General features: G+C 34.8%; 2 protein-coding genes across 2 annotated transcripts; one reads left to right on the forward strand and one right to left on the reverse strand.

The window, feature by feature from the left end:
- The first annotated feature begins 9,057 nt into the window (after window positions 1-9,057).
- LOC145294142 (ribonuclease P protein subunit p21-like) lies at window positions 9,058-41,521 on the forward strand. Its single transcript, XM_080141247.1, has 4 exons — window positions 9,058-9,245; window positions 22,140-22,240; window positions 30,322-30,404; window positions 41,007-41,521. The coding sequence occupies exons 1-4, from the start codon at window positions 9,180-9,182 to the stop codon at window positions 41,162-41,164; spliced, it is 408 nt and encodes a 135-aa protein (XP_079997373.1). The 5' UTR covers window positions 9,058-9,179; the 3' UTR covers window positions 41,165-41,521.
- Window positions 41,522-53,060: 11,539 nt separating this feature from the next.
- Window positions 53,061-58,730, reverse strand: LOC145294143 (uncharacterized). Its single transcript, XM_080141248.1, has 2 exons — window positions 53,185-58,730; window positions 53,061-53,132 (listed from the first exon to the last, which is right to left on the reverse strand). Exon 1 carries the CDS (start codon window positions 57,544-57,546, stop codon window positions 53,371-53,373), a length of 4,176 nt encoding a protein of 1,391 aa, XP_079997374.1. The 5' UTR covers window positions 57,547-58,730; the 3' UTR covers window positions 53,061-53,132; window positions 53,185-53,370.
- Window positions 58,731-72,089: the final 13,359 nt, after the last annotated feature.

Below are 72,089 nucleotides of genomic sequence, written 5' to 3' on the forward strand. Positions count from 1 at the left end.
AAAAGAAACGAATGGGAATTGAAAACATGTACAAATAAAATCACGTTGTGTTACGTTATGTGTGGGGAAAAAAGAAAATGGAGAAATACAGCAACGTTATATTACTCGAAGATCCTAGAGACTAATCACGCTCAAACTCAAGAGGCATTCCTTCTGTTTACAAAGGGAAGGCCTTCTCAACCGAACGTGAACAGTCTCCAAGATCTTTAAATGAAATAATGAGTGAGCACGACTCAGGATTGAAAATGAGTTCGTGCTAAAGGGTTTTTATAAGGTGGTCAATAATTGAAGACCTATATGTTTCGGCAAATAGGTCTTGTTTGGTATGTCTCATTTCTGATTTTGATAGGCATGTGTTGTTGGACTCTTCCATCCAATCTTAATGTTGTTCAACCCACATAGTTGGAACTGTACCTACATTCAAAAATGTAAATTACATTATGATTATGATGGGAGAAGGGGTAGAACATCTTTTCGAGAAGATGGCATTAACGTTCTCGTAGAAAACACTAAACTATTTGAGAATTCAAATATTTCAGATTTACATTGAAGAAAGATTCCCTGATCTAAAAATTTCTTCTTAAGACTACTTAAGCTTAAGCCTTTAATTCGAGGCATTTTCTAGAATGAAAGCATGAATTTTGATAGAAACTGGAATTAAAATTCTAAGAATGAGCTATAGTATCATGTTATCTTAATTTTAATCTTTGCCAGGGAACATAAACGTGATGCAAAAGTGTTTTAAGGAATTCATTTTCCACGTTCTGAGACGTACGTATATATTATATAATATATATATATATATAGTAAGTTATAAAATGTATATGGCGATTAAGCTACACTGAATATTCCGCGTTTCATTCACTCTAGGACTCTTCAGGCTTATGCGCGAATTCTGTGGTTATAGAAGATGCGCATATAAAAACGACAAACAACCACAAAATTCACGCATAAGCCTGAAGAGTCCTAGAGTGGATGAAACGCGGAATATTCAGTGTAGCTTAATCGCCATATACATTTTATAACTTACTAACTAGCTCTACCTACATATTGAGCACTTTTGAAGTAAATACTTAAAGTTTACGCATAAATCTATACTTTCGTATATTAATTTTATGTGAGTAAATTAAGTAGTTATATATATGTAAGTGTTAGTATATGGAATTAGTGGATAAGCATGCAAACAAACCAGTTAAAATAATGACACAGGCACATTTAGGATTTCAATTTATAATTCATAGCTTATACATGGCATAAATGGCTTTATTGAAAAAGAAATGCTTTTTTAAATAAAAGCTAAGTAGTAGGTCTTGAATACACACACACACACACACACACACACACACACACACGCAGAGAGTGGTAGTTCTCACAATAAATCCTCCTCATCCCAACTATGTTGAGCAAAAATAAAATGTTAAAATTAATTAAACAATGAATGTTATGATTACAAAAAATGCCAACAAAAATATTCTCATCACGCATCCTTTGCAATTGATCGGTTTAAAAGAAACACATGGTTCATTATTTTTAATGCGAAAAAAAAAGGCTCAGCTGTAAAGTTAAACATATATTTTCATGCTTGTTTGCACGCACCCACATAAAATAGCGACATGAATATTTTTAAATAATGTAAGCGAAAAGAACAAAGAGTTTTGTAGGTGAAACAATGTTAAACTGGTGGTGCTCCATTGATATAATCAGGCACTGATGTAAACGAGTATTGTATACTTTTGGTCAGTGTACAGCTATAATCTTCTTTGACCAGGGGCACAAGTGATGTCAAGCCTAACATCAGAAGTAGGAAAGCCTGGATGGATAGAGCAACCCAAAAGCCTCTGAGAAAGAGCAACGAACAGCAACAAGAGCCCGTAACCGATGCATCGTCTTCATTTGTATCTGAATCATTACATAGTTTACCCATTTCTCTTTCTACATCAACTGAGGTTTCTTTCTTGACTTCATTTGCAATATGGCGGTCTTTCTGTTTTGCTATTGCATTTTTTACTCTTCTTTGTTTGTGAGATAGAGGCTTGGGTTTCACATCAACAGTTCTTTGTATTTCTTCACAGGCAGTGAGACATTCTTCGTCATTTTTAATATAGCTGAAGATCTGCTCTGGTGTGATTAGGCTTTTTATTTTTTGTCTAGCAGATATGCTTCCCAAAAAAGTTTCTTGTATTTTTTCGCTACAAACGAGTTCTTCTACATCACCATTACTAATATGTCCATTTTTCTGTTCTGGTGGGACAAGCCTTGTTTTTTTACAAGGAAAAGGTTTGGGTTTCACATCAACAGAGCCTTGTATCTCTTCACAAGCAGTGAGATATTGTACGTCATCTTTTACAATATGGTCTACTTTCTTTTTTGGTGAGAGTTGTAGGTCTATTTTTTGTCTGGGAATTAGAATCTTTGGTTCTACAAGAGTTTCTTGTAACTCAGTACTAGAAATGCGATCCATGCCATTTTTAACAGTACGGTCACTTTTCTCTTCTGGTGGGACATGCCTTATTTTTCTTTGTCTGCAAGGTGCAGGCTTAGGTTTCACAACGTCAACAGTTCGCTGCATCTTAGGAGCAACGTGCGAATCTACCCCATGTTTGATAACATGCCCACTTTTCTGTACTGGAAAGATAAGTCTCTTTAGTCTTGGTCTGGGTGTTAGAATCTTCGGTTCCACAACGATTTCTTGTACTTTCCCATAAGACACAAGACTTTCTACATCATCTTTAACAATTTCACAGCATTTTTGTTCTGGCGCGACAAAGTTAACATCAATTGGTTCTACGTTTGTTGTATCTTCATATTCAGATTTGCAGAATTCGCTCTTTTCTTCATCAGCTCCAGCTTCTTGTACACTTGCATCAACGAGAGTTGGCACAGTTGGGATCGGGGGGTTGCTGAAAGAGTTAAATTTTATCTGAAATGGAAGAATTGATTAGAAATGGCTGCTATGTGTGTCATGATATAATCGTTATAATCTTGGACATATATCGAAATCGGTGTACATGTGTATCTTACATGAATATTGGTTTATTGATTTTTATTGGCTTCAAGAAATTATCCACCCCCACCTTATTCAATACTGAATTATTTAGCTGATTGTTTAAAAGGCAATAAACTGCTATTTCTATTTATTTTGTGCACGTTAAGTTGATATTATTATGACATGAGGTTAGTTGAAACTTTGAGTTGAGTTATGCCGTTTCAATAAAATATTATCTTCCAACATTTCATTATATATCACATCTGATAAAAGGATTCAATGTAATAGCGACTAGGTCATAAAGTAAATATGGATACCCTGAAATATTGCATAATGAAGCTTGTTATGTGAATGGAAAAATTTGAGTTACACCTAGGGGCCAGAGGTGACCTCAGGAAAGCAGAAGTTAGTGAAATCGCATGATACTAGGGAAGAGATAATTCTGTCTTTTTCTGATCACCTTTCTATCAAAGATAATGTAAAAGCCATCTATTTTAACCTCATTAAAAGAATGTACGGTACAGACGTCTTATATTATATATATATATATATATTTATATATATATATATATATATATATATATATATATATATATATATATATATATATCAAATTGTAATTCAATGAATTTCAAAAAACTCTCATTGAAATGAAATGAAGTGGTTGAGTTTCATATCAAAGAATTTTTATTATTCTAAGCAAGACAAAGAATGCTTTAGAAAATTAATCTCCTTAACCTATAGGGTTTCGATGTCTACCATCTCATCAGAGGAGAGAAAATATTAGCAAATAGTTATAAAGGTATGCACCCTATTTGCTAAAGTCAGTGAGACATGGAAAGTCAAAGTGAAAATAATACATTTATCAGAAGTCCTGTAGCAGGAGTATTTGTAGAAAAAGGATATGAATGTTTTTGTTGATCCAACTTGCTTGGTAAAATCCATATTATACGTTCTTTACATCCGTTTGGTAATAATTTCCAAGCTATATACTGGGTAATCCGCATAGCTGTGTATATATCCGAATCGGGCAAGTGCTTGTTTAAATTTGTTTTGGGTCCAGCAATAATTCAAAGTCTGGTGGAAACCTTTTCATTAGAAGTTTATATTATTTTTAGTGGGGCGAAGTGTTAGGGAGAGTAGGTAATGGTAAGTGGTAGGAGGTGGGGTGAGACATATGTACATATTCATCCTAATATAAACATGAACACACATATACAAACTCACACATACACACAATATACATATACAATATACATACAAATACACATACACACACACACACATATATATATACACATATACACACATATATATATATAAACATATATATACATATATATATATACACACATAAACATACATACATCTATATAAATAGATATCTCTTCAAGTAGAATCTAAGAATCATAAAGTTTTACCGGTCGCCTAATTGAGGTCAGGTGGTGTACAAGATATAGGGACTTTGGTTCGGGGGAGGGAGGGGAAGAAAGGAGGATGAACAAGAATAATATAGATATAAGAACAAAAACCAAAATAAACTAAAAATAAAAAGATGGGCCAAATACGTAAATGGAATAATTCTTTTTTTCCTGATTTTTCCTAGTTTAATCTCAAACCTCATTGTCAATTTAAATCGTATTTGTTCTGTCAACTCAAGTTATATGTACTTCCCATGAGGTGCTAATTATTATTAATTTTATACGTATCTATATTTCCCTTAGAAAGAGGATTGACATAAAGTTTAGAATATACTAATGTTTATTAGCTAATTGTGAAATTAATTCTAATATTATTGATGGAACGTTTTATCTTTATTTTATGGTCCTTACGGTAATAGTTCAATGCTAAATAAGTTAAAACAGAGGTAATAAAGTAATGATAATACCTTACTGAAAAAAGCATTTAAAATCAGTATATCCATAACCTTATGCTATTTAATAATATTTAACCGGGGAAATTTTCTACAACTGCATTCCAATATACACAAAGTTACCTATAAATACATTAATACATATACATACACACATACATATACCCACACACATATATATATATATATATATATATATATATATATATATATATACCCACACATAACATATACATACACACACATACGCATGCATGAACGTGTACAATATATATTTTTTACATACTCGCAACCATACGGTTAATGCACACATACGCTCACTTATTCTACATATACTTACATCTAAGCCCATATATACCCACAAATAACAGGTGTTCCATATATACACAGATATACCCTCATATATACAAAAATGTATTTAAACATAAAAATGTATGCCATTATTTAACACCATAAATTATAGCAATAATTAGTGTATGTAACTTGCCTAAGTTTATCAAAGATATTTTTTATTTTCTTGATTTTGTTATAATTTTTTAACCCCTCCTCTGCTAATTTAACATTAATAAGATGAAAAAAATGGGATTGTGTAACTATGGTTATAGAATTTAATTAACCTAGTACCAACAGGGATGACGCATCAATGAGTATAGTTCTTTCTTGTTTATACGTACGAATCTGGAGATTACCTTGCAATGGGGAATTTTTACTCCTTTTCTGGTTAGTAGAATTTCTTCTTTTTCCTGTTCAGCTATTGAACCTGATTCATTGAAGATGACATCTCTGCTATGGAACACTCTGGATTTTCTGGTATCAAAGAGTCGATACCCTTTTATACCAATCCCGTAACCAAGGAATTTGCACTTCTTTGCTTTTGAGTCCATTTTGAATCTTATATCCTTCGGTACATGGACAAAAGCATCACATCCAAAAATGCGTAGGTGTTTCACATTAGGCTTACGTCCCTTCAGCACTTCATATGGTGTCATACCTTCTACTGCATTTGTTGGGCTCCGATTTCTAATATACAAAGCCGTTGATAATGCCTCAGCCCAAAATTTCTTAGGCAGCTTAGAATCCGATAGCATTGATCGAACCATCTCCACCAATGTTCGGTTCATCCTCTCTGCAACACCATTTTGTTCTGGCGTTTTTGGAACAGTATACTCGTGCTTAATCCCATCCTTCTTCAGGTAGTTTTCAAATTCTTTTGAAGTATACTCTTCTCCATTGTCGGTTCGTAAAACCTTTATATTTTTACCAGTGAACTTTTCCACCATAGTTTTCCATTCACTGAATTTTTGGGGGACATCTCGTTTATTTTTGAGGACATATATCCACACAAATCTGGATTTGTCATCAATGAACGTGACAAAATATTCGGCACCACCAAGCGATTTTGCCTCTATCCTTCCACAAACATTGCTATGCACAATTTCAAGAAGCTGAGTTGCTCGCTTTCCTCCAGATTTTGGAAACGATGAACGATGAGTTTTTCCATCCAAGCAAGGCTCACAAAACTTAATTTCCTTGTTTATATTATAGTCAAGGCCAGTAACTAGTTGGTCCTTTACTAGTTTTTGCAAGTTCTTTTCTCCAAGGTGGCCAAAGCGTCTATGCCAAATCTCCTCCTTTGTGTTACCATCTAAACAGGAGTTTGCTGCATGGGTTGATTCATTTATATCAGAACAGTTTAAATAATAAAGGTTCCCAATTTTGGAACCTGTAGCCACCACCTTTTGCTTGTTATATAAAGATTGACAATTTGAGTCACTGAAGATACAGGTTTTTCCGGATTTAGTGGCTCTGGACACACTCAAAAGATTGTAGGACAATTTAGGAACATATAAGGTCTCATACAACCTGCATTTCTGGTGTTTCCCGTCCGGTACACCCACTTTTAGCTCTATTGTTCCTGTTCCTATTGCCTCAACTGAGAATCCATCACCAAGGGTTATTTCCTCAGCTACATCCAATTTTCGAAAGTTAGAAAATTTTTCAATATCACTACACATATGACATGTGGCTCCAGAGTCCACAATCCAGTCACTCCTTTTTACATTAGACAATAATGCATGATGTGTAAAAAGTCCAATACACTCACCCTCACCAGAGTCGCTGGAGTTGTCCTGTATTTTCTTAGTAAAGAAAACTTTCTTTCTTGGAGGGTTCGACTTAACATTCTTTGTTTCAAGTAAACGGCAGTCACGTTTAATATGTCCATTTTTCCACAGTGAAAACATTTAGGTCCCCGTTTGTTGACATGATGTTTTGATGTCATGGCTTTCAATTCCGTACTGTTAATTTCCCTCTCTTTAATTTTGCTTTCTTCATGCAACAAGCGTTCAGTCACTAACACCCATTTAGGAACGTCCTGACTTGCTTCAAGTGCTGTTACCAACATATTATAATCGTCTGGGAGAGTAGCCAGAAGGTGAACAACTCTATCCTCCTCGTCAATGGAATCGCCAATGACAGCCAATTCGTCAAATAATTCCATCATAGTCTTTATGTGTTCATGGACAGAGTCGCCGTCTTTTAATCTAAGGGAGTATAATTTTCTTCTCAGCGCTAGTTTATTTGTCCATGTTTTCTTTTGAAATTGGTCTGCCAATTTCTTCCACGCAACTGCAGGGTCGTCAGGGTCTCCAATTAAATACAGTAGTGAGGTTTCTACTGAGAGCACAATAGTTGCTAAAGCCTGGTCTCTTCTCGATAAATATTTCACGTGGGATGCTGGCTCATTTCATTTGTCCGGAACAATTTCTGTTTCATTAACTATATTCCATAGTCCATCCTTAATTAATGCCATTTTGCATTGGACCTTCCAGGTATTATAGTTTGAACCATTTAGTGGAACCAAGTTGCTTAGTTTTGTTTCCATTGTTATTTAACTTAAAAGAAAAAAATAATACAAAACTTCGACGACAAGAAAAAAAAATCCAAGATGGCGAAAAATTACCATACGTGTTTGCTTCACTATTATTTTCAAGACGTTATCACGTAGACTGGGCCTATAACCAATGTTGAGAATGAGTGGAAGTCATTTAATTAAAATGTGGGGACACATACCTCATCACCGGAGCCTGCGACATCCAGAAAGGTTTTAAAAATTACTATGAACACATTTTGTTTGACGAAATACTAAGACGCACACAATGTGTGTGTATTTGATTTACAACATGGAGAACCGAAGAGTTACAATAAAAGGGGAGAGAATCCCCACAGTAAAAGGGTTTTGGAAAGGGGCAGATAACCCTATAGCAATTGAATATATATCAACATATTTGTTGTATCACTGCGCATGGAGCGCAACGTAGTTCCTTTATCACATGTGTGCAGCTGGGCAAATTACGACGTTGTAATCCTGCGCATTCTATATCTGTACTCATCGAAACAGTGATTGCTATGAAAATTTGTTCTGGCTGTATGTAACGGTCGCCACAACTGTAAAAAAAAGTGCCAAAAATAGACTGTATGATGGACAATCTTAATATGTGACCTTAAGGGCAAACGCCAAATAGCCCACTACACAATTCAGGTCATTACCTCTCCAAGGAGCCTCTATTTGCTAAATTCTGATCAATAGTCACTGAAATTTGGAACTTGAAAATTGCGAAAAAAAGGGGATCTCTCTCTCTCTCTCTCTCTCTCTCTCTCTCTCTCTCTCTCTCTCTCTCTCTCACTGACTAAATGGTTTTCTAACGAATGAAAAAAAAATTTTTTTTTTAGTTTTAAAGGTTAAAAACTTCCAAGACTATATATATATATATATATATATATATATATATATATATATATATATATATATATATATATATATATATAACTTTATTCGATTGGCAAAATTTTAGAATAATTATAAAGAAGTGAACCATTGCGTAAATTCAATCAACTAAAATAAGAAGGAAAACGGGGTGAGGAAAGGGGGGGGGGAATGGGGCAAGTTACATGTAACAGTAACACATGTACAATTCAATAAAATAAATAAGTCGATTAAAAACAAGATCGTTAAAATACACCCGAAATTTGCAGGCTTTTTGAATATTATGATACTTATCTATGGGTAAAATTTTATGACAGTTGATAAAAAAGAGCCCATATTTTCAAACCAATAAAATATGCCCGAATTTGCCTATATTTGTATATATAGTGTCCTGCAAGCCAGCTTCACTTTTACTGCTTTGGTTGTCTCCCCGGTGGTTTTGCCAGGCCACTAAATGGAATAAAATTGAACTGGGTACATTTTTCCTCATTCACCGCCAGAATTGGCGCCAGCCGGTGTTATACGAAAAATAATTTCACGCACGACAAACCAGCATGGGGAAATCTGATAAAGCAGTTCCCTACAAAGAAGTTTTTCAACGTATTAACTTTTTATATCAGGTAAAGTTTTATTTTGAATTTCATAGATTAAGCAAATTGATGTGACCGTCTTTTCATTTTGAAAATGTTTAACGTGTTTTTTTTTTGGGGGGGGGGTTGTATTACTATCCACAGACGTATCAAAAAGTGGTCAAAAATTAAAAATATAACAATAAAGGTAAATTTTTACGACCTGCTCCAGCGTATTATAAACACCCCAACCTCCCCATGTTAAGAACGGCTTTCGGAATAAACACCCCCTCAACCTCGAAAGCCACTCTTAACATGGGGGGGGGGTGCTTATACATCATTGGGGCAGGTCGTTAAAAAATACCCAAATAAATGTTATCAAAGTCAAGATAAGTTAATTTTCTAGGTGCTAATGCAGAGAGTGATCCGCGCTATTTTTTAAATCGTATTTCCATGTTTAATTAAAGTTTTATGATGTATTTTTCAATTGTAAGGTTAAAATACAGAATAGGTACAAAACACCCTCCCGATGTTAAGAATGGCTTTTTAAATAATAACGCTATTATTTCAGCACGTCGGATCACTCTCTTCGTGAGTACCTTTTTCTACCTAACTGGAAAAAGTTTTTAGTGATTTTACTCACTTTAAAATATTTGGTACTCCTGCAGTATTTTACCCACCGATTTCACGATCTTAGCCGAGCGTTGATCGACATCCGTCGGAAAACGCCGGAACATGGCGAGCGGTACGATACTCTATCAGCCAATCAGGGCGCTTCAAACGAACGCGCAGCAGACGAATAATTTTCATTGGAATTACACACATAGCGTTTCATTTCAGTTATTTTATTGTTCAAAGTAAAAATACACAGCCTTTCATTTCAGCTATTTAATTTAGCGATATCAAATCGCGGAAGGCTACCCGGTTGGGAAGGAGCTTCTTTCCACATCCTCTGAAAACCCTTTGCTCCCAACTTTGCCTCTCTACAGTCAGTAGAAAATCTTCCAGTCGGAACTAAAGATAAACAGTAATTGTTGTCCCCCCTCCCCCTACAAACATTACTGAAAAAAAAAAAAAAAAAAAAAACATTGTTGTTACTGTTTAATAACGTTTTGTTAAAAACAAACAAACAAAAAAAATTGAAGTGTTTATTACTGTTGCTTACCCCCCCCCCAAAAAAAAAAAGCTATCGGAAAACAAAATGAACCAAAAAAAAAATATATTCAACAAAATAAATTTATTTTACTTTAAAAAAACTTACGGTAAGTGTTTGTGATTTATTTTATCCAAATTTTGTGTATTAATTTTATCCATTTTGTTGTGTGTATGTAATATCTTTTCCTTGTACTGTTGTTGCTATTCACATACTTTTAGCGTTCTTGCACCGTAGAGCTCCGAATTCTCGGCTTTCGTCGGCGTTAACGCCGAAAGCGTTCGTCAACGCTCGGCTAAGATCGTGAAATCGGTGGGTAAAATACTGCAGTATTTTACCAAATATTTAAATAAGTTTGGGAAAGGAGTTATAAATAAAAAAAAATATAGACAAAATACGGTTAAAAACTCGCTCAATATGTTACCGTGACATATGCTGACATATATTCGGTGGGTTTTTAGCAGTATTTTGCATATTTTTTATTTTTAACTTCTTTTCCTAAACTTACTGTGTCAAAGAGAGATTCAGGAGCTATTTTAAATTTTCCATAAACACTCTGTTTTTCGAGCTGAATAAACCTGTTACATTGAATAAAAAACACTAGAACATATTCAGTTTGGTAGAAAAGTAACTTATCTTGCCTTTGATAACATTTATTTATTATATATTTGTTTTTTGACAACTTTTTTTAATCTATGTGTACAGTAATACAAACACGTTAAATACGTTAAGTTTGGAAAAATGAATTAAAACTAAAAAAAATTTACAAAATACGGGTTTGTATTACTATACAGTCTATAATATACACATAGATTTGAAAAAGTTGTCAAAAAACAAGGTACGGGTTCGTATTACTGTACACATAGATTCGAAAAAGTTGTCAAAAAACAAATATATAACAAATAAATGTTATCAAAGGTAAGATAAGTTACTTTTCTACCTAACTGGATATATTTTTTGTGTTTTTTTTCAGTGTAACATGTTTATTCAGCTAGAAAAACATACAGTGTTTACCGATGTAATATGTATTGGAAAATTCAAAATGGCGGCCGACTCTCTCTCGGAGAGGGTAAGTTTGGGAAAAGATATTATTAATAATAAACTAGACAAAATACTGTTAGAAATTCGCTCAATATATATTACCGTGACATAAGTTGACATATATTCGGTTGTTTTTTAATAGTATTTTGTCTAGTTTATTTTTTATAACATCTTTTCCTAAACTTACCGTGTTAAAGAGACAGTTGGACGCTATTTTGAATTTTCCAATACATATTACATCGGTAAACACTGCATGTTTTTCGAGCTGAATAAACATGTTACATTGAATAAAAACACAAAAAATATATCCAGTTAGGTAGAAAAGTAACTTATCTTGCCTTTGATAACATTTATTTGTTATATATTTGTTGTTTTGACAACTTTTTTCGAATCTGTGTACAGTAATACAAACCCCAAGGTACTTCTACACTTTATCGCCGAAACTGGAGACGCCATTTTATTTCGCGCACCTGTCGATAAAATCCAATGGAGAAATCAGTATTTTTAAACTATGGCCAAAGCACGAAATAAATACGGAAAATTTAAACTGAAGAACGATTGATTTTTTATGTCTTTTTCATTTTTTGTTTTTAATAAAAAAAGGGGGGGGGAGAAATCAGTATTTTTAACTGTGGTCGAAGTCAGAAATAAATAACAAAAAAAATGAAACTAGATAAACTTCCTGAAAGAACTATGAAAAAAAGTAAATAAAGTGAAAGAGAACGTATATCTGTAATTGTTTAATTGTAAATGTTTCGATTTAATTAATGAAAACAGTAAAGTTTTTCATGAAACACTTTTATTTATTAAAAACAGAAAATGAAAAGCATTATTAAAAATCAATCTCCAGTTTAATTTTTTTATTTATTCCATGCTTCAGCCATAGTTTTAAATACTGATGTCTCCCTTTGATTTTATCGACAGGTGCGCGAAATAAAATGGCGTTGCCAGTTTCGGTGATAAAGTGTAGAAGTACCAAAAATAAATATATTGTGAGAAATTCCATACACAACCGCCATCTTTTGTTTAGGCTGGCCACACAGTTCTAGTAGCCGGTCTGTGATTGGTTTAAATTTGAATGTGTCAGGTGATTTGACTTGGCGCGCTTTGTGTATCATGCTATTATATTTCAGTCTAAGAGAAATTCGGAAACAGGATACTCAAACCACAGCGGCTGCCTGGAGGGAGCCAAGACAATTCCTTCATGAACACCAAACTGTTGGTGAACGAAGGACACATTTCTTCAAGCAGAGACAACTTATATTGCTGAATCTATTCAAATCAAGGATGACATTCAAGAACTGTTCTGCATGTTTATTTTCCAAATATTGGATCTTATCTCATTTCATCTTGAGTCCTGTGAGGCTCACACATGCCTAATTATAGGCGCCATCATTCCCGCCAAGTTGACCATGAAACATTTTTTGGATCCTTCCAAAGGAACAACGAACTAACATTCCAACAATAGGAATTCAAACTAAAGGCTCCATGCGCATGGGGGCAAATCATACCACCATTTTCCAAAAGGACTATATCAGAACCAAAGAACTTCCATTGCTGTTACATTGTGAATAAATTTTGAGTTTTAAAGGTATAGCTTTTGTTTGTGGAATTCATTTGCTTCTGCAGGGAGGAAATTGAGTTGTGTGAGAAAGAAATTTCTTACAATATAACAAATGTTATCAAAGGCAAGATAAGTTACTTTTGTACCTAACTGGATAATTTTTAGTGTTTTTATATTATGTAACCTGTTTTTTTTTTTTTTCAGCTCAAAAAAACATAGTTTACTGATGTATTGGAAAATTTAAAATGGCTCCGGACTCTCAGTTGAACACGGTAAGTTTGGGAAAAGGAGTTAAAAATTAAAAAAACTATCCAAAGTACTGTTAAAAACCCACCAAATATATGTCGGCCTATGTCACGGTAACATATTGAGCGACTTTCTAACAGTATTTTGTATATTTTTTATTTTTAACTCATTTTTTCAGAGAATCTGGCGCCATTTTAAATTTTCCAATACATTGGTAAACGCTGTATATTTTTCAAACTTAAACATGCTACATTAAATAAAAACACTAAAAATTATCCAATTATCTAGAAAAGTAACATCTTGCCTTTGATAACATTTAATTGTTATATATTTGATTTTTGACAACTTTTTTCGAATCTGTATACAGTAATACAAACCCAAAAGAAGAGATCAAAATCGATCAAATACAAAATTAGGATACTTGTGCATCTGTCACCGTGATGACATAATGTTATTAAGAAACCCATTCTTAATACGATGAGTGTTTTGTAACTATTGTGTTGCAAAATAATGCAGACCCCCCCTTTTTTTTTTCTTAGGGTGGAGGTTCGTAGCCATTACTGTATACCGATACTCTATGGCTGACTGGGATAGCTTCCGTACATTCATATCTGATTTACCTCTGCACTCGATGTTTAAAAAGGAAGTGTCCTCTATAGTATCAGATCTGACCGAATGGTTAATTGTAGGCATAGACCAATTCATACCATCTAAAAAATTCCAACAAAAACCTAACAGCCAGCCATGGTTCTCCCCAGAATGTGCTGCTGCTATCGCGCACAGAAATCACTTTTTCCATAGCTACCAACGTAATAGATGCACTGAGACTAAAGCTGCTTTCAGATCTGCCAGCAACCACTGTAAAAGAGTAATAAAAAATGCAAGAGAGCTATATGCCCAGTCTGTTAAATCCAAAGTAGCTGATCAGCGGCTTGGATCCCACCAGTTTTGGCAAATAACAAATAGGATCCTGAACAGAAGTGTGCGTTCTATCCCAACCATTATCAATGGACCAGAGGTCATCTTGTCAGCGTCAGACAAGGCCAAACTATTTGCAAAGAACTTTGCAGCTAATTCTACCCTATGCGATGAAGGCCATCAACTCCCCATATTTCCTCCTATAACACAGAACAAGCTAGGTAACATACAAATATCCGTGCATGAGGTCGCCAAGCTAATAAAAAACCTAGATTCCAGTAAAGCAACTGGCCCTGATGGCATCCCAATTATAGTGTTAAAAAAGCTTCAACCAGAACTTGCTCCCATACTTACGAAACTATTTAAGCGCTGCCTTAAGGAGAAGTGCTTTCCGACCCCCTGGAAGACCTCATCAGTTTGCCCTGTATTTAAGAATTCAGGTGATAAGTCCTCTCCCTCTCAGTACAGACCAATAAGTCTCCTGTGTGTTATGAGTAAGTTACTGGAATCCATATTAAATAGTGAAATAGTCAACCACCTCAGCAGGAATAACCTTCTTAGTGAGACACAATATAGTTTCCGCTCTGCAAGATCTACAGCTGATGTGCTAACGGTTATATCCCACAGGATTAGTGAATCTCTTGACAAAGGCTTCCTTTCTAGGGCAATTGCTCTTGACATATCAAAGGCCTTCGACAAGGTATGGCATAAGGGTCTACTTCACAAGATTTCCAGCTACGGTATAACTGGAAATGTTTTCTCAATCATTAAATCATTTCTCTCCGATAGGCTCATAAGAGTAGTGGTAGATGGACAAAAATCGGAGGCCTGCAATATAAATGCTAGAGTCCCTCAGGGGTCAATCCTGGGCCCAATTCTCTTCCTGATCTACATCAATGACCTCCCTAAACACATACTTAAATCATTCGTTGACATCTATGCTGATGACACGACCATCTACGGCAACACATCAAAGGCTGTAAATGACAAAGTTCTCTCGGATTCTCTCTCCTCTGATCTCGAGCGCGTGGTTCAGTGGGGGAAGATGTGGCTGGTTACCTTTAATGCATCCAAAACCAAACTCCTATCCTTACATCATCAACGCTCTGATCCTCATCTGGCATCAATTGTGATGGATGGCTCTTGCCTGAGTGAGGCCTCGTGTTTTGACGAGCTTCTGGGTTTGACCTTTACTCCTGATCTGAAATGGAACACGTACATCAAGTCTGTTGCCAAGGTCGCTGGAAAGATGGTGGGATCCTTCTACCGCTCCAGAAGATATCTCACTACTGATGCAATTCTCTATCTATATAAAAGCCAAGTACGTCCAAGGATGGAATACTGTTGCCATATCTGGGCAGGAGCTGCAAAAAACAGCCTATCATGCCTTGACAGAGTACAAAATAGATTTTGTGGTTTAGTGGGGGATGCCCTTTTCTCTACCCTGCAACCTCTCTCCCACAGAAGAGACGTTGCGAGCCTATCCTTGTTTTATCGTTATTTTCATAGCAGGTGCTCGTCTGAACTCCAATCCCTGTTCCCCCCTCGCCAATCTTTCACGAAAAGCCGGATATATACAACTATATAAAAGCCAAGTACGTCCAAGGATGGAATACTGTTGCCATATCTGGGCAGGAGCTGCTAAGAACAGCCTATCCTGCCTTGACAGAGTACAAAATAGACTTCGTGGCTTAGTGGGGGATGCCCTTTTCTCTACCCTGCAACCTCTCTCCCACAGAAGAGACGTTGCGAGCCTGTCCTTGTTTTATCGTTATTTCCATGGCAGATGCTCGTCTGAACTCCAATCTCTGGTCCCCCCTCGCCAATCTTTCACGAAAAACACCCATCTAGCTGAATCCACTGTGAAAAATTTCCCCCACTCTATATCTGTGCCTAAATCAAAACGCAGATTCCATGAACAAAGCTTCTTTCTTAGAACTGCACGCCTGTGGAACTCTGTTCCGTCTGCCTGCTTCCCTCCGGACTACAACTTGGATGTCTTCAAGTCCAATGTTAACAAATTCCTAATGAACCGCCCCCTTAAGTAAACACTTCATCAAATCTCCACACTAACGTAATATACTTGCAATAACCCTTATCCCTTAGTGGCTTCCGGGCCTTGATAAGTGGTGATCACTGTGTAAAAAAAAAAAAAAAAAAAAATTAGCCCATTTTTTTCTTTTGTGGTCACGGCGGAGTTGTACAACCATCACTCCATGTGTAATTTGTATACTGATAGGTTTTTTTGAAATGTTTTCACTGGATTATTATTGATTGGACACTAATTAAACAGATTATGAAAAAAAATTGAAAAGAAAAAATCATTATTTCGACATTTGAAAGGAGTGCTCACTTTTTAGTTACAACGTAAACCAATCACCCATTTTTTTTTTAATTTTTATTTTCTAAACACAGAAGTTAATAATTGCCATTTTTCTTTTTTTTATTACCCCCTCCTTTTTTTTTTTCTTTGAACGCGTGCTAATAAAGAAATTATGTCTACCTCCGAAAACCCAAGATAGGAATTAATGAAGAAACTGAATGAAATACCGATAAACTTACTTTTCATAAAAACAAATAAATTATTAAAAAAAACAAAAAAAAAAACAACAAACTCATTTTATTCAACCAAAAACCAAAGTTACAAAAGAATAAACTCTGAACTTTATTTTCATGAAAACAAAAAATTAAAAAGTAAAAAAAAAAATCAGTTTCTTTCTTGTTTTTTGGTACTTGTGCAGTTTAATCAAGACATTAAAAAATGAAAATCTCGCAAAAAAAAAAAAATTTAAATAGTACATATCCGTTATTAAATGAAGTTCTCTGAAAAAAAAATTCACTTAATTTCATCAAGTAGTTTTTGTTTTTACAGCAAAAAAACAATTTATGATACCGAGCAAAAGGTTTGACTTTTAGGAAGAAAAGCTAGTATTAAAGATGGGGAGGGAGTGTTGGCACTTTAACTGGAGTTATCTCCCTGTAGCGTTTCTAAACTCCAAACAAAAATTAAGAAAAAATCCCAAATATCTGCTTTCAACGTGCTGTCATAAAATGTGTTTTTCCTCTGTAAAAAAAAAACCCAAAAAAACTACTCGATCAAATTAAGTGAATTTTTTCCAGAGATCTTCGATTCAAAACGCATATGTACAATATAACCTTTTTTCGATATTTTCGTTTTTTTAATGTGTTGAATAAACTGTACAAGTACCTTTTTTAGGAACAAAATAAATATTTCTGACTCCTGCTATTTTTACTTTCTATGGTTTTGATATTCCCGCGTTTTATTGGTTACAAAGGTTGTAACCAAAAAGTGAGCACCCCTTTCAAATGTCGAAATAATGATTTTTTTTTTTTCTCCCACTTTTTGGTGTTTGTGCATCTGTTACCGCACTATTTTAAAAAAAAAATAGTATTTAAAAATTAAATTTAATTTTTATCATATCTTTTATTATTCAATTGTCAGGTGAAAAAATAGAGAATAGTTACAAAACACCCTCCCCATGTTAAGAACGAGTTTCTAAATAACGTTATGTCATCACAGTGACATAGATGCACAAATACCCTAATTTTTCACATAGCGATAAACACTATGATTTTCAAACCAAATAAACATTGTGGCTGACATACACGAGTGCTACCCCTGTAGTGAAATACTCATCTGCTCCGATGTTGTACGCAATTCGACTTGGGGAGCAATTATTATTTTTACAAGGAAAGAATTTTTGCGTGTGTGGCCTAGTTTTTTTTTTGTTTATTTATTTTGGCTTGAACTTTGTGCTTTGTTAATTTGTTATGATTTTTTGGTCGAAGGTTAATTATAGGTAATTATTAACAGGAAAATTGGTGCAAGTCCAAATTAGCACTTGTGGCGATAAACAAAAAGCTTTAGCGTGTACCTACCTCTCATGGAATGTCGTGAAACAAACACAGTAAAATGTTATTTGGTACTTATTGATCCGCGCTTATTTTTAAATAGTACTTTCAAGTTTAATTAGAGTTTTACAATACCTGTTTTTTAAATTGTGAGGTGAAAGTACGGAATAGGTACACAATACCTTCATGTTCCCATGTTAAGAATGGTTTTCTAAATGTTATTATTTCAGCACGGCTCAATTAGTGCATGAGTAGCAGTGTCAGATGTCGCCATTAAAAATGGGTGATAAAAATCTGAATAATTAGACTTACTATCTTTCGAAGCTTATAACTACTTGAAAAATGTAATTTAAACCCTAATTTTTCCTTTTCAATAAAAGGAGCAAAGACCAAATTTTAAAATAATAAAAGGTTTAAATAGAAAAATATGCAATATTTTTTTTTTTAAATCGGTTTTCTTTAAAAAAAAGATTGCAAGAAATCCAACAAATTTTAACTTACTCCTAAGATAAAAATATATATAAATTCCCAAAAACACTTACCTATAAAAAATACTAATCAATGGATGCCTCCATTCTTCATTTATTAGAATTTGTCCATATTTATATTTTATATTCCATGTACTTTTTAAATAAAATAATTTTTTAAGCAAGTATCCGAAAAGACCGCGATTTTAAAATCTAATGACATGTGGTCACAGTGCAGAGTTTCCTCCCTTTCTTCCAGTTCACAAATACGGAGGCCAAAAAGCGCCATAATTAATTATTGCAAAAATGTAAAAATAACACATTAGACCAAATATATTTCCCAGTAGTAACTATATAAAGAAACAAACATTTGAAGTGCTGATATGTGTCTTATCTCCCCTTTGAATTTCTGACATGTGTTTACTGTCAACAATCAAATTAATCAAGTATGGGTCACCATATTTTTGAAAAATGATCACATTTCACTCATCAGTTTACATTTAAAAAAAAAAAACCCACTGACAAATTTTCCTTTTTTTTTTTTTATTCTCTTAAAGAATTACATGAGGTTTTGATTTAAAATATTTTCTTTATACAATGGATTTTTTTTTTCAAAAGTCTAAAATAAAACAACATTGAATGAAATAGAAAAATTAATGTAGCTCTCTAATTTTTACAGGACAATATTTTTAAAATGTGAGGTTTAACTTTAAATAAAAATTAAATTTTTTTTGTTTTTTTTGTTTTTAAGGTTTTAAACTTTTGACTTTACAGGTAAATTTGCACATAGCTATTCTTTTGTTTTTGTTTTAAATTAGATTTTATTTATTGATCTTTTTATCTTCAATTTGTGATATATAAACCTTAGGTGAAAAAATTTTCTTTTTAATAGACATTTCAAAATGGGGGTGGAGTGAATTTAAAAAGAAACATTCGTCTAGAATATTATATTCTGTTCATTGGAAAGAGCATAAAATTTCACATTAAACCTGAAAATATCTTAAAAATTGAACCAATAGAAAAATTGATAGATTTTTAAATTGAAAAAGTTGAAAAAATTTATCTTGTAAAATTCAATTAATTTCATTTTTGTAGAAAAAAATGGCTGCATAAGAGCATGCATGCAATTTGTAAACACTTATTTTTTTTTAATAATATTTCTATTTTTTTTTTTTTTTTAAACTTTAATAGTTTATTTTGGAAGTATATTCCATAAAGAAATTAAACAACCCACTTTAAAAACAGAAATTACGAGTTTTGTATATTTTATTCGCAGTTTTGTGTTAAGGGTGTCAAAAATTCCCAAAAAATTCTGACACACCTAACGGTGTATATAATAAAAATATATGCACTTTTTTTTTTTTTTTTTTTGCAGCAGCAGATATAGTTTAGATTGTAAAGATAACCTCAAACCCTTGCATGACAAAAAGGGACAACTTTTTAGATTACGCCATGGTTAAAATTTAAGGTGGATCTGAAGAATCTCCATTTTTCGGTGATAAACTGTAGAAGTACAAAAAAAAGTTTTCAGAATTTTTAATTTATAGTTTTTTTTTATTCATGTAGTCTATTTTTTTTATCAGTACTCATTTGATTTTGTTTTTTCTGTTTTAAACTTTTTAAGAAAAATTTCATTTGCGTGTTTTCTGTTTCTTCTTTTTTCTTCATTCACATATAATTTTTTACTATTGGAATTCACGGTGCTTGTGCACATTAACAAACGAAAATATTGCAAAAGACCAATATTATACTATATAATAAATTTCTTACTAAAAAAATTGCTTAATTTGATCAAGTAGTTTTTTTTACAAATTTTGAGATCGATCATATCGTCACCATCTTGCCTATTTCCGCAGACGAGGAAGGGATGCCTTTTTAAACAGAAAAAGGGATTAACAAAGGAGAAAATGAAAAAGGGATAAAAAAATGGACAGAAACTCTGTAAAATAAAAATAAAATATTTATCTAGATATTTATCTTCCCATGATTTAAAATAATTTCATCAAATTTTGACAAACTGTAAGCAGTGATGGACACACCTCCTCTTCATTCACGGAAATAGGCAAGGTGCCCGTGAGACGATCGATTTCATTTTCCTTTGTTAATTTGATCATGCAGTTCTTTTTTTCTAAGTGGGTTTTTAAAAAAATTTTTATTTTATAAGAACTTTGTTTTTTAATGTCTTTGGTAAACTGCACAAGCACCAAATCCAGGTTTTTTTTTAAAGTACTGTTGATATATAGAATACAAAATTCAAAGGGTTTAAAACCAAAACTGCTGCATACATTTTTTTTTTTTTTAAATAAAAAATACATCTATTTATTATTAAAACAAATTCAGTGTTGATTTCAAGATTGAATAACAATTATTAGGTATGTTTTACATCAAACAACAAACCGAATAAGTAGTCAAGCTGTTGTGAGAAATTCTAGTTACAATGCCATTTCATGTTTTAAGCCGCTTACACACAATTCTAGTAGACAGCCTGTGATTCGTTAATTTGTATGGGCCAAGATAATTACTTGGCGCCTTTTTTGTAAACATCCATTTTGTTTTCAGTCTATGAAAAACACCCGGCAAGAGAAACTCACCAAAAGTCAGCTCGGAGAAGAATGCCTTATCGAGAATGGAACCGCAACAATTTCTTCGTTTATATCAACTAAATGTTTGGTGAAAAAGGACTTGAAATCTCTACAAGCAGAGACACCTTTATATTGTGCCGAAGATATCCTAATTAGAGGATGGCATCATTTGAACATTTTCATCATGTTTATATCACTTAAATGTTTGAACTTTTCTCAATTCAATTAGGGTCCTAATTAAAGGCACCAGAACTCTTGCTGAGAACACCATGAATTATCATGGACATTTTTCGAAAGAAAACCACGTTACCACTCCAACAAAAGGAATTAACTACTGGCTCCCAATTTGGGAGGCAAAACTGACCCACCGTTTTGCAAGGACTGTACCCGAACCAATAACCTTTCTTTGATGTTATAACTGAATAAAATTTAAGTTTAAAGGTATGATTTTGTAATTGTGGAATTATTTTTGCCTCTGCCAGGTAGTATTGAGTTTGTGAGATTAATTTCTCACACTGTTGCCAAAGGCAACCTACCTGGATAGGTTTTTGCTGTTTTAACTTGTTTAAAGAGTTTTTGGAAAGCAAGTAGTGCTGAGCGTTTATTTTGATAAAGATGTTAACAAAAGTCTCGAGAATAGCTGGAAACTTGAGAAAAAAAAAAAAACAATATTGATAGAAATCTATTCGATAAATGTCAGTGATATTTATTTGGTGGATTACTATCGGTATTTTATTTTTGACTTTTAAGTGATTCTCAAGACTCTTAAGGTGGCAGTCTCATGTCGCCATTTTCGTTTTTGTGTTTCTTTTTTTTTTTTTAAACTTGAGTGCTCAGCACTACTTGCGTTTCAAACTTAATAAAGCTTAAAAATAAGTGAAAACACCAAAAACTTATCCAGGTATGTAGAAGAGTGACCGCGTTGCCTTTGGTAACATTTATTTATTACATGTTTGTTTCTTGACCACTTTTTGAATTTGTTGTCTATAGTAAAACATACCCCAATTATTTGTTTGCTAATAAATTTAAATATTTAATACTGCAACGGAAGAGTGGAGTTATATTTTGAAAAATAAAAATTTCTTGTTTTTCTACTTGTAGGCAGCATACTTGAGTCTGACGACAAACCCAAACAATACGGGACTCGTGAGATTTTACATCAGTACTTTGAAAGCGATTGCCAAGCGACAAGTTCTCCGGCTGTAAGTAGTTTTTGCTTCTTATTGGGAAAGTAGGAGAGGGATGTCCTGTTAAAAAAAAAAAAAATTAACTGCCTCTTTGCATGCAGATGTGCTAACACTTATATCTCATAGCATTTGCATGTTTGGCTTAAAGTGCAAATTTTGTTTCTCCATTTTATGCCATATCAACCCCTTTAGTCATTTTAGATCCAAATATACTCACCGTGTATTTTTACCAATAACTGGTGTTGGTGGGGATTTAAAATGTCTACATAGAAAAGGAAAGGGCCAGATGTAAGACTATGACATAAAGAAAACTACAATTACAATTCAACTTTGGGTGCTAAATCTATCCATTCTGAGTGGCCTTGCTAGGAATCAAAATTCTGGATGACATAGCTCTACTATTACTATGATACCGTCATTCGTATCACACTGAAGATGGGTTAGACTTTAAGGGATTCTGTTGCTGGCAAACAAAATGTCTACTTATGATTAATTTCCCCAAAACATTACAAGTTACTGGAATCCATATTAAATAAAGTAGTCAACCACCTCAGCAGAAATAACCTCCTTAGTGACATGCAATATGGTTTCCGTTCTGGAAGATCTACAGCTGATGTGCTAACAGTTATATCCCAAAGGGTTAGTGAATCTCTTGACAAAGGCTTCCTTTCTAGAGCAATTGCTCTTGACATATCAAAGGCCTTCGATAAGGTTTGGCATAAGGGCCTACTTCACAAGATTTCCGGCTACAGTATAACTGGAAATGTTTCCTCAATAATTAAATCATTTCTCTCTGATAGGTTCATAAGAGTAGTGGTTGATGGGCAGAAATCAGAGACAAACAGTATTAATGCTGGATTCCCCAAGGGGTCCATCCTGAGCCCAACTCTCTTCCTGATCTACATCAATGATCTCCCAAAACACATACCTAATTCATTCATTGACATCTATGCTGATGACACGACCATCTACGGCAACACATCAAAGGCCGTAAATGACAAAGCTCTCTCTGATTCCCTCTCCTCTGATCTTGAGCGCGTCGTTCAGTGGGGGAAGAGATGGCTGGTTACTTTTAATGCATCTAAAACCAAGCTCCTAACTTTACATCATCAACGCTCTGTTCCTCATCTAGCATCAATTGAAATGGATGACTCTCATCTTGGGGAGGCTTTTTGACAAGCTCCTGGGTTTGACCTTTACTCCTGATCTGAAATGGAACACGTATATAAAGTCTGTTGCCCGGGCCGCTGGGAAAATGGTAGGATCCTTCTACCGCTCTTGAAGATATCTCACTACTGATGCAATTCTCTATCTAGCTTATTGGGGGATGCTCTCTTCTCTTCCCTGCAACCTCTCTCCCACAGAAGAGACGTTACAAGCCTGTCTTTATTTTATCGTTATTTCCATGATAAGTGCTTGTCCGAGCTCCAATCTCTGGTCCCCCCTCGCCAATCTTTCATGATAAACACCCGTTTAGCTAAAACCACTGTCAGTAATTTCCCCCACTCTTTATCTGTGCCTAAATCAAAATGTAGATTCCCTGAACAATGCTTCCTTCCCCCTTAAGTAAAATGCTTTCTCAAATCTTCAATATTACTACGGTATTATCCCATTGATTATTGTACACAAAATAACCCTTATCTCCGAGTGGCTTCCGGGCCTTGATAAGTGGTGATCCCCATGTAAAAAAAAAAAAAAAAAACAGGTGAAAGATTTCTTCATTGGCGCCATTTAGTTCACTCAGTTTTTTTCTGATAAATTTAAATAGTTTAATTGGTAAATAAAATTTTACTTTACAAAACAAATGGCAGCAAAAATGTAAAGTTTTTTTGCATAATCTATATATAAATCTCTCCTGTATGTGTGTATGGAAAATTATGTGCTGATCACTTACTATTTATGACTTTTGGACTATTTATTCATGTGTATTTTGCATGTATATGTGTGTGTATATGCGTATATGTGTGCACAAGCATACGTATGTTGGCGTACATTTGTATGTACGCATGTTTATTTCCATGTGTATGCGGGGTGGAGGGGGCTCCCGTAACCGTGGTGAAGGCAACCCCTCTAGGAGAAGCAAATCTCTGAGTTAAAAACATAAAGCGGGAGACCAGTACCCGCATTAAGCTGGTCTGCAGTTTGACTTGTTGCTGGCTATCTTGCTCATGCTTGTTGCTGGATGTCAACATTTTGAACTGTCGTACAAAGCTAAAACTCTGAAACACCATCAGGTATAGATACTCCCTCAGGCATTTGTCTATATAAAAAAAAAAATGGTCCTATTACTATGGAAAAGTTATGACGCGTGTAGGTCTGAAATGCTGGAAGCATGTAATAATTGATCTGCCATCATTATATTTATCTATGTATAGGTGTATGTATGTTTACGTACATGTGTATGTATATGTGTGTATATGTATGTGTATATATGTTTGTAGGTATGTGTATTTATGCATGTGTATGTATGCATGAGCATGTATTTAAATGTGTAGGAGTGCATATTTATGTATATGTAGGTACGTGTATGTATATATATGTGTATGTATGGGTATATGTATGTATATATGTATGTATGTGTGTTATTCATGGTGTATGTGTGTATATTTACAGATATGTATGTGTGGATATGTATATTTGTGTCAGGTCATGTCATATGCTACTGGTACCATGTAACCCAATACTACCTGCCTCATGGTCGGGTCACCGGCGACTAAACTGGTTCCCCCACCAGACTTGTTTGGTGAGGAGGGCGGCTAGTTTCCCTGGAGGATTAAAAACAAGACCTTCCAAAGGGCGAATGAACTCTTTTTCTGGGTCAACGACCAACTAGCACCGTGTATATTTGTGCGTGTGTATATGTGTATTGAGGTGGAGAGGGTTCCCGTAAGCCGTGGTGAAGGCAACCTTTCTAGGAGAAGCAAATCTCTGATTTAAAAAACCATAAAGCGGGAGACCAGTACCCGCATTAAGCTGGTCTGCAGTTTAATTTGTTGCTGGCTATCTTGCTCTTGCTTGTTGCTGGATCTCAACATTTTGAACCGAGAGAGAGACTTAGCTGTCGTACAAAGCTAAGACTCTGTAACATCATCTTTGTATAGATACTCCTTCAGGCATTTGGGCTCATAGATTTTAAATGCCTGAGGGAGTGGCACTCGTCTGACAAGACGTTGCAATCATCATCATGTATTCGTGGTGTATGTGTGTATATGTGTGTATATTTACAAATATGTATGTGTGTATGTGTAGATATGTATATTTGCGTTTATATATATATATATATATGTATGTATGTATGTATGCCAATGACCATCTTGTGTATGTTTATGTATAAGTATGTCTATGTATGCATATATGTAATGTGTATGTATGTATGCATATATGTAATGTGTATGTATGTATGCATATATGTGGGTTATTTGTATGCATGCGTACATGTATATATATATATATGTATATACACCAGTGACCGTCTTCAGTGTCATGTCTGCTTGTGCGTGTGAATTTTGCCGGCAGGACTAAAGTCATTTTTGGCTAATGAACTTTCAGTACCTGAGGGAGTGGCACTCGTCTAACAAGACGTTGCAATCATTATGTCTACCTAAAACTTTTGACAGAGGCAACGGATTTTCACGAGATTGGTATTGTTTTGAAGCTTGACCTTCGGGCAACAAATATCAAAAAATTGACCAAAAACATTAATTCCATCATCCTCAACTGGGCCTTTTTTACAGGCAGGGGTCGCTTTTTTCGCCAATATTTTTGAAAGCCATCACCTCTTTTCGATTGACTAGCCTTAATTTAAACATTTGTCACTTCCGGTTTGGCGATGGGTGCAACAGCTAAGACATTACGTATTTTTTTTTGGGGGGGGGGTCATGTTCTTTTAATCCTTTGCTGTACAGTTGCTATTTTTCCCTCTAAATATCTGCCTTCTACCACATTTAACATAATGCGTAATAATCTACATATTCCCCTCTGGACCAAAGTATACTAGGTTTGCCCCAACAGATGCCACATACAAATTTATTGTGTTTAGCCACTATTATTATGTAACTTTTCAATGCCATTTTACACACATTTATTCGTTATAGTAAAATCCTACATTACATCCTAGGAGCAACATCAGTCGCAACCATATGTAGTGGAAGTAGTTGCTATTTTTTCCTCTAAATAAAAAGTACTCCTACCGTTCCCAGTCAACACCGGGAGGTATTCTACATTTGGACAGATATGGGGTTGCACCCTCATTATCTGGCTCATATACTTACATACATAACATAATTAATCTTTTTATTTCCTGATTCCGAAAAATAAGGATTTCTCCATTCTCACATACCACATAATTTCATTGGCTGAGAACTGATTATTCGTTTATTCCAGAATGTAAATCTTCCTACAAAAGCTAACGCCCCACAGATTTACAAACATGGCTTCCCTCTGTACAAGAGGCAATTGTTTTACATAAATACCCCAAATACAATGCTTTTATTTTTACATGTTACGTCTTTTTAGTTTACATACACTGTACATATTGTTTTCCAACACATAGTCACATGCTGATAGCCATTATTTCTTCCTTTTCTAAAAGCTAGGTAAACCTTTTTTAGTATAATTGACTAAAATTCTTTATACACAAAATAAAATATTAAAACAATCAATTAAATGATTATTACAGTTGAGACCTGGATTTTGTGTGATTTAAACGTTTGATTTCTTTCTTTTCTAACCTTTTTTTTTTTTTTTTTTTTTTTTTACATGGGGGTCACCACTTATCAAGGCCTGGAGGCCACTCAGGGATAATTGCGTGTACAGTAATCAATGAGATAGTATTGTAGTAATCATTAGTATTGGGGGTTTTGATAGTGTCTTACTTAAGGGGGTGGTTTGTCAGGAGTTTGTTTATGTTGGACTTGAAGACATCCAGGTTGTAGTCAGGTGGGAAACAGGCAAGCGGCAGAGAGTTCCACTGGCGTGCAGTTCTAAGAAAGAAGCTTTGCTCATGGAATCTACATTTTGATTTAGGCACAGATAAAGAATGGGGAAAATTATTGACAGTAGTTTCAGCCAGACGGGTGTTTCTCGTGAAAGATTGGCGAGGGGGGACGAGGGATTGGAGCTCAGACGAGCACCTGCCATGGAAATAATGGTAAAACAAAGACAGGCTCACAACGTCTCTTCTGTGGAAGAGAGGTTGCAGGGAAGAGAAAAGGGCATCCCCCACTAAACCACGAAGTCTATTTTGTACTCTGTCAAGGCAGGATAGGCTGTTTTTAGCAGCCCCTGCCAAGATGTGGCAGCAGTACTCCATCCTTGGACGTACTTGGCTTTTATAGAGATAGAGAATTGCATTAGTAGTGAGATATCTTCTAGAGCGGTAGAAGGATCCTACCATTTTCCCAGCGTCCCTGGCAACAGATTTGATGTACATGTTCCATTTCAGATCAGGAGTAAAGGTCAAACCCAGAAGCTTGTCAAAACATGAAGCTTCCCCAAGACGAGAGCCATCCATTTCAATTGATGCCAGATGAGGATCAGAGCATTGATGATGTAAAGATAGAACCTTTCTTTTACTCTTAAGTGACATGTTTTTTGTTACCGTCAACTGGGTCGTTCTTTGCAAGGAGTGGTCAGTTTATGCGTTGACATTTTTGCAAAGTAATTCACGCCTCGTGATTACATGCATTTTAAAGGCATTATTTCAAAGGCCTGTAACATAAGTTCACTATAGGCCAGTTGTCTAAACCGTTTCCTTTTTTTTTTAACCTCCTTTTCCTCTTTGTGTTACACGTTCGTGCCTGCCTACTGCAGTTATTTTTTTTTTTAAATTTTAATCTCTTTTTTTCTCGAATACTTGCGATTTACATTTTTTACTTTATTACCTTGCAAAGAAAATGTGGGGTGAGGTGAAGAATGGGGAAGGAAAGAGAGGAAGTCACACTTTAATTTCAAATAAAGGGTAAAGTCTCAAAGTAAACAAATGACTAAATAAAATTTAGACAGGAACAGTGGTGAGGAGTTGCAGAGGTAGATAGAAAGTCTCGTGGATGGAAGCGGATGGTGTATGATGGGTGTAGGGGAGGAAGGTGTACTCAACAACAAAGGCACTTGAATGACACAGTTGACCCAAATCTCCATCCAATAATCGGCCACATCCAAAATATTGCACCTCATTTCTCTCGGCTTCTATACCCATTCTTCCACTGCATCCAACGTTTTCCTCACCCCACGAGGTCGGCTGTCCCTAGCCAATTCTGAGACAAAAACTTGCATGTTTTTTTTTTTTTTTTTTTTTTTTTTAATAATACAAATAGGTCACAAAGCAAAATAAATTGTTTTCGGCTAATTTATCCCAATTGTATTTTGTTTTGTGTGTATATATATATATATATATATATATATATATATATATATTATATATATAATTTAATGTTTGTGCATACTTTAAACACTTATAACTAATTTTAAATGTTTTTATTTTTAAACAAAAATAGGTAACAAAATAAATTGTTTTTGCTTAATTTCCCCCAATTTTTTTTTTTTTTTTTTTTTTTGGTATTCATATTGAAAACTATCTGCGAACAAGATTTCCTGCAAAATTATTAAAAAATTCTGTTGTCTAACATTAGAATTTAAGGTTTACATTGTTTCAAATTATAAAGTGTTCTATTTATATCGTTTATAATATAAACAAAATTCTGTATATATTATTTAAAATAATTGTTTAAAGAAAACATTCTGATTATATCGTTTCTTTTTTCTGTTTATTTAAAACTCACTTTCTGAAATACCGTTTACATGGTAATGTACAGGTGACTACAAGAATTTAGTTCCTTTTAAGTGATAAAGGATTTGAGAGTATTTTGCCACCTAAACTTCAGTCTTGCCAACAAAAATATCATACCCTGAACCATACCCTGCTCACAAGCCGACCGACACTGCAACCACCAAATTTTGTTATTCATTCATAGTATTTGTGCATGGGAATCATGACAGCGATTATCAAAGTTACATTTTGTGCAAACGCTGATTAACGGGTCCTGCTAGTTATAAATGAAACAAACTCAAGATAAAACTGACAACTTTTTAATAAAAAAAATATTTGCATCCTCAACGTTGTTTCAAATTCTGTTTGTATGTCATTAAGAAAGGAAAAAGAAAAACTCTATGCCTGAAGGTGTCATGTTGTCGAAACTTATTTATTTAAAACAAAACATCTGCATTGTATTGAGATTTTGAACTGAGAAATTCACCTTTACACAAAGCTGGAAAAGGGGAAAATCTGTTTGTGTAATGTTTATACTCTGAATAATAAGATAAATTTCAAACTCGTACAATTTCCTAAATATTGATTTTATGAAAATGATTCTTAAATTCATTTAATTAAATATAATAGGGATAATTTAAGCAAATAAAAAAACTGCCTTGTTTTTGACGGGTAATTAAAAAATGAAAGCTAAAAGTCTAAGTAGTAAAGGAAAATTCTAAAATTTTTATTTACTACAAGGGCAGAGTTAGAATAAAAATCAGTTTTTAATGCGGGTAAAATCTGGATCCCCCCCCCAAAAAAAAGGTCACTGTGAATTAGAACAAAAATTAAAATTTCCTTGGTCCAAAAAGATTTCTCTTTCACTAACCAAGGACAGAAAAGATGAAGTATGGTATCAGAACAGATACTACATCTTGATCCTAACCAAAAGCCCAAGGATTATGTTCTTCATTAGTTCTAGGTATGACTTGAAAAGATATCCAATGGTGAGGTTCCATTTGGAGTTGTGGGGAATATGGAGTTGGCCTTTAGTTACCATTGCTCCCAGGTCCACATTGGTCAAACCTGTAAGGTATCTGGTGCTACCAGATCAGATTCAAGATATTAGCTTCTTGAGCAAAAATGCACCAAACATTATGGGCGATTGGGGACCGCCTGTGAATTTAATATTACCTTTGACACTTCCTCCTTTAGAGGAAGCCAATTTAACCTGCCCAGGGTGTATGCAACATGCACACACACACACACACACACACACTTCTTTATTGACTTGTATAACAATATTTTTGTCAATGTGACAAACTTTATTGAATTTCTATCTTTTCAGCGATCCTCACCTAAGAAGAACAATATGCAAGAGATGCTTCAGCCTCCTCGTTCCTGGAGTATCTGCTACTGTCAGATGCCAAAGTAAGTTTGTATTTCTATTTAAACATGTTTTTGTACTCTATATAATTAAATATTAATTTCTCTAATCAGCCAACACGATGGACAAGGGAGATAACTGTAAATTGAATTATTTCCCTTTACATGCAACCTTTTTTATTTCTCAACATCATTAATTTTATTATTGATATCCTCAAAATCTAGTTTTATTTCTAATAAATCATGTTACGGAGATTCAATGTTAGCTGTTGCAATAAATTTATAAAAACGGTAAAAGTTGTGTTTTTATATATTTTTTCGGCGATTAATAAAATTGCTCCAATGTTTAGACTTGCTTTCATCTAATAATTATTGCTTCCATTAGTAATACACACGGACGAAAAAACGCTTTGGATAATCACAGATTTCAAGGTAGTTCTACTAAAATAGCCATATTTTTTAAACCAAAGCACTTCAAGTCTTCAAATTACTACTGTTTTGTTCGGAAATGAATATACTTTCAAATGAATTAATAAATATGAATGTACATTATATATTTTAAGAGTTTTAAGCAAATAAAGTGATAAAAATGTGAACGTCATAAAATGGCGTTTTCGGTAAGGTTTTGTAATGACCCCCCCTGTTTTCTAAAGGTCCGTACCGTGATTGTATGAAGAATTTCGTCATGAAATTTGGGAACCAATTAGAAGAGGTGTTAATCTTAATACTGTCAAGTGTCCGAAATATTTTTGACCATTTCTTTTTTTGTCGTGTTAAAAATAAGATTTTAATATGACGAGTATTGAACATTTTGAAAAAAAAATTCTTCGGACACCCAGTAGTAAGTAAATCAATCTTTTTACTATCTTTATCAATTAAAAGTATTGTTTTATGTTGAGTAGGACCGCGGTAATTGATAATTTAAAAGGACCTACCCGAAAAAAAAAATTGTTTCTTTTTAATCGAATTTGGTCAAATGAAGTTTAAGCAGCAGCAGCAGCAGCTCCAGCCTGTAGAATCAGCCATAGCACAGTTGTAAACAAACACGCGTTCTTTAATTTTTATTCAAGAACGAATTAAGAAAAACATGAAAATATGAATATAAATGTTCTTATGTTTAATTAGAGCTATTTTGTTATCAGAATAACATTAGTTTAGAACTATTCGGTTTTCAGAATATATAATAACAACAATCCTAACCAATTCGGCATTATCTGTTGCAATTTCTCACAAATCTCGTCAAATTTAAAAACATGGTTAAAAAAACAAAAACTTTTGTAGATATATAGCTTGCATGCACTTTTATTCTTTAAATTAGTTTTGAACAGCGAATTAAAACAATGTTTTACTGCGAACAGCCACAAATGTTGTTTTTTTCAAAATCAAAATAAGTATCAAAATCTCGTTTATACATAGATTCGAAAAAGTTGTCAAAAAACAAATATATAACAAATAAATGTTATCAAAGGCAAGATAAGTTACTTTTCTACCAAACTGGATATTTTTTTTGTGTTTTTATTCAATGTAACATGTTTATTCAGCTCAAAAAAAATACAGTGTTTACCGTGGAAAATTAAAAATGGCGCCCGGCCCGACTCTCTTTGACACGGTAAGTTTGAGAAAAGGAGTTAAAAATAAAAAAAAAACTATACAAAATACTGTTAAAAACTCACCGAATATATGTCAGCCTATGTCACGGTAACATATATTGAGCGAGTTTCTAGCAGTATTTTGTCTACTTTTTTATTTTTAACTCTTTTCCCCAAACTTACCGTTTCAAGAGAGTCGGGCGCCATTTTAAATTTTCCAAAACATCGGTAAACACTGTTTTCAAGCTGAATAAACATGTTACATTAAATAAAAACACTAAAAAATTATCCAGTTAGGTAGAAAAGTAACTTGCTTTTGATAACATTTATTTGTTATATATTTGTTTTTTTGACAACTTTTTCGAATCTATGTGTATAGTAATACAAACCCTCAAAATCTATATCAATATTCTTGAAATTTTAAAAGCAGTTAGAAAACACATCAAACTACAATTAGGAAGCTTTTTATTTCGTTATTTTTTTTTCTACTTATTAAGCGAAAGATATTTTTACAACCTGCTCCAGCGTAGTATAAACGGCCTATGGAATTAACACCTTCAACCTCGAAAATAGAAATCAACAAATTTTTGAACGCTCTTTTTGAAAAAAAGCTCTCTTAACTTCACCTCTAATACAAATTATGTGTGGCAAGTCTCCTCCTAAAACACTCTTTAACCCTAACAATAACACTAAGTTCGAGTGGCAAGCCCCCCCCAACAAAATACCTCTGTAAGCCACATACAAGCATCTAAAACAAACAAACAAAAAATAGATCCTTCCTTAAAGAAAAATACACATAAAAATAAATTGGTTAACTGTCCTAAAATGCTAGAACGGCCAGGAAATGATGAATTATTTTACATTAAATTTTTGTGAAACTAACCGCTCCCCCCTCTAATATTGTTTTTGTTAGCTTTGTCTCTGTCAAGTTTTCAGTATGTTCACACATAATTTTCCTTAGCCCTACAATTAATTCAAAGTCCGAATGGCAACCCTCCCCATATTCTCATTGCATAGAAACCCTCTTAAAACTACACATAATCATCTTAAAAAAAAAAAAAAAAAAAAGCATGCATATTTTCCCATAGAAAAAAAAAACAGTTAACTGCCCTAAAATGCTAGAATGACCTGTAATAGGAAATTATTTTACATTCAATTCTAAAATAATTTGTTTATCTTTCATTAAAGTTTTTCATGGCATTTTATACATAATTTCCTAAAAAGGTAGAATTACATTTTGGAGGGTTGGTCAGAAGGAGTTGAGTGGGGTTAAACAGAAGGTGTTAATCTACAATAATACCAAAGAAATATTGCAATATATTCATTTTTAAATGGTCTTATGTTTAGATTTAAGTTTTTTGTACATAAAGCACATTACAATTCCTGGTGCTACCAGATCAGGCTGCCTATTGGCTTCCTGAGACGAAACGCACCTACATCGATTTCTGTTTTTGTTTTCTATTCTCTTTTGTAAAACTTAATCATGTTCTACAAAAACAAAATAAAAACAACAGCCCCCTCCCCTTCCCCCCTCCTTTTTTCCTTCTCTACTTCCCGGTTGACCCTGTCGGCAGGGCATTAGAATACGCCGACTGTTCCCCCTGCAGAGGGTAAAAGTCCCTCAACGGGGCTACCTGTTGGCCGTGGGTGGCAACCCGTGATGCCTAGGAAAAGGATCCTGGTGGCTGAGCAACCGATACCTAGGGAAAATAAAGGTACCTGTAGCAACACTCTACTTTGGCCTTGTACTAGGCTAGACGGGCGGTTGGAGAGGCCCGATCCAACCAATCGGCTAGTCATGTCAAGCCCTAACACTTACACTGAAAATGTCAATTATAACATCTAAATAAAATTAAAAAAAAAAAAAAAAACTTAATCCAAAGATAATACATTTCATTACTACAAACATAGACAAACCAGTTAAGTGTTAGAAGGCGATGGCAAGGGCCAATCAATTGATGAGACAAAAACCACACAACTGCTCCCTAACGAACGTTTCTATCAAACTGGGAAAGAAGAAACTAAAGGAGGAAACAGGAAATGATGGAACAAACTCAATCAATTGAGTATATCTCTTTTGTATCCCTGGGATGAAAGGGCGAATGGGTTTCCCCCCTTACATCTCCCAATTTCGGGCTCCGAGGAGGGTGGGGAGCAAGAGAGATGAAAATCTAAACAAACTTCTATGGATATAATAAACCCAAACAAAAAACCCAGAAATCAAAAAAATACTACAAAATCGAAAAGAACCCACTCTGACGTAACCAGCTCAGACAGTGAACAAGAATATAATTATGAAATAATTGATAAAGAAAAATATCCAAGATTCATAGTAATCGAAACCTTGGAAGGAAAAAAGATCAGCGATCTATCTCCATTCCTAATCGAAAAAATTCTGTCTCAAAACAGCAACCCAAAAACAGCAAAAAAAATGAAAAATGGCAATCTACTTGTCACAGTCGACAACTATAAAGACGCAAAAAACATCTTAGAGATGGAAAAATTCCATATCTATAAATGCAAAAGTTATGCTCACGAAAGACTAAACACATCAAAAGGTGTTATAAAAAGCCATGAATTAAGCTTGGCTACAGCAGAAGAAATAGAAAATGCCCTAAGAAAACAGGGAGTAATCGATCACGTCCGAATAAACATAAAAAGGAATGGTCAAACCATACCTACAAAAACCTACATACTAACTTTCAATACACCAAAAATTCCCAAAGAAATAAAAATCGGATACACAATAGAAAAAGTAGAACAATATATACCAGCCCCTCTGAGATGTTATAAGTGTCATAAATATGGACATAGCAGAGAAGCATGCAAAGGACAGAAAGTATGTGGAAAATGTGGCTTAAAAGAACCTAACCATACTGAAAGTGAATGCCCAAACGAAACAAAATGCCCAAATTGCCAAGAAAAACACCCAGCATACTCTAAAATATGCAAAATCTACACAAAAGAAAAAGAAATAGCCGAAATAAAATACAAACAAAATGTGCCCTTTCCTGAAGCAAGGAAAATAGCAAGCTCTCGAGAAAAAATAAACACTTACGCAGACATTACAAAAACTTCAAACCAAACAACCCAAAACCAAGACCTACTTAAACTAATCTCCGAACTCAAAAATTTAATTGAAACTTTAAAAACTAACCAAAACGAAAACAAGAAACAAATATCAGTATCTTTGAAAACTCAGTCAAATGACCTAAAACAAGTCCCAAAAAGCAAAAAAGAACCCGAACAGCAAAAACCACAAATAAACCGTGAAAGATCCAAATCACGTACAAGGACAAAAGCAGAAGATAAAAACACAATATCTGGAAAGATGGAAACAGAATGGGAAAACACAAATCCTCTTTCCAAAAACCAAAGTAAACAAAAAACAGAGACAATATTAATCGAAAATGAAAACAAATTTGAATTGATTGAAATCGAGAGTCACAGGAAAAAATCTAGCTCCAAAAACAGAACTGATCAGGAAGAGAAAATGGAGACTGAGGAACCAAGCAGTTCAAGTAAACACAAAGCAAAAACCACTCAAAACACAACAAACCAATAGAATAATAGATATAAAAACCTAAACAAAAACCAAACAGAAAAAAAAAAGGAAAAAAAATTAATAATTAAACGAACTTATGGAAATGAATAAAAACATCATACAGTGGAACTGCAGAGGCATAAAACCAAACTACGAAGAAATCAAACATATAATAGCACAATATGACCCCAGCATAATCGGCCTACAGGAAACTCTTCTAAAAGAAACGGACACCATCAACTTCAAAGGATACCACATCTACAATCAAACAAACAGATCACAAGCAGATAATCGACCCACAGGTGGCACTTCAATTATAATAAAAAAACAGATACCACATATAAAATTACAACTCCAAACAAACCTTCAAACAATAGCAATTAAAGTTACACTTCACCGACCAATAACCATTTGTTCAATATACATTCCACCTAAACATAAACTAAACAAAACCGAAATTGAAGATCTTATAACACAACTCCCCATACCTTTTATATTAATGGGGGACTTCAACGCCCATAACAAAATGTGGGGAAGTGAGAATATTAATCAAAATGGGAAAACCATTGAATCATTACTGGAATCACCCGAAGTAACTATATTTAATGACAAAACACACACATACCTTCACCCAGGCACAGGAACGACATCAGCTATCGACCTAACACTATGCTCCCCCACAATATTTATGGACTTCCAATGGGAGGTACATAACGACCAGTGTGGCAGCGATCACTTCCCAATTTTTCTCAAAACCCAAGAACCTACAACAGAAGAATCAAAACCAAAATGGCAAATTAATAAAGCTAACTGGACTGAATTTAGCAAACTTTGCACAAATCTAATTAATCAAGAAATAGTTAACAAACCAGATCCTATGTTAGCTTTCACCAATACACTAAACGAAATAGCAACCAAGACAATCCCAAAATCTTCCACCAAACCACACCCAAAATCAACGCCATGGTTCACAATAGAATGTAAGCAAGCAATAACCAACAGGAAAAAAATGCTAAAACACTTCAAACAACATCCTACAAAACCCAACCTTCAAAAATACCTACAAGCACGAGCAAAAGCACGCTATATTATAAAAAAAAGCAAAAAAGAAACCTGGCAAAACTATATTTCCAAATTGAACAACAACACGCCATCAAAAAAAACATGGGAAATAATAAGAAAAATAACTGGAAAAAAACTTGGAACACCAATAAATAATATAAATACACCAAATGGTAGACAAACTATAGACAAAAAAGAAATAGCAAACATAATCGCAAATGAATTCAGCCAAAACTCATCATCCAACCACTACTCCCCCAAATTCCAAAAATACAAAAACAACGCAGAAAAAGAAAAACTCAATTTCACATCCAATAACAAAGAATACTATAACACCTCTTTCACTATAACAGAACTAAAAAATGCAATTCATAAAAGTAAAGATACAACTACTGGTCCAGACGACATCCACTATCAATTTCTAAAACACATGCCAGACACATCTCTCAACATTCTCTTACAGATAATTAACAAAATATGGTGGACTAACAATTTTCCAAAACACTGGCTCGACTCCAATATCATCCCAATTCCTAAAACAGGAAAAGATCACTCAAACCCTATCAATTATCGTCCTATCGCCCTAACAAGCTGTATATGCAAAACAACAGAAAGGATGGTCAATACAAGACTAATGTGGCATTTAGAAAAATATAACCTCATTTCTACACACCAAAGTGGATTTAGACAAAATCAAGGTACTAATGACCAACTTATTCGGCTAGAAACATATATTCGTAACGGTCTAATAAGAAACCACCACGTGGTCTCAATCTTTTTTGATATCGAAAAGGCGTATGACACCACGTGGAGATATGGAATCTTGAAAGATATTCATAATATGGGAATCAGAGGAAACCTAGCAAAATTTATCCAAGAATTCCTATCCCACAGAACATTTAAAGTATGCTTAGGAAATACAACATCAGATCAACACACACAAGAAACAGGGGTACCACAGGGTAGCGTACTATCTGCCACCCTTTTTCTAATTAAAATCAACAGTATAATCGAAAATGTTAACATGGGATTCGAAAAAACACTATTTGTTGATGACTTTTCAATAACTTACTCATCACCAAATATGCCAACTATTGAAAGACAAATGCAACATTGCCTTAACAAAATAGACCTTTGGGTTAACCAAAATGGATTTAAAATGTCCAAAAGCAAAACCACATGTATCCACTTTTGTAGGAAACGAAAATACCACCTTGACCCACAGCTCAAACTAGATGGACAACCAATACCAGTAGTACAACACACCAAATTTCTAGGGATCATTTTAGACAACAAACTAAACTTCAAGGAGCACATTAACAAATTAAAACAAAAATGCTTAAAAGCAATAAATATCTTAAAAATAGTATCAAAACTAGATTGGGGAGCAGATCAAGCTACAATGCTCAAAATATATCGCTCACATATCAGATCCAAACTGGATTATGGTTGTGCCATATACAGCTCTACTTACAAATCCTACAAAAACAAACTACTAACAATACAGAATCAAAGTTTAAGACTCAGCCTGGGAGCCTACCGAACTTCTCCAATGGAAAGCCTTCATGTAGAAGCCCAAGAACTACCCCTGCACTTAAGATGGAAAAAACTAGCGTTACAATACGCAACAAAACTACAAACCAACCCCGAAAACCCAACATACAAAACTACCTTCAACTTACAATGTACAAACTCTTATTCAAGGAAACCAAAAAGTATACCCTCCTTTGGACACAGAATTAAAGAAATAATACATCAAATCAATGAAAACCCCGACAATATAATTACTCAGAAAACAAATGACAGACCCCCATGGACATTACACAAACCAGAAACCGACATAACACTTACTACTTACAAGAAAAATATTACAAATAATATAACAAACAGAAGCAACTTTGGAGAACTAAGAGAAAAATATGCAGAATACATAGAAATATACACCGATGGGTCTAAAACTATAAACGGAACAAGCGCAGCATGCACAGATGGACAAAATCAATATCAAATAAGACTGCCCAACGAGGCTTCAATATATACAGCCGAACTGCAGGCCATCAAAATAGCTCTCAAACACATCAAAGACATCAACGAACAAAAAGCCATAATATATACAGACTCCCTATCCTGTATCATGGCCCTTGAAGTAAAATCTAAACATCCTTTTATCACAGAAATTATACAAGAATACAATGAAATAACCGAAAAAAACAATAAAAAAATTATAATAGCCTGGATACCAAGTCATGTCGGCATCCCAGGAAATGAAAAAGCAGACAAACTGGCTAAAGAAGCCACAAACCACCAAATGGAAAAAATTAAAATACCACACACAGACCTAAAAAGAAAAATCAACGAATATATAGAAAACATGTGGCAAGAGGAATGGAACAAATGCACTGCAAACAAATTGCATGAACATCAACCAATAATTAAAAACGAAAAACAAAAAATTTTTAAAGGAAGAAGAGAAGAAATTGTACTAAACCGAATAAGAATCGGACATACAAAATTAACTCATTCCTACCTAATCAAAGCGGAGGAAACACCAAATTGCACACTCTGCAATCAACAACTAACAATTAAACATCTACTGACAGAATGTAGAAAACACAAACACACTCAGAAGAAATATTTTAAAACAACAAACATTAGAAAAGTGTTCCAGGAAGTGGAACCCCAACAAATCATAAACTATTTAAAAGAAACAAATGTATTCAAACTCCTATAAAGCAAACAAGTAAAATTCAGTTTAGAAAAACAAATCTCTTACAACTAAAACAATTTATCAGAAAACCTAAAACATCTTGCTTCAAAAGATAAAATTTTTCAAGAAACTTAAAAAATTTTTACAAGAAACTGAAAATCTATTATACCAACAAAACTTTTTTGGCATTAAATGACTCTTAGAGGTTGAAATGCCGTTAAACAAATACACTCACTCACTCACTCACTCACTCACTCACATTACAATTCAACTTTGAGTTCTCCAACTTCTTTTCTGTTTATGGATACATGGCATTTTTAAGGAATTGCTGCATATTTATGCACATTTACTGCAGATTTTTTGGAAACCATAAACTTTGGGAGATTTTCAGTTGCATATTCTGATTCCTTGTACAAAAATACACTTATATGGTAAATTTCATTTCTTAGTCTTGTGTCTTAACAAAGATATGACATTTTTACTGAAAAAGTAGTGTAAAAAATGTGACGAAACGCATATGGTCTTAAAGAGGGAAAAATATCCAAACGTGTGAGGCACAAAAATAGCCATAACTTCCTTAATTTTAATCAGATTTAAAAAATTTAAAAAGATTCTTTCTTAGCTCATCAAGCTCTTTCTATGCATACCAATATTGAAATATTTCAAGCTATTTCAATTTTTTCATGTGTATTGCTACTTCCATTATGAAGTATTTTCATTTACAGTAATTTGACGCGATACATTTGAAAGGATTTTTCATTTGTTTAAACCCTGCATTTTTAGTTATAGACTAAAAATTGGATGACAGCAAATTTTCTAATTTCCAACAAACTTTGTCACATAAGAAAATTAATGTAACTCCTCTTCAAAAACACCACCACAATGACCAACACCAAATCTCAACGTCAATGTTCTCTCTGTTGTCAAAAATTCAATTACTTGTCTTCAATTTGTCCTTGAAGTATGCAGATAAATGCATCCTAAAAAAAAAAAATTCTATCAAGTTTTTTTTTTTTTTTCTTGCACAAAAAATCATGTGCAAAATGGTCAACCTGGTTGTTTTTTTTTTGTTTTTTTTTTTTGTTTTTTTTACTATGTTTTTCAAAAAATCTTTAATTCTTTGTATACATTAAAACAGGGTTCATACAGACTTGAAAAAGTCCTTAAATTTTGAATTTTGACATAAAAATAATCTGGTTTGACAAGATGCACCCAAAGATGTGAGTTTATATCTGGTGAAACGTGAACATGACACTCGATGAGAACAGTAGTCCGATGAATCCAAATAATACGAATGACAAATCCTCATCTCAAAAATTCAGTAATAAAAAGAATAGTTCAAATGATCAAGAATAATCATTAAGATTTGGATTGTGTTACTGTTGTCATCGTCACAATGTTATTCTCACAATGTTTCTGCTGATGTAATCTCCAGCATTATTTGTATTTTGTCGAAATTGAAAATCAAGTTTGACACTTAAAGAAGGTTGGTGATTCCATGGGCCTAAATGTTGTAATGACAACATCCAAGATAACAAGGTTGAATAATCCAAATACAACTTGGCAATTCTCATCTCGAAAATTTAGAAACATTAAAATTTAACATTTTTTTTTTCCCCCTCGCAACTCTAAGAAAATTAACGTTCAAAAAATTTTTTTAATTTATCGACAAAAAATGAAATATTTTCAAAATCTGCATTTTCAGATAAAATCTAACGCAATACTCATTTCCTGTTTTCTTGCAGAAAATCGCGAGAAGCACACGGTGGTGACCTGTTTGGATTGCGGATTAGTCAAGAGATTTCTATGGCGTCCTGACCATCAGTTGTGGCAAGATAATCCTGCTTCATGGTTGAATCCTCCACAGTCGTCAAAAGCGCCGACTGTAGAGGAACAGTTATAGAGCATCTTAAAATGTGAACAAATATATGAACCGTTTGCTGTGCGCATTGAGTTCTCGTTGACTGATTGCACACTCACGTGCGTTGGTTCCGTCTGAAATTTCCCATCAAAACTTGTTTCTACAATGATTTGTCCAGGAGGCTGAACACACTACAAAGAGGACTGGCCGAGGGCAGCCAATGTTGAGCAGCGACAGATCTTTCATTAGTTAAATCTGTCATGTGACGAAAGCATTAAGTTGGAGGATTTGCTGAAAGTTATCCTAAGGAACAAATCTTTGACACTGGTTCAGTTAAATAGACCATTCATCCTCTAGAAAACCATTGCAGAAGCATTATTTCTTGAATCGCAGGAATGTTGACTGGCTAAGGAAAACTTCTAAACAAGTGAATAGACAATGCTGTACGGAGTGGTATTCGAAGACAGTTGGTCTAATGAACTGTGAGGACTTGAGAGGGAGTCTGCAAAATAGCAGGAAAAGTTTGATCCCTGAGAAGAAAAATGTTAAAGAAACGGTGAAAGAGAAGGAAACTTTTTTTGTTTCTCTGCCGCTGAATTTTTCGCTTTGGACACCATTAAGAAGGATCCTTTTGTACAAATGACCAAAAAGTCTTGGAATTTTGATTATGCATGACCACAGGAATTACTTTGGCCACATTCAATGTATGAATGTTGAACCATAAAAACTGAAGAGAAATGCATTACAGAATCTCCATTGATAACCATTTTTGGTCTCCCAACAAAGGAGGGATTGCACTTAATAATTCACTTCTGTTTACTTTGGGGTTTTTGAAATTTTGCACAAACTTTAGTCATGGTGAAAGTAAATTTTTACCAGAACAAATTTTCCAGGATAATTCTAGTTTTCCTCCTGATGGGCAGTATAGGGGTAAAATTGCACCAAAATCGTTTGTTTGTTTCCACTTTTCTCAATAACCATGCCTTGGATTTTTTTTTTAAATTTTGCACAAACATTAGTCATGGTGAAAGTAAATTTTTCACTCGTATAGGGGGATCCTGCATGCTCAACTTGTTGAAGTCAAAGTTTACTTTCCTTGTAATTTCAAGATGAGGAGTTCATAAAAGCAGTGTCGGACAAATATGCAGCTGTTAACCAGAGTAAAAAAAAAAAAGAGCCTTGAATGTGGTGTTCGGTTCAAATTCCAGGACAATTGAGGATGAGGTGATTTCTTCTTTCCCTACAACCTCACAATCACAAGAGATTCTGCTAGTCTCTCTCTCTCTCTAATCTATCGTTATTTCCATAAAAAGTTCTTAACTCCAGTCTTTGATTTCTCATTGGAAGAAAATCTCAGCAAAACTCTTCTTTCTATCACAACAACAAAGACTTTCTCCTTTCATGTGACTAGCGTTGGATAGAATTTCCATCAACAGGTAAAGGCTCCCAACCTGTAGGATACATTACTTCAAGACTGCTTCCCTTTTAATTGCAACATGATCCTCTCTAAATCCAATATCCACAAATTCTTATGGACACCTCCTCCATCACCAAATGCAGTTCACATCATTCATCAATTTTACTACGCATAGTTTTCCGCGTCTTTCAGATGGCAATTATTTGTCTCACTAATCCTTATCCCCAAGTGACTCTTGGCTTTGATAAGTGGTAACCCCAATAAAAAAAAAAAAAAAAAAATGTGCATGTGCCAAACAACATGTTGGCCCTATAGAACTAGTGTCATTGAAGCTTTGGTTAAGGAAGGACGATATTCTAGTCAATGGTACGTCAGAAGTATCCTCCAGCACGATGAAGTAGGGGAAGGCTTTATCCTTGTTATTGTCGGAGTCTGTCTTAGATTTTATATGCAGTCTCTAGGTTGTGTTTTTATTCATAAGGTTAGAAGGTTCATTAGCTGTGCTCCTCACCCGCCTCTGAGTTCCTTATGGAAAAGAAAAATGAGGGGGTAAATCCATTCACCTCGGTTTTCCAGGGCTACATGGCTGGCATACTCAAATGTGGGGAGGATTCCAAGCATTCATAATATGTAGTTATGCCCACCCAAGAATGGGCTTTTTCCCCTATTTTTATTACTTTTTTCAACAAACCTTTTCTTGGTATTAAATGACTCCTAGACGTTGAAATGATGTTAAACTAACCCTAACTCTAACCCTAACTCACTCACTTTGTTTCATCATGATGTGATACAAGAGTCGAAAAGTGGGATTTGAAAAGCCAACACCCTAGAGGAAGAGCACTCTCGCCTGCAAAATATGTCTTGGCAGCCACGTCAGCTTTTTATGGAAGGTGCCTCTCAGCTGATAAGCAATAAACTAACACCTTCTGGGAAGATGGACTTCCTCAAACTGCACAGGACCAGAGGCATACCTCAGTTGATCAGAATGGATTAGACTCTGTTGGCTTTTGCACCAAGGAAAAATAACTACAAAGATTGCATACATTGAAGAATCTGAATAACAATTTTTTTCTTTCCAGCAAACGTTATGTTTTGATCGAATGGTGTTGGATTTCTTGTCAGTAAGTCATTTTTATCGCTTTTGTTGACATGAGTTCATAACAAAAATTTAAGTGTTTGTTAGATGAAAGTTACAAAAAGTATCGTTGAAACAAACAAAAAAAAAAACGAATATACAAAAAAATGTCCATAAATTCTATGTGCACATTAAAATATTTATAACTTTATTTGTAAAAAGAATCTGATTTGGAACAATTCATTGTACACACAAACAGGGTATCCATAGTTTGTGTGCAATTTTAAAATTGTTTCAAAATCAAATTCTTTTTATTTATATATATATATATATATATATATGTGTGTGTGTGTGTGTATAAAATATGGAGGAGTACAGCAGCAACTAATATAAAAATCAGAAAACTAGATAACTCAATGCAAACATTTTTTTTTTTTTAATAAAAAAACCTTTTTTAATTATTTAAATTAAATTTTTGGCTTAACAAAACTTCAGTATGATGTACATTTAAAATTTTTTTTATATATATAGATCTTATAGCATTGTTACTGAATGAATATATATATATATATGTATATATATATATATATATATATTGGTGTGTTAATTTTATGAGGTTGGAATTATAGGGTGGTGCTCTATGTAGGCAGACCAGTTTTTATTATTGTTTATTAATTTCTTATACATTTTGTTGAACTTATTAGTTTGTATTTGTATTGTACCTGAATTAGTTTCTTTGTATGTATTTTTATCTCGCAAGACTTGAAATATTTTATTCTTGTACTCTGTTGTTTCCATAATTACAACACCGCCACCTTTGTCTGCAGGTGTGATAATGATACATATATATAATCTCCAGTATTTACTTCAACAGTGCTCAATATGTGAGTAGAGCTCAGTAGTTGTATGAGAATATATTTATTACAAGTAAGCTACATTTAGCCTGACAATTTCTACTTACTTGCAATAAATACATTTCCATACATATTGAATGTAATAATGCTACATTTATAATTATACATATAATTATGAGATATTTTTTTTTTATATTGAATGCGATAATGCTACATTTAAAGGCATCAGTGAAAAATATAAAAACCAATTATAATTGAGATATTTTCTTTTCTTTTTTTTATCCCCCAAAAATTAAACATTTAAATCCAAATAGTTTTTTTTAGTCTTTTTTAGACATTTTTTTTATCATTGTTGAAATTTATGAGCGTTGTCATCAAAGATACACAATTTCTTCTGGTATTAGTTTTTAAAAGTCTGGATCATGTTCACACATTTGGATTTAGGGGCAAGGCTTGTAAAGATGCATGGACAGCCATATTGGCAGTTCCCGATAGGGTTGCCTCTGGCGATTAGCAATAAACTAAACCGCTTTTCAAGAGAAGAACGGAAAGCCTTGAAGGGTTGATCTACTAAAACTGTAGAGGACCAGAGACATCTTGGTAAACAAGAAATAAACCATCTCAACAATGAATTCTGTTGGCTTTGGTGCTGAGCGAAAAGCACAAAAATAGGAGAATTTGAATAACAATTTTTTTGTTCTTTCCAGCAAACGATACATCTCTCTCGAATGTTTGATTTCACAAAGCAATGCTTTTAAATGTATTACTATTGCATTCAGCACGTACGCATCTCGTTTTCTATGTTTTTCACATATGATGGTTAATAAATCGAAGGCTATGACACCACAAAAAATAATAGAATAGTGGACTTTAGATTTTTGAAGAGGAGAAATATCATTGAAATATATAAATAATATTAGACACCATATTATTGATTGAAAATGGTGCAATAGGTAAATGTAAAATCCTTCTATTTTTATAATATTTATTATCTGCTTTATTTTTCTTTCAGCTTACATGGTATCTTCAATCTTATACCGCATTGTCATAGCCTTCGATATTCAAACAAACTACAATATTTGTGCAATTATTTAGTATAAATTTTTATTCATACAAGCATATCTAACTACATGTGGACATTTCTACTAAAACCTATAACTGGCTAAAACTTTGTCAGGCAAAAATATTTTTTGCTTGAAGTTTCAACCTGTTTTAGATTATGGTTCAATCATGTATGCACATATGTAGCTAGAAATATAATTTCTAAAACTCACTGTTTGTCTCCATATTTTCAAATGTGATCTCTTTCGAAACTAAAAGTCGCAAAGCAGCGCTAGGGGCCTTAAATGATTAGATGTTTTTTTTATGGGTCCTTAGCCGGTTAAAATAGTTTTTAAGGATCTCAAAAAGGGTTCAAAATGAAAAAAATTGTTATACATTTTGTACATTCATCTTTATTTTTGATCAGTTTATTTTTGATCGGTTTATTTTTGATCGGTTTATTTTTGATCGGTTTATTTTTGATCGGTTTATTTTTGATCGGTTTATTTTTGATCGGTTTATTTTTGATCGGTTTATTTTTGATCGGTTTATTTTTGATCAGTTCATATGCTTGTTATTCAATTTGAATGCTTCAGTTTTGCTTTCAGTTTTGATTCTAATTTTTTTTTTTTTTTTTTTTTTTTTTTACTTTTACTTTGAAATCATGACTCTATAATAATAAATACGAAATCTGAACAAATTGAAATATCATATTTAAACATTTTATGACTGGGCCCCCCCCTAGTGTGTGTGTGTGTGTGTGTGTGTGTGTGTGTATATATATATATATATATATATATATATATACATACATTATTACGAATTCGTATTAAGAAAAAAAATGCAAACAAAAATAACAATACATTCATGGAATACAACTGGACCTTAAAACACATAGGCCTTGGATTCGATACACCTTGCTGAAATAAAAATATGGGAGACTCTTCCAAAACCGGAAATATACAGTAGACGAATGAACAGCGTATGAAAATAACGAAACGCGACACGCAATGGTAACTTTCAAAGTTAAATTTTATTATAAAACACTAAACTACGGTAGAGAGGGGATGAGGTTGAGTAAAATAAAAGAAACAGATTACAAGGGTGTGGAAGGGGTGTCTTTGTCTACTATCCGAAGATGCCAACGAGAAATATATCAAAACAAAAAAAAGTCTCTTCAGTCCAGACAAAATGATGGCAAAATGAATTCGTTGATGCAATATATGAGAGAGGTGGTAACTCACGGTTTTTATGTTTCTTTTCTCTTTTTGTTTACTTTTAACTTTCAAAGTGAACTTTAATATCCGTCCCTCCAGATTAAAACACATATACATAGTTTGCCGCTTGTTGCGGCCAATGTTACCTCAGTTTGCCGTTTATCGCGTCCTTTCGTTGTTGGAGTTTCTCCCAGGCATTATCTCCTTCGACGGTTTCAAGCAGCTCCTTTGCTTTTCTATCGCTGCCGGGTGGGAATTTCGCATACCCGCTTGGCGCACCTATCAAGCAGTACCAAAAGGTCTCTCTTCCTCTTTTTTTCCTCCCTCTCTCTGTCTCCCTTTTCTCTTCTTAGTACATTTCTTAGCCCTTTCTTTTCTTGTTGCTTAGTGACTAACTAGGGTTATAAAATGGGTTTCTGAGCAAATGACCGGGTCATCAGCCACCTGCTAGCCTGTGTACTAGCCGCCTCTCACACCCCTCTCTTCTATACTCACTGTCTCTTTCTCTCTCTTTTGGAAATCGTGTTCATTTTGCCTTTGATTAAAATAATAAAATAACAAAAAAAAAACAATACATTTCTCGTTGGCCTGAAATTAAATATTTCAATTTTTAATTAAATATCTAATCCAATTTATGAGTTACGTCACTATATATATATATATATATATAAACTTGAATTTGTCTTTTTTTTTTTTTTTTTAGCTCTGACATGATATACTCAGTCATAAAACGAATTAAGCGTAATAGTGAAATGAAACCAATCATCTAATAAGAAACCATAAAAAAATGAATATTTTTCAAAGAAATATGCAAATTAGTTAACCTTCATGAAGTAACGTGCATATCCATGACTGAGTATATTAAGTGTTTTAATTTTTAAACAGAAAAAGTAGCCTTTTAATATCAATGTCATTAAAAAAAATTTAAAAACTGAAGTTTATAGACTTTTATTTTTAAATGCCCTTTTTTTATTCTGTATTTAAGTTTTTGTTTTCTTGGAATTTTGCCAATGTGTTATTGAATAGAATGTATATTTATTTTCCTCAGCAGTAAATTTAATCAGCTTTGTTCCAGGCAGCTCCTTAATTATTAACTTCCGCTTTTGGGAAGCAGTTTAAAAAAAAAAAACATTAAAAAAAATAACTAAACACGAACTATAAAATAAAAATTTAAAAAAATTAATATTTGAAAGAATCCAATACAAAAACTTAATTAGATCCCTCCTAAATTGTTGGCATGTTCTATTGTTTTTTTTTTTTTTTTTTTTTGGAAGCAACTTATCAAAGCCAGTTTCGGGCAAATTTTAAAAGTTAACGTATGTATATTTTTATAGTCACAGATTTATTTTATATTGTACGTTTACTAATAATTGTTGATAAAAAATTTTGTGTTAAAAAAAAAAATATATATAAATTTTGTGTTCTACAAGACTGCATTGCTGTAGTCTTCAAACAATTCTTTTCATAAATTTTATTTTAAAAATATAAACTCTATTGAACGAAAAATTTTATCCTCGTGAAATGAAGTAAAAATCCGGAAATTAAATAAAGTGACAAAATTAATATCAAATTTCATTTTTTTTTTTTTTTTTTTTTTTTTTTACATGGGGGGGTCACCACTTATTAAATTAATTTACAAATTATTTCTGTTTGTTAAAATTCTTTATATTTTGATTTTACTATAACTTTATAATTTCTGTATCCATCAACTAGCTTTCCTATTTTATTAAAAGTACTCATCTTTTGTGGCTATACTCTTTTTATTTAACAAGCTTAGTAAAAATTGTTTAATAGACCGTAATATAATACTTCTCGGTGTTGCACAAGAGCATTGCTTCAAGGCTGGGGAGTAGTTGCCACACTTGGGCTACTAAGGCTGTTTTAATTCTTATTCTCTCTCTAAAGGAGCTTCTGTGTGCATCTCGTCTCTGCTTGAATGTTCTCTGAATCATGTAACCTTGAGGGGGCAATTATCTTTAAGCCTGCAAGAGCAACCAGAGCTTTCTCTTATTATCTGAGATGATGGTCTTTATGAATAGGGTGGTGGAGTAGCTAATTTTAATTGCATTTCTATTATAATATGTCTAGAAAAAGTAATGAGTGATTGTTTTCCGTTTCATAGAACTTTATGGAGGGTTCAATTGAGTCTAATTTGTCTTTAATGTTAACTATGTACGTGTTTTCAGGGGAAAAAAAAATTAAAATGTCAATGTATCTAAAATATTCTGAGTTTGAAGGTAATCTAGATAAGTACAGATTACTTAATAGCATGTCGCAATGACCAAGGGGTCAGTAGGCACCAGAGCCAAATGTTCCGACTTCGACTCCAGCCAATGGCACCCAAGTCGTATTCCCCCTAAAATTTTGAAATTACTGTTCGAGTTCAAATTTGTCTTGAAAAGTTACATGATCGGGTCACACTGTCGAGGATGCAGGGGTTGTAGTTCTTGGCGATCAGTAATCTGGCGAATGAACGAGGGAGTTTCTTGGGGGTTCCCTTCTCTGTAGTGCCCTATTCGGTGGGGATCTGATGATGTCACTGGAGAGCTGGGGGCAGATGACCCTCATTATGTGGCTGAGTGGGTCTTGGGGTTGTTACATGCTGTGGGGATGAGCCAGCCAAAATTGGCTTGCCTTGTGGAGCTGGCGTGGGTTTATGTTGGGAAGCAGGGCTAGCCGGTAGGTTTTGAGTAGGGTAGTGAGAGAGGCCCAGGAGACAAGATGATTTGGCTCCCCTCTCCACTACTCGCATGTACCGATGAAAGAACTGCCTGTTTCTGAGTGTGACATGTCCAAAACTGTCAACTCGTATCATGTATTGATGGAATTGACAAACTTCGATCACAGCCCCAGTTTTGCCCCAATTGTTTTGGTAGGGCCCCACTTGATTTTGAATTCGGGCGGTGTCCCCAACTTTGAAGGAAGGGGGCAGGTTGAAGAAAACCAAACAAATTACAATAAGCTCACCTTAAAAACTTCAACGTAAATTTTTTATTAAAGCAAAAAAGCTCCATGTTGCAAAAGATGCATCCTCTTCAGCTATCTGCCACGATGGGCGGGTAACGTCGCCGAAGGGATAATAGTTTGTCTTCGATAAAGGCTGGATAAAAAATTCCGCTGACAAAGAAATGCGCAGGTTGAAATGTTGAGATATCTTCCAAGATGGATACAGCTAGTCGAGCATCCACGTGGTGTCCCTTTTGAGTCAGTTCAATGGCAGACAAGGCAGGTCAAACCGTAGACCTTAAATTCGTCTTTGATAGACATTAATTTGTAGCACAAGCGTGCAAATATATAAATTCACATAAGGGCATTGGTAATTGCAAATGATAATATTCTGCCCCACATTTGGACATTAAAACGTCTCGAAGTAACAAAGTACTTTTCGCTGCTCCGAGCGAGAATTCCAGTCCATCCAACTCTGCATTTCTTTAAAATTCTGATCTGAAAGGATAATTTTGGCACCAAGAACATTCTCAGCTGTTAATTATAACATGTTATTTGATTGGTTTAAACAAATCCGTAGGTGGACAAACTGTCCAATAAGGAGCTTGCTTACTTCTGCAGAATTTCTTACACACTGCCAAGGAAAGGAAGAAAAAGTAATGGATAATCATTACTTTTTTAAACAAGATAATGATGTATTTTAAAGAAATGTCAATAAGTGACGGGTAAGAAATTTGTCTCGAGGGACTTAATATTAATACAAATACTTAGTAATACAAATACATTAATAAATTAACATTAATGGCTACATATGTGCATACATGTTTCTGTAATCACCCGCGTTGGGGGATTACATCTTCAGGCCAAGAATTACCGTCGAAAACTGATATTTCAATCAAAAAACATTTTCCTATTTCGTTTGTAAAGTTAGAATGTAACCTGGGTGGGAGTCATAACTCGGTGAGAGTTCATGCTGTTCGTTTTATTTTACTCACACACACGCACTGAAACTAGGCAATAACTATAACTACGCAAGAATAAAATTAAAATAAGGTAAATAAAACAAATAAATAAAAAATAAAAATAAAAGATAAAAAATAAAAACAAATAAACAAAAAAAATAAGAATAAACATAAAACCTCGAAAGTTATCTAAACTCCACATGTACATATATATATATTAACTAGCAGGGGTTACCCGGCGTTACCTGGGTGATCGGCCCCCTTCCCACTCCGAGGGGTAACAAAAAAAGTCACCCCTCTGGATTTACATGCTTGGTGCCGGCCTCCCCCCTTCAGGGAGAGATAATCCCCAACCCCACCTTCAGGGAGGAGGGTGCCTGGAGGCGTCTCCCCCCCCCCCCCAAGGAAAAAAAGTCACCTCCTGGCCTCTTTGCCCCCCACCCTTGGGGGGGACACCGGCTCCCTCCTTTGGGGGGAGAAACTGCCAAGCTCCCCCCTTTCGGGTGAGAAAATGCCAGGCTTCCCCTTTTGGTGGGGGGGATGATGGCCAGCTCCCCCTGCTTGCCCGTAGGTGGGTGGAGGATCGGACGCCTTTCCGTTAGGAACCCACCCTTGGGGGGAGGTGGAAGGAAAGTGTATAGCCCCTCCCCGCTTCGGATAGGATTTAATAAACAAATAGAATAAAAAAAAGTAGAATCGATCAGGATCGAACACGCAAACTAACGGTTAACAGTTTAGTATGCATACCCGAATTACTCTCTTACCTTTAATAAATAAAAAAATAAATAAAACATGTTATTTTTTAAAAAGTTAATAGTATACTGTGTGTCTAGTCATGTCACTGTTGAATGTTTCAGTGGGGGGGGGGGGGATGCTTGCTTCCCCGTTCGGGGGAAGGATGTCCAGAGGCCCTTCTGGGACAAACCAAAAAATGTTTTTAAATAAAAATTTTCTGAGTCAAAGCCAATAAAAAAATTTTCATTACATCCGATTACCCTGTATCTCAAATTTTAAGTGTTTAGACTCCAAATTGACATAGTAATTTGGTAGAAAACGTATAAATGTAATATGTATCAATTTGACCGCAATTTTTGTCTCTTAGCAGTTATGTTTTTGCGCTCAAAGCAAATGAAAATGTTTGACCCAGGTCCAAGTAACCTACATGTAAAATCTCAAGTGTTTAGACCCAAAATTGGTAAAGGAGTGTGGTATAATTCAAAAAGGTCAAATATTTGAACTTGGACCGCTCGGCTGCGAAATTTCCACCCAAAATCTATTTAGATTGCAAGACCAATGTCTGAATACACTGCAAGTTAGATTTCATTATTTCAGGCCCAACATTAGCAGAGTAGTTTAGTAGAGACCATAAAGGTCAAATATGTTAACTTTGACTCCATGGCAGCGAAATTTTCGGTCCAGAACGAATAAAAAAGATTAAACTCATTATGACTATGCTTTATGTCAAAGTTCAAGTGTTTAGACCGAGTAGTTTGGTAGAGACCACAAAGGTAAAATATTTTTGAACTTTGACTCTAATGTTGACCCCTTAAAATATATTTTTTCGAGCACAAACTAAAATATAAATGAGAATCCAGGTTCAAGTAATCTCATTTAAGATTTCAAGTGTTTGGACACAATATTCGCAGAGAAGTAGAGTAGAGATAGCAAAGGTATCAATTCTTTTGAAATGTGACTGCAATTTTGACCCTTTAGCTGTTATCTTTTTGGGGTCAAAACAAATGAAAAAGTGTGACCCCGATCCAAGTAATTTATATCTAAAACTTCAAGAATTTAGACCTAAAATTGTCAAATTTCAAGTGATTAGGCCCTGTAGTTTGGTAAAGATAGCAAAGGTCAAATATGTTAAACTTTGACTTAGGATTAGTTTTTGTCGGGCTCAACGGAAATTAAAAAGTTCGAGTCAGGTCTAAGTGACCTACACATAAAATGTCAAGTTATTAGTCAAAATTGGTGGAGGAGTATGGCAGAGTTCTAAAAAGGTAAAATCGTTAAACTTTGAGCCCTTGGGTGCAAAATTTCCGCACAAAATGTATTTAGATATGTAGCCCAATGTTTGAATATAGTTTGGTATATTTTGCAATGTTAATTTTATAATTTAAGCTGATCAATTTTCTTTTTTTATTTCAGTTCGATTTTTTTATCAGCATCTTTTATTTTAATGTTTATTTTGGTTTAAGGAAAAAAAATAATTTTTTTAAGTTGTTATTGCTTGAAATATTACCATAAAATGTGTAATAAAAAAACAAAATTAATAATGAAAAAAAATTATATAAATTTTTTCTCATTATTAATTCGATGAGGAAATTATAACTTGCTAAATTTTAATTTACGATTTTGACTTTAATATAACAATTAATAAGAAAAAAATCTGTCTTAACTTAAATAAATAAAACATATTTGGCTGTTTTTTTTTTTTTTTGTAAAAGTTCAATTTTTTCTAGTTTTAGTTTGGGGGTTGCTTTGATGCTCTTTAAATGCTCATTTGGATCCGTATTTTTGGTAATTCCAATATTTTGTTTCAAAGTAAACTTCATTAATTTTGTTGAGGCTATAAATTATTATAGTAAACTGTGGTGTAAATTTACACCTAAATGAACGACGTAGTCACCACACAGTTGATGCTACAGACCAGCAACAACTAATATTCCAGTTATGTATTGAAAAATCACAAATTTAAAAAAATATACAGTCATACACGGTCCTGGTGTTGAGGATTTATAGAACTTCAGTGTATACAACGTTCTTTGTTTTGTTGTTCGGCATGAATCCATACAGACTATTTTTGCTACCCACTCGAGAACATCCAACATAAAGTTGTCCATGAGAGAAGCAAGATTCTTTCAAGTGCATTCCAGCCATGGACAATGTCTGACCTTGGGATTTATTTATTGACATAGCAAATGCAACCCGAAGAGGAAACTGTATTCTTCTGAAAACGTAGGGCGCTTCTCTTCCTGATGTAGTCAATGTCACCTTAGGTATCAAGACATCCTCTCCTTTTCCACATCCAGTAATTATTGTAGCATCAATGACGTTTTCGAACATTCTATTGATAACAAGTCTAGTACCATTGCACAATTTCAGTGGTGTTATATTTCTTAGGAGAATTATGGGACATCCCACCTTGAGGAGCAAAACAGGATCGGGAAGACCGGAAATATCAAGACTATTAAGAAATTCAATGGGGAATTTAACATTGTCAAGTGGATCCATATTTGCATTGATTGATTTAAATATTTTAATCGTACCAGGAAGACTGTCTAGCATACGTCGATTAATTTCTCTTACAACTGAATTTGTGGGTGCCAATAAAGCTCTTTCACAGAGCCAATCGCGATTGCGAAAATTGTCAATCAGATTTGGGAAAACTGATGTTATAAGATCGTCGAGAGTATTGACATGGCTACATATATTGTTAATTTTGATGTGGCCAGTGGAATCTGCTGGAACTTTTTCGTGGCCAATTTTCAGAAGGTCGTGGGAAAACTTTTCCATTGCTCCATCTCCATTAAGTTTAACACGCATGTTAGTTGTTAACGGAAGTGTTTTTACTTGTCTCCATAAATAGGATGATTTTAGGCAGGCACGTACCTGATCAGCTCTGGTTCCCTTTGGGACCACAGGTAGTGTTTGGCGAAAGTCACCTGAAAGTAGAAGGGTAACACCACCCATGGATCGTTGGTCATCTCTTATATCCCGAAGAGTTCTATCTAAAGCCTCAAAAGCCCCTTTATGAGCCATGGTGCACTCATCCCACACAATAATTTCTGTTTGTCGAAGTAGCTGTGCTCTGGGACTATCTTTGGTGATATCGCAAACTGCCGTTTGAGCTGAAATTAAGTCAAGTGGTATTTTAAGCATAGAATGTGCTGTTCTGCCACCAGGAAGAAGAGTAGCAGCGATGCCAGAAGACGCGACGGCAATGGCAATAGTATTAGTTTGCCTAACTTTGGCCAAAATTAATTTGGTAACAAATGTTATTCCGGTGACTCCAGGTGCATCAAGGAAGAAAATTCCACCAGCACGTCTGAAAACGGTGGTGGTAACTGTGTTGAAAGCGAACAGCTGCTCAGGAAGTAGCTTAGGCATCATTTCATTGATGTTTGTTAAAGAATCGACATCATAGGATGTTTCCTGAAGTATTAGAATTGGAATTTGCTCATTGTTGGTACGTTCAGTTTGTGGCAGACCATATGATTGCAAATATTTTCCACCTATAAGAATAAGTCTGTCCTCTATATCGATTAATGCCCTATTGTAAAACTCATCACAATAATCAAGTTGAATTTCTGGAAGGCGCACTTGAGCCTGATGCAAAAAATCTTCGGAAAGGCTATTTCTGAATTTCAACCACAAGTTAAATGCGTTTCCAACACTGCAGAAATATAATATCTTAACAAATATTTTTCGAAGTCGTCGAGCTGAATATGAGGCAACAATTTCAGCTAAGGTGGCTTCCCAGCGAGTGTCATCCTCAAGTAAACCTCGAGCCATACAGGCTTCCCTGTAGGTAGACCAAACTCGGTTACCGAATTTACGAAGATCTTCAAAGCTTGTTGGCCCTTGAACTTCATGAAGCAGAATTCGGAGATAGAAACTTTGCTGTTGATTTGGAGGTACAGTATAGACACGTCCAAGGCAATCATTCCATCTAATACCTTCAGCACCTTCAACTCGTCTCCCGATAGTTCTGCGAATCCAACGCTTTTTATTCCATGTGTAGTATGAAGGAATTTCAGAATAGATTAAAGTTTTGGCGAAGTCATCACTTTCACACAGCCTGAAAAAAGCAGTCAAAGTTGTCTGTCTAGGTGCTTGTACTATATTTTGTGCGGTTGTCGGGGTGTAGTACACTCGCTGTCCATTTTCAAGGTGAATGTCCAGACGTTGAATTGGTGGATGCCTATCATGGATAGGGAATCCAAATATTCGCCAAAATGCCTCACTACTGCTAATGTAACGCCCTACCTGATATTGTAGGACTTCATCTCTTGTATTGTCATTATGGAGACCAAAGGAGGCGGCATCAGAACCCTTATTGATGTACTTACAAACATATTTGATACAATGAACAGAAGCACAAAATTCGACATTTATGTGGGCATCAAAGGTGCTGATAAGAATTGGGCAGTATGGTATGACCCATCTGTTGTCGATCTCGTAATTTCTTACCGTCGCAGTGAAGCCACCATCTTCGGGTCTTCGTCGTCTGTACAATGGATATCCATTATTATCAGTCTGTGTCTCACTAATAAACTGGCGAGGATACCTTTTTGTGCATATCCTATTGTCTTTAACACATGGTAAGTCTCTTCTAAAACCAGGGCCGCATGGTCCATGAATCATATGCACCTTTATCATGTTATATAAATCCCTGTCAACAGACGGATCTGGTAGTTCTGCAGAGATGATTTTATCAATGTCATTCGAACATATATTATCCACGAGCCAAATTAGAATATGAGCATGAGGAAGACCTCTTTTCTGCCATTCGATTGTATACATGTTTCCTCGGACAGGTCCAAAAATCTTACCTAGTTTTATCAAATCCATCAATTTTTTAAGTTTCAAGTGAAATACTCTTGCTAAGATATCATGACGGTTTGTTGTTGATTGGCCCTTGAAAAGTTCAACCTGAGCTTCCTTCCAATTTGGGTTACATGTGAAGGTTATAAACAAAGCAGGCCTACCGTAGTGCCTCACAATTATCATCGCATCCTGAGTCCTTTCGTACATATAGCGGGGTCCACCAGTAAATGTGGAGGGCAGAATACAAAGCTTGCCTAGATTGTTTGGATCTGCGTCTCTGTTAAGCCCATCCCTCAAATGTATGTAGCTGTCGCAACGCAATTTTGCCTGATTATTTCTGATGTAGCATAGGCGTTCTGATTCCATTTTAGCACACATGTCAGTAGCATACTGATTGTAAAGGTCTTGAAACCGATGTAAATGATTGAAATAAATATTTCTATTGTTATTATCATTATTAGTAGTAGTAGTATTATAATCACCAGTATCATTATTCTGGTCACTGTTATCCTTTTGGTCCCGAATCATAAATCTGTAAGCATAGAAATCCTTACAAGAAACTGTTTTGGAAAAATTATAATTATATTCCAAAGTAGATGGGTCAAATTGAGGAATTCCAAAGTGGTAACCATCTTCTCCACGAACAAACATTAAAGGATATTGAAGCGCATCGTATGATCTGTGAGTTTCGTTTATGCGCTGGAGACCAGCATCCCGGTGTCTGATGACAATATCTCGAGAATGGTGTTGGTCACCACTAAGAAGTATTGCGATTTCATTAAAAGAAGGAGCATTAAACCGACCTGCATGTTCAGTGGATGGTCGGTTGTCTGCATCGATGACAATGCTAAAATTATCAGCAGGATTTAATTCTAGAGCATATTTGAAGCTCCGTACATAGTTGTATTCATGAAGCATACTTTGAAGGTCCCAAATCAATTTTAGTCGATTGTTGGAAGTGATTGTGTCATTGTTGCAGGCAAATGCAAATGAATTCCTTCTTTGAGCTTGTTTCAGATAATCTGACATGAAGTAAACTTGAAGAAATTGAGGTGCCTCATGTTCAGTTGGCTGAAGAGATCCAATCAGATGGTACACCTGACCCTGTACTTTGAATGTTGGCATAAACCCCCCTTCATATTGGTAACTGGATCCGAAAGACATCATTTGAAAGGCGCAATTGTATTGCCTTATTTCTTTCAAGAAGGTTCTTGATTCAGGATTTGAACCTGTGAACAAGCGTAGTAGTGGTTGTGGATGTTCTTCAAGAAGTGGGAGTTTCACCTTGCCATTTGAACAGCATATTCCCGCTAGCTCACTTGGCCATCTTTTCGTGAGACAATGGAAGTATTTCTTATACATAGAGCCTATTTTTATGTCAGCGTGTTCAGCATAATTAGAAGAGGGAATATAGTTGAATGCTTTTAAAGACCTGCGTGACTTTGTTGTTCTTGAATGTCCTTCCAAATTGGCTCTATATTGTATTTGACCCTTTGTACGTCTGTCTCGTTGCTCTGCATTTTCTGAAGCGCGTGCAGTGGACAAGGCCGAAGCATTTATCCTTAAACGTCTGTCTCGTTGTTCGTCGGTTTTGGAAGCACGTACAGCAGCCTGACGTAATGCCTTTCTTTTAAGATGATTTTTTTATTTCGGGGGTTTAGGTACAATTCATGTGAACTCTAAAATAATATTTGTCTGTTTTATTATTGCGACAATTGTTAAGGGTTGATAAATTTTTAGTTACAACATCATACCAAATCGATCCCCCGTTTTGTAACCAATAAACATATTGCGGTTTTTATACAATATTGTTTTTCTAAAAGGTGAGTTTTTTCGTTTTTTTTTTTGTTTTTTTTTCTGTTACTTATTAGATATAACTTTTTTTGGCGAACATATACAAAAGAGACCCCTGCATGCCACCTGCCGGCTATCATGTAGAATGTGCCCTGCTTATAGGGCCACATGTTGGCTAGAACTGATTTTTTTTTTTTGTGGATAAATAATATGACAACAAAACCAAATTAAATTTCGAATTGTTTTTAAATGTTTGGAACTCGTGGGTATTAACCCCCCCACCCCACCCCACGCCGCTGAAATTTCGGTATTAGTTTACTGTAACGCCTGTATAGAAACGTATAGAAATATATATATAGTGTTCGTGGTATATTTATAGTTTCCGTCGCTAAGAAATTGTATTCATGATATGAAGAAATCACTTTTTGAAAATTTAATTTGGTTTTGTTGCTATGTTATTTATCCAAAGGAAAAAAAATATATAACATCTAAAGCAGTCAACCGAGCAGAACAACGCAAAAAAAAAACAAAAAAGCACTTGCATTTGGTGTTGTCATATTGGTGATCCAGAAAAGAAAAATATATATATAACAACGAAAGCAGCCAACCAAACAGAACAACACAAAAACAAAAACCATAAAAAAAAGAACACCAGTTGTAGCCAAAATTTGCAGGGCGCGTTCTACATGAAATAGTTAATTAGTACCCAATCAGTGGTTATCCAGGGAATTAATAGAAATAAGAAACCGTGAAAAAAAGTAAAGGGGAGGGGAATGATGGTTTGGCAGGATTGGCAAATCATTTTGTACTGTACAAAAATAGTGGTAATGTTTTTGTTGTAAATAGCAAGCAGTCGAAAAGTATTAAAAATTGAAAAAAAGGAGGAGTTTTGTTAGGAAAGATGATGTTATTGTTTGAAATTTAAAGATAATGTGCTAAGTGAAAAAGTAAGTTTTAAAAAAGTATAATAAAAAAGGTGTATGTGATTGTAAAAGAACGTGTTGTTTAGTAGTGGTGTTGGATGGACAGTCGGCAATTATATTGGTGTAATTTAAGCTAGTCAAGGTTTATTATTGTGGTTTCCAGTAGGGTTTGTCTAATAGTAAGTTGTGTTATAATGTATGTAATCAGGTGTAAGATAAGAAAAATAAAATAGGTTATTATTGACTAAACGGTAATTGTAAAGTGTTTGATTAAACGCAGGTTAAACAGAAATAATGAATGAAAGTGTTAACGGAAATAAAAATATTATCAATATGTTAAAATAAAAAAAAATGTGTAGACTATAAGATGAAAGTAAGTGATAGTTAAAAAATTTTTGATAGAAAGGCAGATAGATAGGCAATAATTGATATTTTTTGTAGATTAAAATTGAATGAAATAAGTTGTATGTAGATTAGAACGAAAAACAATGAATAGGAAGGAAAAATGAAGAAAAATTTTGCAGACGATAATGGGTAGATGAATGATATATAAACACAAGAAAAATTAATTTATTTATTTTATTATTTAGGTTTTATAACAGTCGAAAACTATAATTCACAAAAGTATTTGGGAGTCTTGTCATAAAATGTAGTAAAAGAAAGTATAAGCAAATGAATGGATAAACGGGAACATACCAAAGTAATAAAATGAGAAAATGAAGAAAATCAGATTTACTGTGTGTGTTTATGGTGTGAAAGTCAGCGTGCTTGGTTGCCATAACAACGTGACGTACACAAGGACGGTAGTGAACGTGTGTGTGTGCACGCGTGTGCTGGGAATAGTAGTAGTACTAATAGTCTGTCCTTTGGAGGACAGCGTTTGTTTTCGTGTACGTGTGTGCGGCTAGCGCCAGTCGGCACTTTAGTAATGTGTGGTTGTGTTTGTGGGTGTGCTGTGTGTAGTAGTAGTAGTAGTAGTTATAGAGAGTCGTTTGCAGAGTCAGCGTTGGTTTGGCGTCGTTGCTAAGGAACGGTCAGGAAAAATGGCAGTTCAGTGCATGTGCATAAGTAGTAATGTGCATATTGTTTCGTATCTTAAGGAATAAGAAGGCAGGCAGTATTTAATAAAGTGTGAAATAATTAATAATAATGAAAATCTGACTAATATAAATAAGGGAAGTAAGTAATGTGAAAAACAAAGGAAGCATGTTAGTAAATGGAAGTGTGTGTCGTAATGTTAGACGATAACGGCAGTGAGGATGGTGTAGGTGTAATGGCGGACGTGGTGTCGGAGGTTGGATTGTGATGGCTGGTGTAAGTTTCGTAATTTTGTAATTTGTAAATGGCAAGTTAGGGAAAAAATATCCCCTCCCAAGATGGATAATAAATAAGAGCATAATATTTTATGGTAAAGTTAAGAACGTAGGAACCATAGTTTTTTTAGGAGATGTGATTATTGGATTAACCAATCAGAAACCGTCTGTGGCACACACATCTCTGTTTTTATAGATATATAGATATACTTATAAACGCCTACACCCTGCTACACGCATATATATATACACACACACACATATAGACATACATAGACATATAATGGTCATATACAGTCATGACATGTTTACATCCATACCTACATACGTAGTAATATCCATAGGCGGAATCTCAAATCCAGACATCCATGTACACACTTGGGTACCATACATCATGACTGTTATTATATCAAAACTAATATTTATCCCACTAATAATCCTAATAATAATAATAATAAGACTGTATAATTGGGAATTCTAAAACCCGTGGACCCCAACTGGATACACGTCCTCATAAATCAACCCATATATATATATATATATATATATATATATATATATATATATATACAGTTGGCCTCAAAATTATTCATACCCTCGTTGATTTTTGACATAATTCATTGTTGTGATGAAATGAAAGCATTTTGTTAAGTTTGTTTATGATTTATGTGCAACCAACTGGTGAAAGAATAACAGCAATAGGCAAATAAAAAAATATTCAGTTTCAGGGTTATTTTATTCACAGATCTTTAAAAAAAGTCATGTTCAAAATTATTCATACCCTAGGTTTACAGTGTCTATTTTCTTTCTTCAATAATCAATAGCATAGCCTTTGTTCTTTATGACTGCTTCTAGTCTGTTCTTATAGGTGTCCACAAGCTTACTACACGTTTCCTGTGGGATTTTGGCCCATTCTTCCATTGCAAAAGACTCAAGCTGGGTCAGGTTAGTTGGTTTCCTGGCCATCACTCGGGTCTTTAAGTCCCGCCATAAGTTCTCTATAGGATTGAGGTCAGGACTCTGACTAGGCCACTCCAGGACGCTGATATCATTATCCTTGAACCATTTCTGGACTACTTTAGCAGTATGCTTTGGGTCATTGTCTTGCTGGAACTTCCAGTTGTCGCCAAGTTTGAGCTTCTCTGCAGATTCCTTCAGGTTTTCATCAAGGATCTGGATGTAGTTCTCCTTTCTCATGATTCCCTGGATCCTGACGAGGTTCCCTGTACCGTGGGAAGAGAAGCATCCCCATAGCATGATGTTTCCACCACTGTGCTTGACGGTTGGCACTGTGTTCTTTGGATTGTATGCTTCTCCTGTCTTCCTCCATACGTATGCAGTATCTCTGTGGCCGAACAACTACAACTTTGTCTCATCAGACCACAGGATGGTTGACCAGAAGCTGGAATCTTGCTGTATATGGCCTTTAGCAAAGGCCAGGCGAGCCTTCACATGATTCTTTTTGAGCAGCGGTGTCTTTCGAGGCCTGCATCCATGGAGACCCCCTTTGTGCAAAACTCTCTCGATAGTGGACCTTGAAACCATCGTTCCTGCCTGGTGAAGTTCTTTTTGTAGGACCTTGGTTGTGGTTCGGGGATCTTTGCTGACCTCTCGGCAGATCTTCCTTGCAAGTTTGGTTGAAACCTTACGCTTCCTGCCACGCCCACTGAGGTTTTTAACAGTGTTGAACCGCTTATACTTATTAATTATACTCTGGACGGTTGCCACAGGAACATTGTACTGCTTAGCAATAGCCTTGTAACCCTTTCTCTCACCGTGGGCTTGCACAATACGTTGACGTAGGTCTTCGCTAAGTTCTTTTTTCTTCCCCATCATCAGAATCTGTGGACCAAGAAACTTTTTTAATCTATTTATATTGACATCGAAAAAGGTATTCATTCAATTGAAACATCTTGAAATAACTACAAGACAAAGATTACAAGGGGTAGCACATTAATAGGAAGTAAAAAGAATGGGGTTGATCATAAAATTACATTTTTGTTTAGGTACTGGCAGGGGTATGATTGATCTGAACATGTGCAAAACATAACTTTGGTCCCTATCTATTATTATGAAAATAAGGTTTAGCCAACTCACATGTGGATTTATGTGCAATAACAAGTAGACAAAAGATACAAAGGAAGTACCATCATAATACCTTTCAGAAATGAATAATCAAAACAAGAAACTTTTTTTTGTATGGGGTATGAATAATTTTGAGGACAACTGTGTGTGTATATATATATATATATATATATATATATATATATACATATACATACACACATATACATAGATATACACATACACAGACTTACATACAGACACACGTACACACATTTATATATATAAGTACAAATACATATATACACATATACACACACGCGCACCAGCATACACATAATACATACACATTCAGACCATCTGCAGGTGCAGACAACATCCCCACATCTCCACAGACGTATACAAGACACATACACATATATATACCAACACAGACCACCGCAGGGACACACAGAAACCTGGTCACTCATAACTCGGGAAAACACAGCAATACATGCACAAATGCAAAGATCTTTTTCAATAATAATAAGGTGCCTTTTTTAACCTCAGTAGCGTGGTAACCCCTCTATATATGAAATAGCATGCGACTACATTCACACGGGTGTACATATACATATATAACATACATACAAAAACAGACACCTATACATACTTGTAATATACATTGCTACAACTATCATATACGAGACAGCCTCTTATAATAGTACAGAAATATATATGCATATATATACATACATGCACATATACAAATACATCGATATGCATACATATATACATACACACATAGACGCATACATAAATACACTTATACATACTTACTTACACAAAATTCAGACATATATATATATATATGTGTACCCTGCCACCAAATGATACATCTAAAGTAGATATAGACATGAATTCATTTACTACATAATTCTCTTTTTCTATCAAACTCCACACGCATAGTTATATTACACGGCCCCACCCACTTGTTACCTTTTCCTAAGTTGTAGGTTTTTTTTACTACGTAAAAATTTATAGTGAATTCAGCTTGAAGTTCATAGGCCTATCCTCATATTAAGCAAGCACTCTTTCGATGGTTAGGCAGATATACATAAGATGTATAACGATACAATAATAATATATAATAACATATGACAGAAATCAGAGTATTTAGGTTATACAAACTGAGTATAAAAGCTTATATATTGTAGTACTTACTTTCATCTTTATTCATTCCCCTTATTTCTTCATTCCCTTTTCCTTTTATCTATTTATTCATTCATCTTTTTTCTTTCTTTTTTTTATTAGTTTTCCTAGCCAGGTATATAAAGATCATATATCCATACATGCATACATTATTACGATGTTTACCCAAAACAATCTATTACTCGTTTGGTTCAAATATACTTTCATACAGGTATTTATTTAGGTTAGTAATATTATAACTGCTTGATGAAGTAGAATATAAAGTGACTTATGCAATTCATACGGGTAGGATCATAGTTGCGACCTCACTTATCCTCTTTGTGGGGGGAGGGTGTTATTTGATGGGGGTTAGTTGTACTCAGTTGTTCTGGTCTACTAATTTAGAGTTCTTTAAGTGCGTGTATTCTGAAATGTTTGCAGGATATAGCAGTTTCTTGTTTAATATTTAATAATTTATCTCTATCTTTAAACCTTGTTATCTCAAGTTTTTCTGATAAGCATAATGGACATGGTGAGTTCAATGAGTGGCAAGTATTGGCCCTTCTAATAATCTTCCATTCTATACTAGGTGTTTTATTTTCTCTAACTAATTTCCAGTAATATAACGATAAGGAAGTGTCCTTTTCATATGTTTGATTACTCATCGAGCGTGTATGTCCATAGAATCTATTTTTGAAAGTCATTTGGGTACTCCCTATGTAGAATCTTTCGTCCCTTGGGTTCTCTACCGGGAATATCCTAGCTTGGTATACCACTGATGAGGTCAGACATTCATTTTTTATTGGGCATTCTCCAGGCTTTTGGCAGTTACATTTATTCACAGCCGTGTTTGCACTAGTATTTACACCTTCTCTATTAGTCATCCTTAAGATTCTTCCATTATGCTTTAATCTTATTATTATTATATTCTTACTCTTTCTTCCTCTCCAAAAATAGGTCAAGTAGGGTAAAGATAGTGGGGGGGAGACGCCCCCCCCCCTACCCACTATCTTTACCCTACTTGATGCTTCATGCTAATAGCGACATAAGTTTTAATTAAGTTAATGAAATTTATTTTTTTATGATAGTAAAAAAATTTTGTACATGTAATTAATCAGAGTCAGTGTCAAATATTAGTGATTTACGTCTTTTGTTTTTGTTGTTTTCAATACTTTGCAGTGGTTTTCTTTTTGTGGTGAGTGTTGTGTAGAATCTTGGTGGGCTTGGTTCACTGTTTTCGTCGTTTTAGTTTTGGCATTGGGTTCTCGAGGTGGTGGTAATGCATCCTTGCCTTCAGGTTTGGTTCTTCTCCAGGTATTGTTAGCCATGGGTCTGTGTTGGACGTGCTGAGGCATGGTGTTCGTCTCATTAGTCGCTCTGGATTGTTTTTGACGTTAACGTGTGTCGTGCCGCCCTCCAGTATAACTTTGGCCTGATCTACGTTGTGGCTGTAGAATTGCAGCTCATCTGTGTAAATGAGCGCTCTGTGAACGCGTCCTGGTCTCTACATCTCATGGCCCCGTAGTTGACTATGCCTTCTCGTATACTACTTATAATGTATGTTTTTCCAGCGTTGGCTGGTCCTTGCAGGTGGAACGCGTTTATCTTTGTGACACACGTCGAATAGTTCTTTGGCGATCCCATTTTGGTTTAATCTGTGGTGGTCACACCACGCTTCGTATATTCCTAGTGATTCTTTCAGTGGCCAGTATAAGTTTCCTTCCAGGTTTCGGAAGTACTCGGTTTTGTTCTTTGTTTGATGGGGATGTTTATCTCCTTTATGTTGACCTCTGTAGAGACTTCCTGAATTAGTTTATTTATCGACTGCGTGTTTTCGATGATGTATTGGAAGTCGCGTTGATATTGCGACCCGGCTCCCTCGCAGAAGTGAACTAAGTCGGATATGTCTCTTCCCGGGCAATGTTCAAAAATTTGCTTTATGAACTTGTACTTTTTGGCGCGTACTGTGTCTATATTCTTTAAGCCGCTGGTGTGTGGTCTTCTAGTAATGATATGTTGATCGTTGTTTATGATGTCGAACCACATTTTTTGGCCTTCTATGGTTATGTGCTTGTGACAGGTAACTTGCATAACCGTACGGAGTCTTTGCTCTTTCTGCCTTCATATATGTAGTTATGGCGTCATGGTCTCCGGCTTCCATGAGACCTTTTTTCAGCTCTTTGAACGCGTAAAGTTCGGCTGGATGTCTGTCGTGAAAACTTACAATATGGAAGTGCTGTCTGCCTTGTACTTTTTTACATCCGTCGTCATAGATTACGATGCACGGGTGGCCATTTAAAATATTCATGAAGTGTTTATTGTTGTTATCTGGATTGTCGCATCTTAATACCTCGCTTGGTTTTAATTCAAGGTTTGGTTTCTCCCAATGATATTCGTTTAGATATCTAAAACGGTAGACCCAGTTGTACTCTTTAATTGATTGTCTGTGTTGAATTGTTCATAGTCCGCTTCGGTGGAGTTCTCGTCGAATCTAAAAGTTGCTAGTTTCGTAGTCATTTTTTTTCAGTTTTCGTTTGGACGTGGACTTGTGTAGCATCAGTGTTCGTCTGTTTTTTGTCGTCGAAAGTCGTTTCTTTTATTTAGATTTGTTGTCCGTTTGACGTCATTAGGTCGAGTGCCACTTGAACTGTCCATTTACATCCGCTTACCCATTTATGTATCTAGAAGTCATTTGGTTTATTAATGTTCCGGCGTCTTTTTGGAAGTGGTTTGTCATTGCATGTACTCGACGTTTCACTGTTGTTCCTGTTAAGTGCCTGTTTGGTTGCGTCATTAAATTATTTTGCATGTGTTCATCTTTAAGTGTCATTGTTTGTTTAAGTGCCGTACTTGAGCAGGTTAGTATTGTTTGCGGATGGTCGAATTGTTCGTAAAGTAGGTGGACGTCCATTTCATAAGTGATGTTAAATGTGAAGAAATTCGGTCGAGACCCTTCTGCCTCAATAACCATAGGTGCGTGTAACAATAGTAGTGGTGGTGGTTCTTCTGCTGTAAAGATTTCGTCGTTTAAGATGTTTCTTCCGCCTGCCATTGTTATTCCTGTTTTTTTTTCTCCCGGCCCTCCGTCTGGTTTCCATGTCAGTGGTGCATTTGATGCTAGATCACTTCTTTCTGTTAAGTGGATATCTGCGTCATGTTGTTTTCTCATTATTTTTCTGGTGTCCTCATGATTTAATTGTTCGTAACAATCTTCCCAATTAGTGTACAATTGTTCTGAACTGACACTTATGTCCAAGCCGCCATCCCAACCGTTTTTTAAGTGGTCGTAGCCCCATTTTCCTGCTGACCTTACCGTTGCATTGTTAACGACTACTCCTTTGTTTACATAAGTATTGACTAACGGTTTATATTGTAAACTTTTATTTTTCCATTCAAATGAATATATGTCTCCTTGTCTTAGTTCTTTGAAATGTGGACTCATCCACATTCGTCTCCAGTCGTGTAATTCTTTTGCGTCTATATTAAAGTTTTCTTTTTCAGGCGAAATGTCTTTGTCGAAATAATCTTTTGCTATTCCAGCTGGCGTCCAGTATCTGTATGTATACGTTGGTAATTTTGCTGACTCGTATTCGACTGGTTCGCATTCTACCCAGTTTCGATTTGGTATGTGTGATATTTCTAGTAAGTTTCCGAATCCTACGTATTTTCCGTAGTCTCCGAATAAGTTGAATTTTGGCGCAGGTGATGGTATGTACCGTGTCTCTCCTTTTGAGTCTGTGATTTCTTGACATACAATGTCGTCGATAAATACTCTTATCGCTTGTACTCTGTATGCTGTCGCCATTGTAAATGCTGCTTCTGCTTCAATTTGTTTGATCCATGTTGTTAGATGGTATGGTATCATGTGGTGTCGCGATTTTCCTATTCTTTTTAGTAGTAATTGATTCCAGTTAGTTTGATTTGTTCTTTGTGTTATTTTTTGTGGTGCTTCGAAATGTATTGCCTGGTCATTCATATTGTCCGACTTGAGTACGTTTCTGAATAGATTACGGAAGGTATATGTCCGTGAGTAGTCCACGTTTCCATTTTGTTGCAGTGTTCCGATGGCTCTTCCTGTGAACATACTACCTCCTCCAACATGTGTATCTTCTGCTGCTGTTTCAGTTTCCATCGTCGGTATAGTGTTTTCCATCCGACTTCTCTTGGGAGCAGGCCCAGTATTACTAGAATTACTAGGATTTCTGATGCTACTTGATTCCTCTCTAGGTCTTTTAACTTTTCGAAAGTAGTCGTCGAGTCCGAGGAGTTGTTTTCCTCATATTGCTCCAGCTGCCAGGTTTCCCAGTAGTCCTTCATGTATTGCTCCTTTTATGAATTTGTCGTCTGCTTCTTTCGTAGAAATGTTTGGATTTGCGTATTCGTAGTCGTGTTCCTTTGCAATTTCGTCTAAGTGATTTACTGGTTTTACATTTTTTTTTGGCTTCTAAGTCTGTTCCTGGTCCTAAGAAATTGTAACCTGGTAATGTCCAGTCTTTTGGTTTTTGTAGTTTCTCGTTTGCAGATGTACTGCTGTTGGTTGCTGTTGACGTTATGTCTATATATGATTCACCCGTTTCCTTTTATAAGCACTATCTTCCGCAGACGAATTCGCCTGTCCAATCAAATGCCATTGCGTCATCTTGTAGCCACACCCAGAATTAAATTTAATTGGCTACAAGATGACACACTGGCATTTGATTGGACAGGCGAATTCGTCTGCGATTATTTATATTTATTAAATATTTTATGTAATATATTATTTGGTGAGAAATGCTTCTTAATAAGTTGTAAAAATTTTGTACCAAGTTTTGTTTTCAACATAATATTAAAGGGGGGTGTGAACCAAATAATTTTCCTACTGCGATTTCTAGATCCATTTGTGCTAGCGTTAGTTACTTTATATTTTATCTCTGTCTTTATATCCACTATTTTTAAGTGCTGTATTATAAATAGCTTTGCAATCATTGAAAGTTACTTCATTAGATGAATTGTTACTTATTCTACTTTCAATAGATAATGGTATATGTTTAATAATGGATGGTGGATGGTTAGACTGCGGGTGTATATAAATAGGATTAGCGTTATCCTTCATATATGGTTTATAAGTATTTGAATCAAGATCTAAAGTAACGTCAAGGAAGTTAACCTGTTTTAAGTTAGCATTAACTTCTACTTTTAGGCCAAAATCTTTCATGTCCCTATGGATTGCTCTCCTAATCTGATCACATTTAACACTTGTAGCATTCCTCACTATTATTAGCCCATCATCACGATATAAGCCCATGTCCTTTCTATCAATAATATTATCTTTTGTTAAATTATAAATGATATAAAGTCCAACGAGATCTGTTACCTCTGCAGAGTCCAGCGATCCCATTGATACCCCGAAAAAGTCGTTTTGCCCATTTTTTGCCGTTATAGACAAGGACAGTTGTGCGGCATTTCGTAATGATATCAAAATCCTCATCGGAGACATTGGTATAGGTCTTAGCAAATTCAATTGCCTTTCCAAAGAGATCCTTTGTGATTGACGGGTAGTAATCCATTATGTCAAATTGCACGAAAGCACATTTTTTCTTGTTGGCAATGTTAAGAAACCATTTTACAGAATCCGCCGTATTTATCCATAGGTTCAGGTTGAATTGCCGTTTTAATTCTAGATTGATTTTCTCTAATATTCTTTTACTAATTTTTCCAATTTCGGGTCTAGTTGGGTTGATCAATCTTGTTGTTGGTTTTGTGTTGAAGCTAGGTTTATGATCCTTTAAAAGGATATACGCTTCGTTTCCTCTAAGCTTATTTACTCTATCACTGATTTGTAATTTATCCGTGATTTTTTTTACTGTACTTATTTATCAAATCAATTATGTTGCTATTTTTTACCTTGTGATTCTTTTTTCAAATTCTTCTGAACTAGGTCATTATATTTCTTCTTGTCTAATTTATAAAAGTTTCTGGTCTTATCCGCCTTAACAAGGATATGCTGTGATTTGTTGATTTCCCTTACAATATTGTCGAGTCTTTTTTGGAAATGATTTTTAGTTTTGTGGAATTCTAAATTTCTAATTAGTGAATAGAGATCCTTCTCGAATAGCACTAATTGTGAGATTATTGGTGGTGATTTTATTCTTTTAAATCCATATCTTTCTTTTTTAGTGTTATCTTTATCAAGTAGAAAAAAGGTAGCTTTCCATTTCATCTTTTTGAGTAAATCATCCATTTTCATTATTAATTTTAGTAAATAATCCTTGGTGCATTGGATGTACTTCTAGGAAACTAAACTCTACTGGCTATATACAAATACTTAGTAATACAAATACATTAATACAAATACTTAGTAATGTGTGTCTGTCTGCTGCTTAAAATTCCAAATTTGTAACAAGTAATTCTAGTCTAACTAGATAAATTATTTTATCTCTAGGGGATAAATATTGTTTAACAAATGAACTTGAAGAAACTCGTCTTTCAAAGCTAAGGCCGAGCGGACCTCATGGTCATTACCGACCAATAATTTAATTATTTTGCCTAAACTCCAAAAGGGTCAGAACTTATTTGGAGATTTGATAAAAACGATTTCATCCTTCAAGACCTACGAAGGACCATCATTATACAGTCTTTTACTGTCTAAGGGCTGGGCCACTCTGCATTGTTCGCAGTGAGGGCACATAATTGAGTTCTTCGTTAGGAAGTCTTTCAGGGTCTCATGGTAGATCGTTATATTTGCCGTTCCTAAGAACAATAACCTCCTTAAAGGCATTTATTTTTTCTTCATCAAGAGAAAACTTATTTGTTTCGTCAATAACATTCGGGTTTCCACTCCATGTTCGACAGCAGAATCCTCGAAAAAGGGTTGAAGCGCATCTTCATAAGTAGCTACGGGATTTAATACGCTATCAATTAAGTTTGATCAAAGGCCAGTAACTCTTCCTTAACCTTTGCATTGGAATGAAAAAATTTAGACCCCCCTCGCCGAAGGGGATTATGTACTTGGGGAGTTTCCATGCAGAACCTCCCAAACATTTAAACGGAGATTACTTATCTGTGGAATAGGTCCAGACCTATTATGCCATGAATAGCAGGCCCATTCAACTTAGAGTATCCAGGACAAAGACGAAAACCCTCTTTAGTCAACTTTGACGTGATCTCATCAAATTTGTCCACTTAAAATTTTAACCTCAAATCATCGGCAAACAAGGCAGAAAAAGAAAGGAACGCTGATGTCCCAATTTAAGAGACACTTTCAACTCCCTAAGTTTTAATGAATTAGTTCCCACAAGAGTATTAACAGGCATTTCCACCATCCCTGGTTTTAATTTATTCCCTGGACTTAAACGGTTTAGTATTGCGTCAAAAAAGGAGGATTTCTGGTTACCCGTATCCAAAAGACAGTAAAAATAGATTGGCCACCCTTTTGCCTTGATATTTTGAGTACAAGAAATATACATTTTTTCCTGTCCTGATAATGATAAAGGGTTTTGGATTTTTGGGGCACATAATAGAAAACTGATTCTTAAAACCACAAACAGCACAAGGATAAGGAAAACCCTTTATCCCCTTGCAAATAGTCTTAGAATGTTCACCGAGGCACCTGATACATAATTTGAGTTCTTTGGCTCTTTTACTTTTGGAGTCAACGTCCTGATATTTAGAGCAAATTTTAGTCGGGTGATCAGTAATCCTACATATTTTGCAACATTTATTAATCTCGCCATTATTAACGAGATGTATTACTCATTTTTTAATTACTCTGTTTAGGCTCGGAACTTCGCCATCAATCCGATGAAGAAGCCAATATTTTTGGCAGGCTATTTTACCACCTCGGCACAACTAACGATGATGCCATCAATGTATCCAAAATGTCAAAAGTGTACGACATGATGGAAGAAAGAGAGGGGAAATGTTTGTTAGATTTGTTCATTAGCTTTCTGCACACACTGTTCAAAACAGAATCTGCGCAACGATAGTTCTAGATGTAGAATTATATAATCCACCCAAATAAGAATGAAAATACTGCTGCTCTACCCCTATGATCCAGACCCTCTTCCTCCCCCCCCCCCATTTCTGAGAGCATTTAGAGTCGTACCTCGACCTTGATGTGCAGTAAGCTCATGATTATGCTTGATAATCAGCTGGGGAATCTAACTTGGATATGATTTGGAAGTATCAATATCGGATTTTTTTTTTTTTACCACCCTGTTAGCCTGTTTTAAGCATTCTACATCTTGTTTTAGCATTGAACTCGCTAACATCATAACTAAGATCAGGTCTGGTTTGGGTGGCTAACCAATTAAGTTGACCGATCAATTGCCTGGTTTCAGTAACCTCTGTTGACAATATTGCATTTTTCAAATTTCTGCCTGCTTCTAGTGGGATACATTTTAGCTTTTTAACGTATTCGTCCTGTCCAAGTTTAACAGAATTCCCGTTTTTCTTTATGCTTAATTCTATATACTGGAACTCAACAACTTCCTCAGATTTGATCTTAAACAAGTGACGAATCCGGTTCATAACTCTGCTCTGTAAAATTTCTGAGCCTGCGAAGCAAAAATCATCAACATGAGTAGCCATAATACCATGCAACTTTTTTTCAAAGTTCCATGTGAATATGGCTTGATCATATTTTGAAACCACAGCTCCTGAC

The sequence above is a fragment of the Euprymna scolopes genome, chromosome 15 (assembly GCF_053919585.1).
Source record: "Euprymna scolopes isolate OS-2025 chromosome 15, ASM5391958v1, whole genome shotgun sequence".
Classification (NCBI taxonomy): domain Eukaryota; kingdom Metazoa; phylum Mollusca; class Cephalopoda; order Sepiida; family Sepiolidae; genus Euprymna; species Euprymna scolopes.

Bases quoted from the DNA above. Each gene is read 5' to 3' on its own strand.
- LOC145294143 (XM_080141248.1), bottom strand. From the start codon at position 57,546: ATGTATAAGAAATACTTCCATTGTCTCACGAAAAGATGGCCAAGTGAG.
- LOC145294142 (XM_080141247.1), top strand. From the start codon at position 9,180: ATGGGGAAATCTGATAAAGCAGTTCCCTACAAAGAAGTTTTTCAACGT. The intron at 9,246-22,139 runs GTAAAGTTTTAT...TTCTACTTGTAG, and splicing joins GTATTAACTTTTTATATCAG to GCAGCATACTTGAGTCTGAC. The intron at 30,405-41,006 runs GTAAGTTTGTAT...GTTTTCTTGCAG, and splicing joins TGCTACTGTCAGATGCCAAA to AAAATCGCGAGAAGCACACG.